Source organism: Pieris rapae, chromosome 17, assembly GCF_905147795.1.
Source record: "Pieris rapae chromosome 17, ilPieRapa1.1, whole genome shotgun sequence".
NCBI lineage: Eukaryota > Metazoa > Arthropoda > Insecta > Lepidoptera > Pieridae > Pieris > Pieris rapae.
This window is the reverse complement of record NC_059525.1, coordinates 7,032,003-7,091,492: the sequence shown is the minus strand read 5'-3', so window position 1 is coordinate 7,091,492 and position 59,490 is coordinate 7,032,003. Positions and strand designations below refer to the sequence as shown.

Here is a 59,490-nt window from a genome sequence, read left to right as displayed (position 1 = left end):
ATTTATAAATAGAAAATAAATAAATAAAAAGTTTCATTCCGGTGGCAGACTACCTTTAATACTGGCAGATTTTCCTCGCTATACTTATTTATTGAGCAAGGAAGGCACCAGCTACTTAAAAAAAATATTTCGTTTCTATGAGTTTGAACCTAACGGCCTAATAGTCTCTGCTCCAAAAGGAGAAAGAAAGTTGGCGAAAAGAAATATATTTGAGCCGTTTATAATTTTCCTCTATTCTTTCTTCAGTATTTTGCTATTATATAATGTATGTACTAGCTATTTTTATAAGACTTATAGCGTGAAAATTCGGCTTTGGTTTGTTTATATTGAAATCCATACAATAATACACTCTACATAGTCAATAATTAAATATTAAAACAATTTTTTTAGTTGCCGAAATTAGTTAAAACTGCGCAGCTGTGTATGTTCTGTTGTCGCTTTATTGTCCTAGCCCGTAGTAAACTCGACTACCGGCATCATACGTACATAAATTTCTAAGAAATCCGTTCTTTTGTTTACAAATTGGGATTTGCTTAAAGCATATCATGAATATGCCACAATATCGCAAGATATGAATAAAAAATATAACATAACTTCTGCAGCAGCAGAAGCCGTCAGGCGAAAGTAACTGACTAAGGATTATCTAATAAGCATAATTTGTCGTTGTCATATTTACTAAAATTATAAAGCAGATAAATTTGTATATTTGTTTATTATTATTATATATAAAACTAAAGATTTCAAAAATTCATTCGTAATTAGAATGTTACATTTTCAGTATTTCTGAAATATAAATATTTTATTTCCAGCCAGCTCAAATGCCCACAACTGTATTACTGTAACTACCAATGTGTTACCAGCTTATATTAGACATTATTTTAATTGCATTTTCTTTTACTCAATACATGAAACTGCTTTTAAGAGACATTACAGAGACAATGAACAAGAACATCGCACTTTATTTAAAATAGCCATAAAAAGAAAACATCTAGCTGTCTATATACAGAAATTGAATAAAATAACTAAAAGTAAAAAAAATATAACAAAGAAATAAGAATAAAAAAATTAAGACACATCTTTAAACAAAGTTTGTGAAGAAGTTATTTCAGTACGTTAACGAAACAAAACTTCTTAAACCATCCTTAATATTAATAAAAGCCAGTTATTTATTTAGTTGAATCAGTAAACAATTAAATCATTTAATTTAAATGTATAATTACGACAGACAGCAACTCTATATAAATTAGTGCGGTTTCGTGTCACTTTAGAATTTGCCTAATTGAGTGACAGTTAAAACCTATGCTGAGCTGAAAATCTGTTAGAATTCCAATTAAATAGACTTTTACTATTATGTCCAGAAAGCGAAATCCTTAATGAAATAATTTCTAACGCCAGATTAATCTACTCGTAATATTACACGGAGTTTTCATCTTTATATTTTGTAATTGTATATGTTTGAAATGGAAATCTCTAATTAACTATATTTTAATAATTTCTCGGTTCAACTCGGTTTGCGCACCTAGACGGCCATTTGGTCCGTTGTATTCAAAGTCCTAGTTAATTAAGCCTAACAATTCAGAAGTTCCATGGAAACTTCGCAGTCTTCATGGAGTGACTTCGCTGGTCCGAGGATTTCTGCTTGTTTGGCAGCCACAGCCACGCATTCCAGGACTACGTGGGTGTTTGATGTCTCTGCGCATTGACAGCCTCTGTACAAGGTACTGTCTGTCGCACCACAAAGAGATGTTTGAAGATTCAGTGGCCCGTATCATATGTTACTTTGAGATTAATCAGCTTAGGCTTAGAACTCGATTTATCAATACAGCCAGTGCTATATTGCCCTGTCTGCAGTGCGCGTTTTGCGAACAACCGTGATGTTGGAGTTTTGTGATTCTTTGGCGAATCCAGATTCGCACTTGCAAGTAGGGCTAAGAAATATTGGAACTGCTGCTTGCAAGCACGTCGGCGGCTTGTCGAGAGATCCACTGTAGGATAACACTATCGGGTATAAAATAGGCAGAACTAATTTCCAAAATGACTATTATTTGCCAACTTAGTCTTGAGCTAATGTCAGATTAAAAATTGTTTTAATGACAGTTAAGATTAGTTAAAAGTATGTGATTTGGCGTGAGTTCCGGCAAGATCTGTGATGAACTTCAAATCTTAATCTCAAGTTCGAAATAAAAGCCATTATAATTAACGATTTTTTAGTTGTTTTTATGCTTTTGATACCATAATTCTAAAGCCCGAAAAGTCCGTGGACTTCTTGATACCACTATTTTGGATGGTTCTGTGAGTGTGGATTGCGATGTCTCTTGGTCGCACGACTCTATTTCGGTCACACTGTTCATAGTTTTATTTTCATATTTTCTTGTCCTGTAATTATGGGTTAATCATATAAAATATAATAATATTATAATGTTTAATGTTTACCCATCACTCATCAAACACTATATTATACTATAGTATAAACTATATTATACTGTTATGAATTATCAATGTACCTTCTGTAACTTTCATCTATTAAATTTCCTACAGACCTAAAATTCATTGCTATTAATTGTAAAGAAAATGAAATTATCGCGCTTATATTACAGTGTTAGAAAAGTATACTATTTACCACACTACGACAATACCGCGTTTTATATTTTTGGTTATTGCTACATACGCCCTCTTGTAGCTACTATATTTACTATACTAATTGGAGTTTAGCGTCATCTATGATGATACCTATACTACTATAGGGGGGACATTGACTTCGATTTGACTATGTTTTTAGTATTACAATTGTCCGCTAGATGGCGCTTAAATTAAAAAGGCGTAAGTATTGTTTTAACATCGCTGCCACTGCACCACCTCGCACAGCACCACCTTCGCGCCCGCTTACCAGGTCCCGCGCGCGACGGCCACAAATGGTGGGGGCGCTGTCGGCGATCGCCAACATCCTCCAGGCTGTACATATCGGGGATAACCCAGCCGCGCTCTTCAGGAGAGCGGCGTCGGCCCTCAAGGGCCCAACCCGAGGCCGCAGTCGCCGATGATGGGGGGCCTCCGGCTCCTACTACATCTTCCGTTTCCCACTAAAATCTCCTGTCTTTTGCTTTATCCTTTAGTGTATTATAATATTTTATCTTCTTTCATACATTAAGATTTAATGTTTCTGTAAAAAAAAATATTCGTTTAACAAAGTTTTCTATATTGTATCTAGGTGGCGCTATACAAAAAATAAAAAATAAATTTTTCATATTTAAATAATTAAAAAATACCTAAAAAAATTTTAAAGAATATATGGTGTTTATATTTTTACTTAAAAATATGTTCCCATATTTTGGTGATTATAAATTTGAATCACGTCTAGTATGGTACCACAATAGTTTTTTAATTAAATTTAAGTCAATTTATTTAGAAGTACTCAACACTATATTAAATTATATTCACGATTTAATGATATGCGATTGATTACATTAACGTTAAACAGCGCCGCTTAGTCAGAATAAATGTGGAACATTTTGCAATCAAAAGTGTAAGCTTACCCAAATTGCCCACGTATGCACGAGAAGCCTTAAGTAGTGAAAGTAAAAAGTGGTTCATAATTCACTTAGTGCAAATGAACGTATGACCGGATCACTTCACCAGTTTAACACTCACACTTTATAGTTTTGTTTAACATACAATATATAATAACTGGTAAATATTTTTAACAATATTTTTTTAACATGAGTTAAAGTAGTATTTATTAGATGGATATCTGAAATGTTAAGCAGTGTTGTCCTATAATTGGTTTCGGCATGCTACTCTCATCACTGAGATCGTGGGTTCATTCCCATTTTGTGCACTAATCAACACAATCTAATGGATAGAATTTATATTCGCGTTAAACATTCTCTTAAACGGTGAAAGAAAACATCGCGAGTATACCGGCTTGCCTAAGACCCAAAAATCGACGCCGTGTGTCAGGAACAGTAGGCTGATCACCACCTACTTGCCTATTAGATTGATAAATGATCACGAAATATGTACCACTGAGGCCCACATATTAATAATGTGGGCCTCAGTGGCCTAAATGATTTATTGAAAACGACGCCATCTGACGACAAAACACAATTTCATAATATGTTAAGTGTACTCAAAACTGTTTTTGAAATAACATTATTTATTTATTTATACTTTATTACCTTGTTCAAAAACATACACAACAAAAATATAAAAATCAGATTACAAAAGTTATAAGGCAATGGGCGGCCTTATCGCTTGCAAGCGATTTCTTCCAGTCAACCCTAATGTGGATTAACGAAAAAGAAACGCCTACAGAGGGAAGAGTACAATAAATGAAAAATAATTAAATAAAAAACTCAAAATAACACGTTACTATAACTAAAATAAAAAAAGTAAAATCTAAAAAAAATTAGTAATAATAAATAAAAATATGCATAAATAAACATTTAAAAGCCAATGAAAAGGTTAACTGAGAATAATTAATATATATAAGCAGAGCTTATTAGAAAGAAAATTATTAAAAAGAAGCTTTTTAAATAAATTTAAAGACTGTAACTCTAACGAGGAAATTTTCGCCTATACTCAACTTACCACTGTGGCCGGCCTATTACTGGCTTCCTAATAATTTGTTTAATACGTAATTTCAAAATGTTATTTATCTAACATTAGAAAGCTTGACGTATTGATATATAGTATGGTTTCATCGGAACAATTTGTACAATGATATTGGTTTTTAATGTAGCATGTCTATTGTGTACTTATGCAAATCTATGTAATTAAAAATCGTTCTTTTGAAGAACTAATATCACATGTAACTGATCGTGTAACTGATCAAATACTTGTTTAATTATTATTTAAAATTAAACAAATCAGTTTCATCTTCAACATATACATTATATGTGTATTTGTACGTTTTATACTATATTATTATTAAAGATTTATATAAGAATTATTTAGTTTACATATTATATCATACAAGAATTAGTTAGCTTACATGTCTTAATATGAGTATTAGTCTACGTTCTAAAAATTTTAAGTTAGATTTTCTAATGGTCGGGTTCGGATAAAAGCCTCCTCTATCCTGTTCCATTTCTCTTTTTCTTGAGTTTTATTCATCCAGTGTTTCATTTGTCCTATACATCTCCGTAGGTCCAGTATTTAGCTCTTCAGATAAAAAATGGAGAGATTTTTATCCAAAACGTGGATATAATATATAACATTAGGTATTCGTTCCGTACTTCGTGGCTAAAATAATACTTCCATATTTGAATGTTCTATCCATTTCGTATGGATTACGTGCTTCCTACACAAACATCGCACCAAAGTATATATAGGCCGCAGTCGCAGGTGCGGAAAGACATCGTTGTGCGAATTTCACGCTCCGCCGGCCCATTGTGCACGCAATCTTCTGTTACTACACTTCTAATGTTATTGTCGTATCTATAATATCAGTATCTCTATAGAGCTGTTACAACATTTCTTTGTCATAAACGGCTTAATAAAAAACACCAACAACTTTACCAGTCAGTCCTACGCTTGGCCATCATGTATAAAATTTGTTTAACTACGTGTGTACACATTATTCTACAAAAGGACAAGTAAGATGCTGTAATATGCCAGCTTAAACACGGTGCTCTTAAATAAAATAAAAAATAAATAAAAAAGCCTTTTTATTTCCTACAAATATAACTACTAGATAATATTTACTATTACATTATTTTATTGTATTATTAGCTAGCTTGGTTAGATTTTAGTATACTTAAATAATATAATTTGTAGGAACCCCATTATTGGGTGAAGGCCTCCTCCAAAGATGCCCATTTGTTTCTGTCCTGTGCAGTCTGTTTCCAGTTTCGGCTGGCTACTTTTTTGATCTCATCATCCCAACGAGTATGTGGTCTTCCTCGATTTCTTTTACCTTGAGGTCCATTCCAAAAGGTCACTTCTGTGGTCCATCTTCGGTCTTTAAGCCTCGCGACATGGCCAGCCCATCTCCATTTAAGTTTTTGTGCGTATTTCAGTGCGTCTGTTGCTTTGGTTTTTGATCTTATTATTGTGTGTCGTATTTTGTCTGATTTCTTTAGTTTAAGCATGCTGCGTTCCAGTCCTCTTTGACAGGTGGTGATAAGATTTTTTACTTTTGAAGTGAATTTCCAGGTCTGGCAACCATAAGTCAAATTTGGAAGAAGGTTAGAATTCATAATTTTTGTTTTTATGGTAATAGGCAGGCCACTTTTAAAGATTTCCTTTAAACTCCAATATTTATTCCAAGTTTGTTGTATTCTTCTTTTCACTTCTAGTTCGTTATTTTTCGGATCAAAACTAATTTGCTTACCTAGATAGATGTATGAATCTGTATATTCGAGTGGCACATTATCTATTGTTAATATTCTTCTCCGCCGATTTGTCATTGCCATAGTCTTAGCGAGATTCATTTTCAGACCCACCTTGATACTAGCCGAATGTAAAGTTTCCATCATTTGTTGTAACTGGGTGCTGGATTCCGATAACAGCACTAGGTCATCTGCGAATCTTAAGTGACTTATGTATTTGTCTTTTATATATAGGCCTGACTTACTCCAATCTATCTTCCTGAAGATAGCCTCCAGAATTGCTATGAATATTATTGGAGATAAGGGGTCGCCTTGCCGTACGCCTCTTTCTATAGTAAAACTTGGTCCTAGAGATTCTAGCTTAATTTTGCCCGTGTTGTTTTTGTATACGCTCTTTATGACTTGTATGTATACGTCTTCAACTCCCTGCTGTTTTAGGCTTTCCCATATACTTACATGTGTTACTGTATCAAATGCTTTTTGATAGTCAATAAACGCTATGTATAGCGGTCTTTGTTGTTCTTGGTACTTTTCGATGATTTGTTCAAGTGTGTGTATATGGTCCACAGTTGAGAAACCTTTCCTGAAGCCTGCTTGCTCTATTGGTTGTTTTAATTCCAATGTGCTGCTGATTCTTTTATTTATAATGGCTGAGAAGAGTTTGTAGAGGCTCGGGAGTAAGCTTATTGGTCTGTAGTTGCCAATATCTTTCGGATCACCCTTTTTATATATATACACGGTGCTCTTAGTCGCCTAAAATAAAGTTGATCATAGATGTAAGTTTTTTAAGCTATTGCATAGATTTATCGCGGGCTTTGAACGCGGCGACCAAATCAAGAAATTGCGTAACGAAAAAAGAGTAACACTGATCGGTGACGTAGCAAGCACGGTTCGTGCAGCCGGTACCCGTGAGAGTGAGACGGACTATATAAGGGGTGTCTGACTGTGGTAGATAGATTGAATTAATATCAAAGATAAAACTTGCATTACTATCAGAGATAAAATACTGCATAAAAATAAATAATTAATTTGAAACTAAAATGATGACGTGGTTTCAAAAGGGTTGGAAAGGATGACAATTTGGTATTAATAAAAGTGCAGGTTAATGTGGAGTGCTAAACAGTGGTAAATATAACAAATACACAAGAACAGAGTGTCTTCCCCTAAATAGCAGTAGACACTTTGTTGTTGTTATTGGACACTTTCTTATTTAAATTGTGTTACCTTTAAATAAGGCTAGATTGTAATGTCCAATGACGTTGCAGTGAACAGACTTGTTATAAATAAGAATATAAAATAAGAGAATTAATACTGCTACGGATGGAAAAATCATTGTATATTTAAAACTGGTTTTTACTGTTTGCGTTAAGTGTGGTTTAAGAAGAAGTAAACTGTCAGTATTAACAAATGACAGTTCTGTTTATGTGCGCGTATGTTTTGAATGTTATGTTGTTTCAACTTGAATCTGTAGAAAGACGTTATATAATACAGAAAGGAGGGACTAAATTTTAATATCTTTTAAAATTTAGTCCCTCCTATCATTTTGCTAATAAAAATAATAAAACATTATTTTACTGGAGATAAATATATAGAGATATATTAGTATAATAAAAGACATTATAATGAAAAGTAGTTCTGTGTGATTGTACTATTAACTCTATATAAATATAATTTCGAGTATACAAATAAGTTGCATCATTGCGCTTCTAAGCATCTGCACCGCTGATGGTATGATTGCTCAGAATCTTCCTCAAATTCAGATACAAACATATTTATGGATATTGCGTGATTTATCATTTACAATAAATCTTAGAGAATATGTAGCTGTCAATAACATAATATCTAATACACCAATAAGGTATAATATGACATAATTAGGATACTGCCTCTTAAGATATATATTTTAATTTGTCGTAAAATTAAATGAGCAATTTATGTGTCGATGTATCTACCAGTGGCGCTTCAACCTTTTTTGTTCTGAGCTTTTCATTTTTGTGTCTGTTCCATTGGTCGATCTAGTGATCAGGATCTCTGTGTTTGACACCGCTGTCGATTTTTTTATTATAAGGCAAGCCGATTCATCACAATTTTTTGCGTTAAATGCGCACATAGATGAAGTTGGGGGTCGAACTTACACAAAATTCAAAAAAGTATTTTCTATTAGCGAGAAGAAAGGTCACATATTGTTAATGACAGTAGCTGTAACATGTTTTTATCTAGAGAAACGTGACACTTACATAACGGATCATTGCACATTATCTCGAGTGAAATATTAAGTTCAAGTTGATGTTAAATACTTCCGTGCTTATGTATACGCAATTACAAGTTCTCTTTTAAGTTATTAGATTGAGAGATAAGATTAAAAATTAAAACTTTGAGATTCAAATTTGTAGAAAATAAGTTTATTATGGAACATAAGATAGACAGGTATCACTTATTCCACGTCATTATATTTGAACCTGTAGGTATCCCTACTCATCGGCAAAGAAGAAAGAGTGTGTAGGCTGAGAGAAAAAGCCAGCGTAAAAAGTTGGTACTCTTTTTTTAAAGTTATGTAATGTATAATACTTTTACGCTCTCGTATTTAATTACATACAAATTAACATGCATAAAAACGTGAACGATAATATGTTCTAATTGCTTTGTTTTGTACCTTTTTTATTATATCTTATCTAGTTTTGCACTTCTTGCTTTCACAATATTTAATTAAGGTTTTTCCATACAGTGGTTGGAAGTGATGGCTCGTCCGTTGCCCTCCTTATAATAATTTAATAGTACTGTAATTCTCTAAAAACTAACGAGAACGAATAATGATTTACATAGATTTCATTGAACAACATATTTGTCACGCTCGATCGAAGAAATTATGATTAATAATCATACAATTTGTAACAACGATGGGACCTACCAGCAATAACAAATATTGTTCAAATTCTTATTTTTCTTTAGCATAACAATTTTACACGACGTTACATTGGTTATATTTAAAACAATACAGAACAACTAATATATTTTCTAATAGTTTGATAACAAGATGTACACAACTACCTTCAATTTAAGTTTTCTTACTTATGTGGGATAGTTTTTTTTATAAAATAGGGGCCACAACACTCTCAATGCCAGAAGGCATTTTATCTAAGAATGTAAATCTATAAGAGATAAAATATCTTTGAACTGAACTCGACTGATTTTGATGGTTTTGATTTATAATTATTTTCGAATAATTTATTACTAATTTTATTAGAATATAATTACAAAATCATATAATAAAAAAATGGAGATTAAGATTGTATTTAATATAAAATTAATTCTAGTCCAGACTTGGTTTATAGCGATAAGACTGATAATTGACTCAACCCGTTATAAACGCTGACACACCTTGAGAAAATTGCTTAACTTAGTGGTTTCTATAACGGCATGATAAAAATAATATTATTATAATTTAAGTTCATTTTTCATCTATGTATAAGTATGTCGTATTTTTTTTCTTTAGAACAGGGGGCAAACGGGCAGGAGGCTCACCTGATGTTAAGTGATACCGCCGCCCATGGACACTCTCAACGCCAGAGGGCTCGCGAGTGAAAAAAAATGGTAAGCTCTTTTCTTGAAGGACCCTAAGCCGAAATGGTTCGGAAATACTTCAGAAATAAATTATGATTTAATTCTGCCTTGTCAACGGGTATATAGGTAAATACATAGTTAAATTAAGTAAATAATTAAAACGCCTTAGGCATGTATCCCATTAAATGAAAAAATAAATGCCTGCAAAGTGGGGGGATAGCGGATGTGTTGTCGTACTTTCAGGGAATAATACGCTCTTCTCTTGGAGGCCGCTAAGTCGTATCGTTTATGGAAATACCCAGACTGGTTGCTGTTTCCACAGAGAAGTGGTCCATCGAAAGTGCCATAAGAAGCGCGTAATATGGAACGCCAGGTAACGAGATGGAAAGGATAGAGTTATACCTACTATATTTAATTATAATATTACCTCTTTTTAGGACGCGTCAGCATCAAAATTGTTTACTAGGCATAGAATTTACTACATATTATACATATCGAATATATTTTAGGTAAAGAAGTATTCCCACGATGAAATGATTACAACGATAATAGCAACTCGTCGTGACAAAATATTGCTTTGTTTTACTGAGGCTTATTTGAAATTCAAATTATGGGAAATGTTTGACGAAATTCCTTTTTATGACCTGGATTTACTAAGAAAAACATTGTTACCTTATAATTTTATACTAGACCAACTGTAAAGTTTTCATAATTTTTTTTATATAACTGGGTGCCTATAATAACTCACCTGATGTTAAGTGATGCCGCCGCTCATGGACATTCAAATTGCAAGTCGGACGCAAGTGCGTTGCCGGCCTTTTAAGAATTGCTACGCTATTTACTTGGAGGACCCTAAGTCGAATTGGGTCGGAAATACTTCAGTGGGGAGCTGGTTCCACAAAATGAAGTACCGTCTCGCCATGCTGAGCACACCAACACACTTCTTAAGACTTATTTTGTCTTTAGTAGCCAGAAACAACAAAAGGACTAAAATATTAGTGTATTATATAATTTAATTATGACACATTTCTATGTCTGTAGTATTAGGTTAATTACAAAATATATTTTTTTCTAATTGACTGACAGACAGTTAAGACAGACCTGATTATAAGTTAAATTATTAGTTTATTTTAGGTCATTTGTTATGTGTTATGAGTAAATTGATGCAATGATGATTCCGTAAACGGTGATCGTGCTTCACACTCAAATATGACAAGTTACACGAGCTAAAACCAGAGCAAATACTAGAAAATAGTCTAAGAGATGAATAAAATTAAATTTTATAATAAATTCTATAATTGTCTCAGGTTAATTCACTCTTAGTGTTTTGTCGACCTCAAAACAAACTTTCAGTGTATAATATAATCTATAATATAATATAAAGAGAAAGGAAAGAGCGTACCAATTCTTAAAAAGCATGCAACGTACTAGCCAGGCTTTTTGCAGTCTATGGGAGCCGTATTACATCAGGCCTCCTGTCCGTTTGTCCTGTTTTATAAAAAAATAAAGCTAAATAGTATAGCAAATGTTATATTATCATAGCATAAAATAAAATTTAAAGTATCTCAGGAATTATAATTGGTGCTTCTTTTGGTTCTACTTTTCGCCTCCCACAAATGAGAGAAGTAACTTCTCATTCCGATTTCAGTCCCATTGCGAATATTTTTTATTTATAAACGTACAATTAAATAAACAATTGCTTCGTTTCTTTAGTGTGACATGAACAGAACAAATTATTCAATACTATCTGTACCTCTTAGACTAACTGACAAAGAGTAATGACTTGCGGAGATCTAGATGGAGCAAGACGAAATATAATCTAACTTTAATTGCGATGTTATTGATTCATTATTATGTTGTTGTGAGCGGCCTTGACGCTCTTAAAAACCACTTTAACTAGGCTATTGCACAAGTTTGAAATTTCTATGCGTTATGATTAAATAGCAGTTTAGCGTCGGCCTAGGCTGGAAATGGATTTTGACGTTGCATCACAAATAGCCATGCTGCAAATATATTTGTGAGACAAATTTATTGCTTTTATACTTCTTTAGATAGAAGCAGTTGATTCTCAAGTTGAACCTCACACAATGTTAAATTGAATATCAATTTCACATTGTTTCTCTCGCGTTCGTTCGACTATTAAATTTAGCCATAAAAGTGTCTAGATTGAGTAAATGAACTGACTGAGTAAATTGACTTATATTTATTTACAATATTAGTTTCAGCCCCGCAAAGCTTGGATAGATTAAACAATATATATAGCATAATATTTTAATATAGCAAAAATATGTATTCTTTTTGAGTAGAAATCACCCCAGGTAAATGGTATTCCCGATTCAGGCTTTCATTTAAATAAAATGAAAAATAGTACGGTATTATATGTTGACTGAATTGTTAAAATAAAATATCTTATATAAACCATTCTGACACAGATACAATTTATAATTTTTTTTCGCAATAGTCTACTAATATCGCACTGATTATGAAATTAATTCATTAAACACGGAAGAATAAATTAATGCTATATACAAAATTTCTCATTTTTAATACCTCTGACCCTCCATTTGTCAACATTATACATTTTATATTGTAAATAGTTAAATGTTATGTAATTATGACACAACCTCTGACCACTCTTGATAGTAAAAGTCCGGAAATAGACGTGTTGAAATCGAAATGAGTGTATCGGAGTTTGATCGATACATCGACATTTTTGTAAATCATTCATATTTTATACCTTAATCATATAGCAATGTAAGACGTTTTTGGTTTTTAAATAGTGTTTTTTAAAGAGAAGATGTTGAAACTAGATTTTATTATCATATATTTAGCACTGACAGGTCGAATCTTAGATAGCATCGCGAAACTTTTAAACTTTAAAATTGTGTGGGTTTAAATGGTTATATTAAAATGTTCCCACGATATAGGTGATGTTATCCTTAGATATACTGGAATATATGAGTTCCATGTCATGGTGCCACCTGAAGACTAAAAAAGCTAAGAAGCAGAAGGCAGACGGGTAGAACTCGGGGCGGTAGGGTGCACCTGATGTTAAGTGACACCGCCGCCCATGGACACTCGCACTGCCAGAAGTTTCGCAAGCGCGCCACCGGCCTTTTAAGAATTACGAGGCATGCCCTCTTGGCCTTTATGAAAGTTGTGGGCATTAACCTGGTTTTCTTATTAGACAAGAACCTGGATTATGGGTCTTACAAGGAGTAGGAGAGTTTGATTATAAAAAATATACCCCTTACTCTATATTACAATGTCGTTAATCAATGGAGTTTTCTCTTAGGAGTCAACTAGCAGCTAATTCTTTTTAATATGTTATACTTATAAATATTTTTTTTAGTTACACACTATGGTTATGTGTATTCTGTATTAAATAGGCTTCTTCCTTGAGTATTTTCTTCTGTATAACATGATTGAAACAAAATTGGGTTCCGCGAGACGAGACATCTCTTCACAGGATGTCCTTTGGATTCTGCCTCTTTTTCTCACTCATCTACTACTTCATTTAAAAAGTTTGTGCTGTCATGTCTTGTTTTGCTACGAGTATCCAAAGTATTTATTTTTAATTAATCTCTAATCTCTCTCTGTATTAAATACAGTATTTTCTAGCTTATAAGCTTATCTAAAACACAAACATACAACCCTCCAAACGCAAACCATCAAAGCAAAAAATAAAGATATAAAGTTAGTGAATTTTGAACTCATTGAAAACGTTCCTTATTACAAGTTCATTTTATACCTACTTGCACGGAGCATGTCTCTTTCATATTATCGAAATAATACAATGCAAGCAAAGACGGCAGTAACAAGTAATAGAACTAGGCTAACTCAATTTTGTGTCATCCATTTGCGTGTGGGACCAGTTTGGAACCTAATAAAGTGATGCACTCCGTTTGGTAGAACTGGAACTTACGTAACTGTTTTTTAAATTGCAAGGAAATTATGAAATAACTGTCTCGGATTTCGCATTCCGTATAACGTATGCCAAGTTAGCAAAAGATACACGAATATAGTACTAAAACTTACAACAGATTATATTAGCCTAGTGCCAGGAGGTTAATCATGAACATGTAGAGAACGTGGTCACGCGGTCAAATGTGATGTAATTCTCATATGAGTTTATGTATACGAGAGACCACTTTGTGGAACCACCTGCCCACTAAAGTATTTCCGAACCAAGCCCACTTATGGTCTTCAAGAAAAGAGCGTATCAATTCTAAAAATACCAGCACCGCCCTCGCGAGGCGTCTGGCATTGAGAGTGTCCATTGGCGGTGGTATCACTTAACATCAGGTGAGCCTCCTGCCCGTTTGCCCCTTGTTCTATAAAAAGAACCTGATCGGTCTTACCTTCACTCCACGTCATTGCAGCTTCATTCGCCTCAGAATTGTTGCTTCGTGGCCAGGTGTGTTTTGGTTGGACGGCTTGTTTGGCAATGTGACTTGGGATCCAAGTGGAGTATACGTATAATAAATCTAGGCTATAATCCCACTCTTACTTTCAGCATAGTGGTCAGAATATATATAATATAATCCGTCTCCTATAAGTAAGACTAACAATAATATTCTATTAGGCTCATACTTAGTCATCCAGTTACATACGTCATTTAAGTGAATTTTATAGTTTTATAATTTGTTAAATAGTGTTTGTTGGTATATTTGGCTTTGGCGTGCGACTCCCATCCCTGAGGTTGCAGGTTCGATCCCCTGCGGTTCACCAATGATATGTCTTTCCATATGCGCATTTAACATTCGCTCGAATGTTGAAGGAAAACATCGGCTTGTCTTTGACCTTAAGAGGTTGACGGCGTGTTTTAAACACACACACCTACTTTCCTATGAGATTGACAAATGATCATGATTGAAATCAAAAAAATCTGAGGACCAGACTTAAAAAGGTTGTAGCGCCACTTATTAATACATAAGTATTTAATTTATTTAATGTAATTTAAATAATAATAATAATTACCCTTTTATATTACATACATAAACAGTAGACAAAGCCTACGTCGTACTTCGTCTTATAGAGATAAGCATCAAATATGCATAGAAACGGATGTAAGATATATGAAAATCTTTATATCGTTGCGTCAAACAATACTATAACCTCCCAAATATGTAAAGAGCTTTCTTTCAACGAATGTTATATCATTTTAAACTGACATATTCATTGTTTATAATTGGCACATTGCATACTGTAAGAATGTATGTTCTTCTGCTTCACATAACCAGGAAATACCATGTAATGATATCTTTGTGATGAATTAGAATGTTATTAATTCACAGTTAATTTTACTATTTACGTCATAGTTCATAGAGCTCCATCGAAATTTTGCACTGATGAAACAAATCCAAATCCCGCCATTCCTGACTACTCTGTGGCAGTCTCCGCCATGTACCACCTGATATTTCCTTAATCTGATAAATAAGTAAAACGAATAGACCATCTTCTAAATTGTATTAATCTGTCGTTTATTTTACCTTAGTCAACGTATAAAAAAGAAAAGTCTTAGGGCCTGTTTCACAATGTCCGGATAAGTTCCAAATAAGCTATTTGTTACTTATTAGTATGATAATAGTATTTTTGCGTTTCACGACTGTCAGATAGCGCTATACGTCATGAAATTCGAAGTATCTTATTTGGAACTATTATCTTTCGAATAATTTATGTGTTGCATAGCTATTTGGCACTTTATCCATAGGTACATTGTGAAGCAGGCGCTTAGAGATAGATATATACAATGTAGATATTACAATATAAATATATACAGTTTACGGTAATGTGGCTTACGGCTGTTAAGCAGTGATTTTTATAAGTGAACATCATTGAACTGTATAGGAAAACATCGTGACAAAACCAGTTTGTCTATGTCATCACCTATTTACCGAGAATGACCATGCAACACGAATAGAAGTCTGAAGCTGAGACTATGGGTTCTAGCACCGGTTTTTTAGTTTTCCCAGTAAGGCAAACATAAATTCCACTTAGATACATCATAACCGTGTAGATCATTATAAACGATTACTGTCTCACAGTTATAACCTCATTGAATTAGTAATGACCACGAATTTTCTGTCAAATGTCGTGACAGTTAAGGTGTCAAACGTGACAACTTCGTGACGGCTTACTATGTACAGGTGCGGGATAAAGTCTAAAGAAAATTTATCATTAATATACTGGGCCTTTCTACGTCAGCTGTCGGTAACATATCGTTAACGAGTCGTAGAGGTTTTGGGTAGGAATATAAAACAAAATTGATATTTTATTATTAAATACAATTAAAAAAATGTTGGCCTTGTGTGGTTTGAGCGTGCGATTATCATTCCTGAAGTCGTAGGTTCAATTCTCGGGCGTATTTTACATTCGCACGAACGGTAAACGAAAATCGTCTTGTTTTAAAATCAAAGAGTCGACGGCATATGTCAGGCACACGAGGATCTATATTAATCATCTACTTCCCTATGAGATTGAGAAATTATCGTGAAACAGGCCTCACGACGCTCAGAAATGAGCTACCGACTAAAAATATAGATAATATTTTAATTTCTTTATGACAAAAAGATTAGCGAAATACACATCAAATCGTAAAACTTCTCCATTTGTTTTTTAATATTTATTTAAACTTTACGACATCCACGAAAACCCGCAGCCCATGACACTCATTTTGTTAGAGGTTTAAAAAATCATATAACTAAAGAATTTGTCTAAATTATTATGACTGAACGCCGATTATTTATTAAAATATAACTGTTAAACAGTTACATAAGAACATGGCAAAAGGTTGGCGATACCGGTCATAATGAAAACAAGTTTTTCATACAACGTGAAGTCACTTTCGATTTCTTTACTTAATTGGTAGTCGTTAGCTGTTATAATTGAATAAACATTAAAAGCTTATTTGTTCTCTAACACATACAAAACAAATTAAACTGTTTTTTTAATACTTCCTTTGCCGAAAAGGAAACCACATTTGGTTACTTATTTGAAATTCTAGACTGATCACCACAAAATTACATTATTAGAAGTTTATTTTTTCTTATCTTACTTATATATATACTTACGGGAATAAAAAGAATGAATGTGGCGAGAGTAGTAGCTTTCTTTCTTTACTGGTAAAACTTTTAAAATATCACCCTGATCATGATGTTTTTTGAAAACAGGGGGAAATCAGAGTGGAGGCTCACCTGATATTAAGTGACACCGCCACACATGAACACTCTCAATACGAGAGAGCTCGCGAGTGCGTTGCCGGCGTATTACGATATAATAGCCAGTAATTGTACAATTAATGGGTTATGGGTGCATTTAACGACGACGATTTCCGAGCCAACTTATAATACATGTCGGGAAAATAAAACCAGATCAAATCGATCGAATAGATTCGGATATAGTTGATACATTGCAAACCTTAAAACATCACTTCACCTCAATTTAAAACTTATGCTACATCAAACTCAAAATTTGTTTTTGTAACAATAATTCTACGTAAATTACAAAAATAATAGTAAATCTGTGTTAAAACATAGCCCTTATTCAACCATAGAGATGTATTTTATAATTACATTATAGAGATTGAAATCTTTCCAGCATACAAAAACTTTGATTCCAATGTATGAATCTAGACGCGACAATATTAATTGACACCAAAGTAACGTCGTGAAAAATTTGCAAGCAATTAACATTTTACAAAAGACAGTTTCTTTAAATTATAGTCGATTTTAAAATGTACCCGTACTATATCACTATTGCAACAAAGTTCACGCGGTGAAAAATCAGTGAATGCGTTGGTAGGAAAAGCTTGTGATGCGCGCGCGCCGCTGCTTAGTTCGGTGGTTAGCGGCCGGGCCGCACGGTACTGTTAACTTTATATAATTTGACGCTTTCTGACGAGAAATTCATGTCAAATTGAGTGAAGCGTGCTTTATGGTTCTATTTTGGATGTTTATAGTCTATGGTGAGATTAATTTTGTTATTAATAATATAGCAATATAAGAAATTACATCTTAGTTTAAATTAGTTATGTATTGTGTTGTTTTTTTAAGTTTATAAAAGTTAAATTGTTATATAAAAATGATTGATGATATAAATACATATAATTTATAAATTTATGAAATAATTTTTATGTTATGTTTTTAAATAAAGCGACCTTTTGCGTCATTCACAATAATCGCCAACTTTAAATGTAAGTCTAAACTTTCATCAATTTACATAATGCATATCATAATTTATGCAAAGTTAATTAGTCTGTTAGCTGTGTGCAATGTTAGTAAACAAAATAAAACTTAAACTAAAAAACCTAGACGCTATATTTTCTCTAATTAACATTTTTTTTTAATAAAATTAAAGGTTAAAACACATAATGAATTCACAAATAATTTATATCGTGTACAACAAAAATAAATGAATAAATAAATAATGAAAATACATTTTCTCTCCTTGATAAATAATATTATTAATATAAATAATGAAAACTATTTAGTTTTGAGTTCGGATTTATAAGAATTTTCTTATGTCATATATAATATTTTTTTCCAGTACGGATTATATATAAAATAAGTTATTTTTTGTACTGATTGACGTAATATTCAGAGAGTACCTAAGGTAGTGAAATAAATAAATTTTCTATATTATTCAAACATATTTAATCATTTTTATTAATTTTTTAAATGAACCTTTTATAATACGTTTTATACTTTTGGCATAGCTTTAGCATAATTGCTTTTGTTATGTATAATTTAAGTTAGATGCAGGATTACAAAAAAAATATAGCAATAAATAGCATTGAAATAAAATCAATTCTAGTATAGTTCAAATTGAATGAATCAAATGTCAACTCATATATGTATAAAAATAAAAATATATATACAATAGTCATCGTGACTAAGTGAAATGAATGGAAAAATTAATAAGAATAAACGCATAACAATTATATAATTTATGCTTAAATTTGATAAAGTACCAACTTAACTTTCAAAACGGTAACACACAAAGTGAAAGCTCACTTAAAATATACCATAGTTTTATTTGTTCATGTCCGTAAGCACTTGTTTGAATTTTTTCCTTTTTGGTCCTATCATGAAATGATAAATTATTTACATAAATTGAAAAAAAAAACAGCACTACAACGTTTAGTTTTGGCCGCAGATTTCTGTATCCGTTCTGTGATACAAAAATCTAATAAAAAAAATCAGTTGCTACAACCTCTTTAGGTCTTGGCTTCAGAATTTTGAATCTGTCTCATGATCATTTTTAAATCTAATAGGCAAGTAGGTGATCAGCCTCCAGTGCTTGACACACGTCGTCGTCTTTTTGGGTCTAAGACATGTCGGTCTCCTCACGATGTTTTCCTTCACCGTTCGAGCAAATGTTAAATGCTCACATAGAAAGAAAGTCCATTGGTGCACAGCCGGGGATCGAACCTACGACCTCAGGTATGAGAGTCGCACGCTGAAGCCACTAGGCCAACACTGCTCAAATCTAATAGGCCACGATAAACGGCGTATTTTTCATACCGATTTCCTCACGATTTTTCCTTGTTTTAGAATCAAATAGATGGTTACTATAACTCATTAGTTATAATAACTCAACTAAATTTATTTTAATTTTAACAAAATTATGTTTTTGTTAAATACATTTTTATTCATTGGATCTAGTTAAAGAGCCAAAAACAATTAACTATAACAATAGATAGAAATAACAATTTCTTTGATATATAATTCAGACGTGAACCAAGGCAAATGAGCAGGTGATTTATTTAGAATGAATTTATATTACTTACTTAAATAATTCATAACATTTTTCATTTTTCAAGCGAATTCAGCCGTAAACTGCATTCGTTTTTCCATACTAAAACCACCTTCCGTTTTCTTGCAAGCGGGAACAAAAAAGCATGTGCAAACGCATGTGTAATTTTATTTCCACCGGGTGTAATTAATGCTAATGAATGCATCACTGCCGGCCCTCATCATTACTTTTATTAAATGTAACTGTTTATTTCATTAGATTACATAGATATTATGATATACATTGCGCATACAAAAATTGTATTCTTAAAACAATCTCTATACAATGGAAGAAGTAGAAAATAATGCAATATTATACGATGATATTCAGCATTTTAAATAAAATCTAAATATATAAGAGCCTTGAGAAGCTTTGGTCTCGCCCACAAAAGTGATTAATTGTGGAGTATTGTTAAACCAAAGGATAAAGGCCTTCCAATAGGTTAGATTTGAATAGTTTAACCGGGCCCAGTATTTTAATTATTAGCACACTGGTGATTTAAATACAGCAGAAAGCTAATAACGACTTCAAAAAAAATACCCCATATATAAATAAATAAATAATTGTTTAATACATTTCATTCTGGTAGTCATACAATATACTGATATTGTCATATATGTTAGATAATAAATAGAAGCTTAAACAAAATGTAAACAATCATAGGGCGGCACAACTTGAACCAGGAAAGTGGAAAGAAAAAACAAAGGCAATAATGAATTCAATATATTTAAAGTCGTTTTTAATAAAATCCATACCGCAGATAATCAGGTTCTCTGTTTTGTATTTTCTACCCTCAAGAAAACGATGCAGAGGCTGATTGCCTACTTATCAGCAAATTTTAACCAGATGATTAATTTGCTACGGGACTCGGCTTTTCAGTAATAATTTAATTTATCGGACAGTTAAGTGTTATAAGCCGTTAACTCGCAGGTCCCAATATGTCACAAGAAATTGCACACAGTTAATGATTAATTTAATTAACAGGATATTCTAGATCACTTAATATTATTAATATACTAGCGACCCGGCCCAGCTTCGCACGGGTGCAATGCTGATACTAAATACACTACAGAAAATCTGTGAACGTTGTATATAAAAACGTAGGTTACCCATAAGAGATAGACATATACCATCACGGACTTTTCTGTAGACCTTTTCAAAGTGCATACAATTCTTAGTGTATTATTTTGATAAAACTTGTAGGGTTCAGCCTGCGTTTGCAATTATGCCCCCGCGAACTTTTCTCCTGAATGTAATTTTATTTAGCCTGCCTTTTTAGTACATACCAACATTTGGCTAGGCTACCCCAGAGACTGTTCGGTTTTCCAGGATGAATTTTTTTTTAGGTTGTTCTGTGAATTTTTCTCTATATAAACCTTAGAGTTAAAAAATGGGGGTAAATCGTAGTCGGGTCAATCAAAAAGTAAGGGTTGTATGTATTTTTTGTATGTTTTATAATTAAAAAAGTTTAGGGGTTTGAAAGATAGATAGTAGCCAGTTCTCAAAATAAATTTCAAGAATCGGTCGAGCCGTTTCGGAGGAGTATCGGAACTAACATTGTGACACGAGAATTATATATTATATATATATATATATATATATATATATATATATATATATATATAGACATATTTTGTTTTTGTATAAAACAGTATTTTATTAATCTTCTATAAAGAGTATTACGTTAGGTTGGGAGTTTCAATTCACTTCGTATGAAGTTATATCAAATCAAATCAAAATTTATTTATTTAATTTAGATGCGACTTAAGGCATGCTTATGATTGTCAAAAACTTTTACAAAATTCGCGAAAGAGCAAAACTACGCCATCCATCCATCATTTTAGATCCTTAAATAACTTGGCTGCCAGGTTTATTGTTGTATGTTTTATTATTATTTGGCTTCAAATATAGATTTACTATGCTCATAATTCAAAGCAACATTCTTTTCATAAACGGTGCAATTCCTACATAACGGTAAAGCGAAGGCTGGGATGACACAAACCACAGACTTCATAAAGATGTCGTTGATTACCATACTCCGATCGTAGCTGTACATCGCGTGCCTTTCCGTAATATTAATTGGTTTATTCTGTTTCTATATCGGTCACACACCGGTGCAACTGGCATTTGCAATATTATTCCTCAGTAGAGAACTACTGACTCACAATACTAAGGTTTTGTAACAATACTGTATTTTTCTAAAATAACTTAAGTTATAGGAAATTAAAAGTAATTTAAAATTTTAAGGACTTTTGCTGTTTTTTGCCTTTAACTCTGACAGCAATTCCTTACTGTATTGCGATACTCGAGCGACGAAAGTATCAGCTCTGGGGTCACCGGTACTATCTACCAGACGCCAACCTTAAATTAGGGCCTGTGCACTTTAACCCTTCGGCCAAAGAGTCTTCTAAAAAAGGGAACAAAATCTAAGTTGAAAAAAGTGCCCCTGCGGCCGCCCTGGCTTTTTTGCTTGTCGAGGGAGTTGACACGGGGCTAGCGTGTCCACACAAGTAGCTTCCCAAACCAAAGCCCGTCCTATATTTCAAGGGACATCCCATCCGGTCGCTTGACATCCATCATCTTTGAATTAATCTCTCTCTGTATTTATAATAAATTAATTATTATTTGAATACTTCACAATTAACGCATTAATCATTTCTTATTCGGAGCTGGAGATATTCGGTTTTAATGGAAGCATTGTTGAGTGCGCATCTCGAACCTGATCCGCTGTTTTGTTGAAAATTTATTTTTTGCTTAACAACAATGTCTGGTATTCTGGTATGTTCTGGTTTTATAACTTTATCTTGTATATATTTTTACTGTTTTTTTTAATGTATAGTTTGTAACGTATTCCGTAGATTTACTACAATGTATGATGTGGTAAACTTTAATAAATAAATAACGATATTAGATTCAGTACCATCATTTTCTACACAACTTATGCTGACGAAGAGATAATTTTTAAATTGAAACGTTTCATTTTTAATTAAAAAATGTATTTGTTGCAGGTACACAACAAGAAGAAAATGAAAATCCACATATCCCGGACATTTCTTAGTGTTTAACTGTGTAGTTATGTGTTTGGACATATTGTGAAAATGTGCCTTAAAATTACGTCCATTTTAGTGTTTACAACGGTTTTCGGAGCAGCAATATGTAAGTAATTTACTAATTTATGTACCGTATACCGTATCATAATTATTTCAGTGTAGATAAGGTAAAAGTTGCGCTTATCCCTACAGTTATTTATTTTCCTGTACCGAAAGTGTACGAAACGATAATCTGTATAAGCAATTTACCTACTTAGCAATTTATTTGAGAAAAGATTTTAGACCTTTTTAGTTTACTATTGATCTATACTGAACTTTTTTCGGCGAAGTAAAGTTATTTATTTATTGTATGTAGTGGAATAAATAAAAAATAAATAAATTTCAATACATTATTTAATAATATAGATAAAAAATAAAACTCTTGAGTGACGGTTAGGCTGGTTTAACTTATCCACAAACGTTTATATAGAATCTAAGTAGCTTCAAAAAAGGATACTTTGACAATTTGACGTTAATGGAACGCCATATATCACGTAATATACTTAAATAGCGCTATTAAGTGGTGATGAAATTCAGTGTAATTATGGTCAAAAGTTCACGACACTTTCTCACTTTTAAGTATTATTATGCCAATTTCTTTCACTTTATAACAATTACGAGATCTTTCCCTGGGTTCTGTACAACACAAGTCATAATTACTACGCGTCATATTTTTTTTCTTTAGAAATTTACGCTTCACAGTTCTTCTAACTGCTTTAATGTGTATAAAGATTGAGGATATAATAAATATAGAGGAAATAAAATTAAATTCATACAAATTATTCACGACGGAAACATAGTTTTTTATTAATTAGAAAAATCAACGCTCTGATAGTAACAGTACACATTGTTCGCATAACATATATCATGTTATATTAAAATAATTCAAGTGTTACTAACAGTATTTGCAATCAAAGAATTTTTATATAAAACATTTCTTCGCAATTAATATTGCACGTTACGTTGCGTAAATACGATTTAAATGAAACATTATTCTAATTATGGTCAATAGTTCACGACTTTCCAACTTTCTCCCTAGCGGAACGTATTTGTAAGAAAATGATTTGGTTTGTGATAAATCAAGATGCTTTGTTTAGGTTTTATGAGGCCTCGGTAATAGTGGTGCCGTGACACCGTACTGTGCGTGATAACATCACTATGAGAATGCTCGTTATACATAATTGTGATACGTCGATCGAGTATGAAGACGTGCTTTTAATATCTCTTTCGCATCGTATCTTTCGCGATTCTTAACCGCTCTACGCCCTAGACTTGCGAACTGGTTGTAAATGTAAATTTACAATTAATTTAATTTGTTTTTCTTGACAATCATAAGTGTATATGTTTTCCTATATGAATAAAGATATTTTTGATTTGATTCATGTTGGAACCATCGGGTTCATTTTCTATAAATTATCGTTTGTCTCATAGTATTATTGTTTTTTATAAAAAAAAATGTGAGCCGTCACGGGACGCCTGGCAGATGTGAAACATCGACATTATTTTGGAAAAGTAATAAGCAGAAAAGAACAGATTGTGATAGGAACTAAATAATGATAAAATAAAATATTACGATTTTTTTCCAGATAACGATGACTATTTATTGAATAAAAAAAAATTATTTTCATTAAATATTTTTAATAAGAAATTTACTACTGCATATAGACTGTATATAGGTATATAATATGTAACTACTTTTGCATGCATTTGTCGCGCTCCTAAACAAGACTGCTATGGTTACAATTAATACAAACAGCGGTTATATAATGTAACATATTGTGATATATTATTATATTATTTTGTAATAATAATTGTGTAAAAAAAAAACTTGGCGATTAAAAAGAGTGGCGGAGAGTTTATTGCCAGTTCTTCTCTTCCGTTCTACGCCCTTGATTTGAGAACTGGCAGTAAATGTAAAATTAAATTCATTTAATATTTCTTTTTTTGACGTTCATAAGTGTACATTGTTACCTACATGAATAAATAAATTTTGAATTTGAATTTAATACCATCAAATAGCGCGGCGACGCGTCGCCACGGCAAAAATCGGTTTTACGTGCGGCTATAGATGTTTCACATCAATAACTTTCACACATTTAAAGAAAACACTTTTTTTAACGGATTGAAGTTATGTATTATTTCCCCGGAGTTGGTATCGACTAAAAGATGTAGGGAAATAAATACAGATAATACATTTTCTACAGCTGTGATACTTTTTTGACATTCAACACCTTTTGTCTTCAGTCACCGTGACCACGCATAATGCATAACTTCAATCCGTTAAAAAAGCGTTTTCTTTAATCGTTTGTCTCTTTAAAAGTCGAGGATGGGTCGACCGATTTACCGATTATACTTTAGAGAAGGTTTAAGTGGTTAAAAACATACAGTATAATATATAAAATTAAAAAAAAACATTTGCATATTAATTTAATATTTTTATTAACCGTTGAATGATTATAAGTCTCAAACCGATTGTGATGTTTTTTGTCAGTAGATTTAAGAATCGTTAAGATTTACAATTGGATTATATCAGAACTGTATAGTACAACATCTGTCGGGTCTGCTGACCGCTTATAAAAGCCGTTGTCATCCCCAATCACGACGACCATAAGCTACAGTTTTGGAAGGCGTTTTCAAGTGGTCTGCCTCAGAAGCGTAGTAGTTGCATTGTAAATCCGGAAGCACCTACTTCCGTCCATTTCCGTTTGCTTCAGTTTGGCGATGCAGCAGACATGTGATAGCTTTTGCAATTGTTGCATGAAAGAGTACTCCCTCTTCTATTATTGTTGAAGAATATTTAGATCTCTTTGTTTGCTGTGGTGGTAGTATATTCTAATTGAATTCATTACAAATAATTGTATATGTCACGTGATGAGACGGAACTAGTAACTACTTCCATGCAAATAAACTTGTACCGGTCACGCCTGCGGAAACAGTGTAGAGTGTAGACATACATGCGGCGTTTTAATTAAAACTTTCGTTACTCTAAATAGTACCAATCCAAACCATGAGAATTACCTACAATCTCATATTCAAAATATGATTCATATCTTACAATTAGTGACTTTAATGGTGCGAGTAAAAGGCGGTAATTGGTAAGGCTTATTTTGATGTTCATGACTATTTCCATATTAAGCCTTAGAATTCAGATTCTTTGATATGATTCTATTTAAATCTTCTTTTAGGTATCTGTGTGCCCTTTTTTACAAAGGCCTCCAAATCCTGCCATTCCTCTCTGCATTGTGCCACTCTCTCGCATGTACATGTAGGTGGTACCACCTACTGTTTCTTTAATTTGATCTAACCATCTTCTAAGATGTCTTCCTCTTTTTCATTTGCTGTACCTTAGCCACTAGACTAGAACCTTTTTGTTTATGTATATATATATATATATATATATATGTGCAGCTTTATTATGAAGGAGCTGAGAATTCTGACACATGTATTATTTACTAAAAAGGGTTCCCAAATCTTACATATTGTAATGTATATCTACGAGTACTTATAATGCATATTGATATTTCTTTTTATTTCAATGATATGTATATTACATATTATAAAACTTCCAATGCTATATCAATTGAAGTTTTTGTATGCAATTCTGATTTAGTTTCCTCAATATCCGTAGCGCTGATGCCGCAACCATAGCGGTACAAAAACTCGATATTGAAGGATTGCAAGCAGAATTTATTAAACAATAAAGCAGTTAACAAACAATTAAATAAAAGTGTTAGGCGGGACTCATCAAGGAAAGAACATTGTTGGCATGTAATCACCAAAATCGGCACTGCAAGCGGCACGCGTCAATGGTGCATACACATCTCATGTGAAATTAAAGTTGAAGTCAATGTTAACCAATGTGATTGTATGAAAATCCAACACCTTCTGTCCACATACAATTTATCATACTCGGCATCATTATCGTCGTTATTAGTAGCTATGATAGAAATTATAACAGCTGAATAAGAAATTCTTCATTTAATATAGTTAAAATGTAGCATATTAGTATTGTTACTCTTTATTAAACTATGAAAAACATCAAATTTATTGTTTGCCGACGCTTTATTGACAGTTTAGATGGCAGAAAGGGGAACTAAATTTAAATGAGCAGGATAGGAAAGTAAGGTACCATCATCAATTCAAGTCATTTGCCTAACTGAAAGATCAAAAATTATTCAGGCCGTTATTTGAACGGCGCTGTTTAGTAAAGAGATTAGACTGTTAATTGAACGGCTAATTACGTTAGTTGGCTGTGACATCTACATACCAACATTTGTAACATTTTACTTGGATAGATAGAGATGCTGTTTTGGTAAAAAAACTAAACATCTAATTTTTGTCGTTCGTTCCAGCACTTATGCTTTCCCGTATTTCAGCTAGCTAACATTATGTTAATGCTTCTATTATGCCGATTTATATATGGTGGATTGTGCGGATTTGTGCAATTAATGTATCTAATTGTACCACTATCTTAGCAAATAAACCATTTCATGTCATTAGGACATTTTGCGTTTATAATCAAATACTGTTAATCACGTAGCTTATCGAACCCCGCGACTTCCAAGCTACACAAACGTATATCACGGCTCTGTCCTCAATTTTTATATCTCACGGTACAACTTTGTAGAGCGAAACTGATCTCAATCATAATGACATATGTCTAACCACAACCCATCGCTGGCAGAGACACGTATTTTGTTAATTACAGTCGCAGTATGTAATTACGTCCATGATTCTAACTGCATATAATTTTTCCTCTTAAAGAGCTGATCCAGGCTTTGTCGCAATTTCAAATTTAGTCTAACGAGATGTGCTGTATCGCTATACCCTTTTCAATCCTTGTTTCTTTTTCCTGTTTCAATTTCCAATTGTTTTCGTATGCTGTGAAAATAAGAATAGTTCAAAGTAAACAATGTGTTAATCGTGTAACATTCGTAAAATACATCAGAAAGGGAATGAATCCAAACGTTTATTGTGTTGTAAAATCGTCATTTGAGTCGAAAAAAATTTTTTTAAAAATTATTTACATTCACTAGTTCCAACCTCTCTTAAACCAAACTAAGAGACGTGTTTAATAGATTACAGTTACAATTAATTGCATAACAAATCAATTTTGATCAGTATTTGACCTGCTAGAGTAATATTCAAGGTGTTTTTTTACCAATTCCTAAAAGGCATTCGCACTAGCGAGCCCTCTGGCATTGAGTGTCCATGGGCGGCGGTATCACTTAACAGCAGCAGCAGGTAAGGCTCCTGCCCGTTTATTCTATAAAAAAAAACATAATACAATAAGCTATTCATATTAAATTGAGCGATTAGCTCAGGATATAGTTTCCCTTTCTGCATAATTGTCGTTTCTACCAATAGCGCCTTCCGGTAATCAACATGAATAATAGGCATAACCGTAATATAATTTGGATAGGTTTTCTAAATCAAAATATGTGAGATAATACGCACCAATATGTCTTCTTTGACTGTCCAAAGCCGATAAGTACTATGTATATAAGTATGTGTATATATATATATTTTAGTTTTAAGAACTATTTTGCAACCGCAATATTATAACACTGAGTCGAGTCACAGATAGCGTTGATCGTAACGTTAGTAAATAAAATTAAAGTGATATTTACTTTTTAGTCTTTGCATTTACCAAATGTTACTTATTGAAGTATCATATCATATCATCATCATACTCGTATATAATGCATTTTCTACAGTACAGTACAGTGTGATACAAGCTAACATTCTTAAATATATTATGGCAGTTCTGGTGAATATTATATTAAATTACCATTCCAATTTTAGTAGTTAACTACTAGTAATGTTTTTCTTAACAATCAAATAAGGACCCAAATAGGCGTTTCACAGTCCATTTTTTTTTAATTTCTCATGTTATTATATCATCATAGGTTATAATTTGTTTATATCATATATCATCGAAACAGTCCAAAGTCCAAGACTTTGTACTATTTGTCTATAGTACAAAGTCATAGTGCTCTAATCCATGCCTATTTAAAGTTTCACTAGATTTCTAAACTGTATAATTAATTAAAGAAAACGCTTGACACTTCGTCGCAAATAAATCTGCATTTGATACCTTATCTAATTGAGATAAAGCTTAATTTATATTCAATATATTCTCGACTACAGTTCAACATTAATACAAATTGAACTCTAAAGAATAGTAAAAGAAGTGAAATCAGATTACTTAAATGAGATTTAACTATTACTTTTGATATGTGATTTACATCTTTATTTCCACACTTAAGAGTCGAAAATGCCTTCAATGCGTGGCCAAAACTCGATCGTGAGATGTGCCGAAGGCATTTTTCTCATACATTGTATTGTGATTTCTTTGTTTGTATTGTGGAAATATGTCCGGGAAATAATTGCTTTGTGGGTTATGAATATGACACTTTCGTTATTAGATTTATGTCGATATGTTTGAGGATTTATTAAGTATTAACGATTTTTAAGTAGGCATTGTCGTTACACTAATACAGGCTGTATTAGTGTATCTCATATTGTATATATACATTTATGTATAGTCTAAGCAAGTTTCCCGTACCGCTGTATGTTACGATGGCACGTGCACTGTAGATTTCAATATATTATTGAATGAGACAGTTATATTAAACAAAAGAGACTCGAAAATTAGTTCACTATTTTTTGTTTATTTTTAAAAACACGAGACTAAATTGATAAAAATGCACAACAAATTATTAAAATTTATACACAGAAATTAATACGACAGCAAAAATCCAAAATTAAAAATACATTATAACTGCTTTAGGCACTAACGAAAGTTATACATCGAATCATATGTGCCCTTTTTAGTCCTCTAAACCATGTAACAATTTTATTAAATACATCACAAGCGCAAATTATTATTGGCCTATTCTAAAGTCAATGTAGCCCATAGAACTAAGAATCTCGGATACATGAGTTAAGATTCGAGCAGCTACGATCTCCCAGTATAGACGATAGAAGCTCATCAGAACATGATAAACGTATACCCAGGGTGTAGAAATATGCGGAACGAGCAAGGTATTCGCAATTTCTCGGATGTAAGAAACACGTTCACACGTGCGCTGAGTGCAGGCTTCCCGTGTTTTTGTTGGGTTCAACGACCCAGTCTAGCGGTAGATTAGACCTAGGTGATCATTTATGTTATATTGATATGAGATAAGAAAGCTATTGAAGCTATACACGACCACCACAGATTTTACAACCGCTTAACATAACAGTGACGAACACTAAAATTGCTAAATTTAAAACAAAGACATTAGTGACATCAATGAATATTAGATTTAAAATATTGATTTCCTTCGAAAGAAGCCAGCAATGTACACTTGCCGGATATCAAAGGAAATATTTGGGTAGACACCAAGCGGTAAGTTTTCTTCTCGTATTTAAACATTAGATGTTACATATACTGTAATTTTTTATTCAACTTTGCAAGTTACCAATTCAATATTTTACTTTACTATAAATTTATAACAGCGGATGCGTATACATTAAATTATTTATTAGTACTAGTTGACCTAGACATTGGGCCCTAACCCGTGTACAGTGAAATTTTAAATTTAGAATTCGGTGATTTCATGGTAAGGTGCATTTTTAAATTTTCGTTCAGGAATGTTTAATTTTGAATCTATGATTGAATGATATGATTTTATTTAAATCCGGAAAGTTCAATGCCGTGTTGAATCTTGATTTTATTAACGGAATATCTAAAAATATCCTATAATTACAACTGGTTCCTAGCGGTATACTAAAAACACTTGTTTCGTAACGATTCTGTGTAATGCCAGTAACAGAAAAGATTACACTAATATTTCATGTAATCCATTTGAATAAGAAAGTACATTATCTTATACCCTATAATTAGCCTGCTTTATTGGCCACTAAATGAAAATTAATGGATTATGGTTACGGTGACCATAGCTTATAAGATATTTATAGATTTATAAACGTGATTATAAAAAAAAACTTTGAATTGACACGCAAACTTTTATATAAAATTCTAATAATAATAATAATGGAATACGGTAAAATGTTTTGTATTTGAATTTATCTATGTTTACCAATTTTATAAATGTTACTTGTTTTTGTGTGCTTCACATAGCAATCCGTAATCCTTAGCTCCGTAATCTCGGGCTTGGGAAAAAATATCTTTAACTGTTCATTAGTTTATGAGAAGTAACAGAAAGTGTAATAATTCTTTGTTCTACCCCATATGAAGACGATCAATAATTTTCTATATTCTTTAACAACGTATGAAACGTACTCCAAAAACATCTCCGCAAACGAAAGACAATAACATAATCTGTGGTTAATTATGCAACAAATTAAATCATAATCTGTGTTAGCGGAAATAATCGCGACGTACAAAATTGAGAACAATGACGGGAATATGATACAGTTATATAATGCAAATGGCATGAGTGTACCTTTACGATAATCCATTGCTTTCATTTTGATCTTTCGATTTCGTCTCTTATGTAAGCCGATAAGAAGCAATCATCGTAAATATCACACGTAAAATTCAAATAAAAAATACGAATTATGCATTGAGGTTTAGGTTAGTAGTTTTGTATTACACACAAGGTATAAGGTAATTTTAATGTCTTCATTGTAACGAAGAACAGAACGAAAAGAGATCCATAGATCTATTCAAAGGCTGTGGTCGCAGTCAGCAGCAGGTTAGCATTTAGCGGTTTTGTAATGAGCAATGAATATTAAAATCTTATACATAATTAAAGGAATTTCAAAATGAATGTGACATAAGTTGACGATTAATAGAAACTACATTAATTATTTAGCTTACACCATTTTTCTAATTACATTATTCAACGTGTACTTCCTTAGTTTAAAAGTTTCCGGTATTTATTGTTTATTTAATGTGAGCTAGGTCACAGACTTGAATAACATTCCCACGGACTAGAGATTCCATTAGCATTCTGATTTCTTTGCAAGCATCTTAGTGAATCGCTTAATGATATTAACATGGTGTGGTCAGGTCTTAGTGAAAACGAAATGGCACGCGCTCTAAACCGGTATGCAAAGCCGGGATTAGGCTCAGTCCATGCTGCTAACAATATATTATTTAATATTCTTTGCTAAGTAATACCTATCTAGAGTAAGTATAGAATTGTTATTTAAGAAGATTTATGTGTATGTTTGTCCGTATTCGAATTCGTAAGTAACATCTCTGTCATACATGTCAAACTACACACATAAAAAAATCTGTAACAGCTTTTGAAACTACATACAAGTTTCATTAGTGTTCGATAATTTTTTTATTCATAATCGAGATAATGTCGAAGAAAAATTTAATAAAATATATTTTTTTATACTTTAGCATATAAACATAATATATCAAATTTAATTTAATTATATATTATTCAATTTTATATATTATGTCAAATAAACACAAAAAAATGAATATAACGAAAATATAAATGTGTCGAGTATATGTCACGATATCACTAAAATGTGGGCGTATTTAATGATATTATAATATCATCCATCTTTCATTATACCACGTTGGTATCCAGTTTTAGCCCGTGTCTTTAACAACTGTTAATTCTAAAACTGTTGTTTTTAACAGAATGATAATAAACAGAACTTAACAATTTGATGAGTAATTCCAGATTTGTTTAATGTAATCTACTTGATTATATAATTTTAGCAATACATTTTAGAATAGTTTTAATAAAAAACGATTTTTTATTAGAAATTGATAAAAATAATAATACATATAAATTTTAGAAACAAGACTTAATTGTTATAAAAATTATTTGCTACCAGTTTATTGGTAAGTTACATTATTTATTAATAAAACTATGAATTACTTTTTCTGGTCAATGATAGCGGGTCTTAAGTGATTAACGTTATTATAACATTACCCGATGGATAAATTGCATCAATGAAATTGTCGTTTTCTCGTTAAGTGTAGATTTAATAAAGATAATTGTATATCGAAGTAATACATTTTTGAAATTGTTCCTTTCGCTCAACATAATGTCTTATTTTACACTTACGTAAAGATTTTGGTTTTGGACTCAATTTCTCGCTCAATAAAATAAACATAATAATAATCAGTGGCACTACAACCTCTTTAGGTCTTGGCCTCAGATTTCTGAATCTGTTTCATAATCAATTTTTGAATCTAATAGGCAAGTGAGATCAACCTCCAGTGCCTGACACACGTCGTCGACTTTTTGGGTCTAAGACATGTCGGTTTCCTCACGATGTTTTCCTGCACCGTTAGAGCAAATGTTAAATAGGCACATAGAAAGAAATACCTTTGGTGCACAGCCGGGGATCGAACCTACGACTTCAGGTATGAGAGTCGCACGCTGGAGCCACTAGGCCAACACTGCTCAATAAAATAACCAGTCTGTTTTAAAGGCACAGAAGACTAATTCTACTTCCCAATGAATAAACATTATTCCTTTTTTTTATATATAATAGGGGGACAAACGAGCCTGCGGGACGCCGTCAGCAGCCCATAGACACCCATTTCTAGGGGGTGCGTTGCCGGAGTACGCTCAAATTTTGAATAGTTGAACTACTACAATAATATAGCCCAATGTATAGATATTTTATCCTACCTTAAAATATAAATGCGAAAGTGAGTTTGTCACGCTTTCACGACTACTTATATTCAAACTGTGTATTTTTAAAACTATATTAACTAAATATACATTAATATTTCTTCAAGTAAAAATATACGTAAAAACGTGAAAATAAACTTGAAAGTGGTGTTATCATTATATCAAAAATCTATTAAGTTTTTAGTGAAACGCCCTTTTAGTTGCTACTGTTGGGTGACATAATAATTATAACATTAGCATCTCGTTGATATGTTAATGCTAACTTTCCATCACTTTCCAACGTCAGGAAATACTTACGCAATGATACTGAGCTGAGTTCCTTTATGTGGATTTCCTGACATTCGACGGCTAATACCATAGAACTCACGTGTAACTTTCCAGAAGAAAACCAAACCAAAGTGTTTAATTAATCTTTGCTTCTTTCATATGCTTTTATATTTCAAGGCTATTATTGAACCTTACACAAAGCCAGCAAAAAGATTAATTCAAAGAAAATATTAAGTTAATTTTATAACTAACGTGGCGGAGAAAATCAGTAAATACTTGTAAGTCACATTTGTAATCGTCGAATAGTAAAAAAAATTACAATAAGATCTTGCGGTCTGACGTCGTCACTGGCCTCAAGTCGTTAACGACTTAAGAACTCATACATGTTTATAAAATTCTAGCAATAGATATACAAACTGCTATTTCAAATTTGTCAAGTATGAAGCTGTGCACCGCGAAAAGGTGGCAGGAAGGTAGTATTTACCCCCAACCATTGACCAATTTGAATCTTTTTTCAATTTGAACATGTACACAAGAGTACCCCAAACCTTTTTGTGTCGTAGACCCCTTGCCATGTTTTTCCGTGTTGGGTAGACCCCTGATATTGATTTCCTGTAAATATCTAACTGTAGTAAAGTTTATTGTTAAAAACTTAAAGTAAAAACACATGTTAATTTATACATTTATTCATTTAATTTTTTTTTGTTTTTACAAGTTCAAAATGTATTGCGACCACAAAACGAATACCAACATCCTATAACTTACACAATTTTATAAACATAAAATAATATAATATTTCTTTTTACTTTATAGGTAGGTACTTTTATAAATAATGTATATGTTTTGATATTATAAGATAGTATGATGTAAGTAAGTACTATCAGTGTATGTGTTAATATCCACTATCGTGGACCCCCATTTTTATTTCATGGACCCCCAATTTTTTTTTTCGCTGACGTAGACCCCTTGCAGGTTGTCATAGACCCCTAGGGGTCGATTAATACCACTTTAGAAATCACTGATGTACACAGTAGTTTCTGAGATGAGTGCATTTAACAAATTCTTAGAAAACGTTTTATTATCGAATCCAAGACTAATTCAAAGATTTTGCGGGCAGCGCGGCGCAAACGGAGTCAATAAGAAACGTGTCTTGGACATTATTCCAGCTTACTATAATCAGAGAAAACTGTAATTCATAGCTGCACAAAAACTCGATATCCCTAATGATAGATCTAGCCCTTCTAACTGCCTTGTACTGTTATCTAACTCTATAATTTAGATATCACCTATAAAAGCTATTTTATATCTAATATATTTCTAGTTATAAGTTGTTGAGAAGAAATCTATAATTTAGTCCAATAAATTAGTAATAGCAAATTGTTTATATATACTAGCGGATCCGACAGACGTTGTCCTGTCTACACGTCTTTAATTTCAAAATTTCAATTTTTAATAAGCCATTTTGATGAAAATTATTATTCAAATGTTATGACAATATCTAACGATCCAGCACATGGTCACACATGATATAACACAATGATAACAAAACTTTTTTTAAATTTCGGGACAGACTAAAATTAAAATTCGAATATTATTTAAAATTTGACACTGCGATGGTAGCGCCGTCTGTCGGATCCAATGTAAAACATTCCAAAATCAACAACAACTAATAAATTGAAAATTAATTAAAAAAACATTGTACAGCGGACAAAATTGTGAATTTAAACCATTCCCAGATCCCCTTGAACACACACAAAAAATTTCGTCTAAATCGGTCCAGTCGTTTAGGAGGAGTTTAGTCACATACACACGCACACAAGAAATATATATATTAAGATTAGAAGGGCAAACGAAGTTGTTGATCGAACAAAAGACTGCCTGTAAGGAAAGAGTGGACTCTAGTCTTGGAGCGAAGCCTTTTCTCCTTAGAAACAATTTGCTAGTTCGTAAAAGGAATTGATTATTATTTGATGAATGAACTCGGTGATTTACTGTCATCAAGATGGTTCCTTCACAGTTGAACCTTCTGAATATATAAACTAAATAAATCACTAAATTGTAAGCGGTTTTAGAAAACTTTTTTTATAGCATAGCAAACGGTCACGAGGCTCTTCTGATGTTAAATAATACCGCTGCCTATTGACGCTCTCCCAGAGGGTTCACGAATGCGTTGCTAACCTTTTAAGAATTGGGACGACCCGAATTCAATTCGAATTAGTACAGAATTACTTTAGTGGAATCTGAGCACAATACTCTCTTTTCGACACAATAATAAATAACAAAGACGTTACCACTAGAATAAAATTGAATAGAATTATACGTTCATTCTAAATGTTCATCAAAAATATACGCATTAATCATTTTGTGCTGTGTAACAAGCAAATAGCACCTCTCACAAGCACCATACATTAATGATTATACCCATCTTGATATAACAACAATAAGAGTGTCGGTAGAATCTCAAAATCTTTCCCAAGTGTTTACCTTCAGAGATAAAACAATATTGTTTGCTTTATTACTAGCATCTTAAGTTATGGAACACTTAAAAACAAGGCCAATGTAAATGACAGTGGCTCAGTCCCGGAATTGCAAAGCTACGGGGGTTATGTGATCAGACGTCCCGTTTTGAACGGGACTGTCCCTTTTTCCAATTACGAGTCCCGGTGTCCCCGAAATGAACTGTGACGCAAAAGTGTCCCGTTTCCAGAAGCCGCGCGAAAATTTGAGCACTGGCACTGATTTGTAACTTTTACGCCTTTAATTTTTTTTCTTCATTGACCTAAATTAAACCAATGTCCCTTTTTGATTCAAAGAATAAATGGTCGCTTTAGGTATGTGTAGGGCTGCCATCCGTCCGGGTTTCCCCGGATTTGCCTCAGCAAGCAAAATTACTTACTCATCAGTCACAAGCATGATTAAGCACACTATTTCATACAACAAAAGAGGCTTCCCTATTAGCCAAATTAACGTAAGTCTGACGTCAGAAATACTTCAGTGGTGATCGGTACCGGACTAAGAGAAGACCGTACTAATTTTTAAAACACCGGCAACGCTTTCGCGAGTTCGATATTGAGTGTCCATGTGCGGCGGTATTACTTATCAGACGATCCTCCTGCCCATTTGCCTCCTGTTATATAATTAACATCCACCACCATATCACCATGATGTCCAACATCTCGCAACTGTCCTCAGTAGCCTCTGTAAAACAAAACGAGATAACATACTACTCGTACATACAAAGAAGTTTGTTTTTATTTATTTGAAGTAAGCGTCATATGAAACGACGATAAACGAAGTAATTGTTGAACAATGTGGTCATAAAGTTTCAACAAAATTTAGTTATGATCATTTCCTAATCTTTTAGTTTCGAATATTACCATGCTTGGTTGGATGAGCCATGATGAGCATCGCAATATTTGCGTAAAACAATGTCCGTGCCGAATTGAAACCATAATGACACCATCAATTTCTGATGTTGGGCAAGATGTCAGGAAATTCATTTTACAATGATTTACGACAATGGGAAATGTTCTTACGATGCCGTTTGTACTACAGTTTTTGCAGTTAAAGTGAAATGGCGAGCTTCCGACCGGATATGGTTAGAATATTTTATTTAATAAATCAAATTTTGGTAAAGAAAGTTAAGGTGAGTATTTCCATTTGTGGGTGTCCTACAATAGTAGGAGTCTACTACAAATTACTGAATTGATCAAATCTTGATACATTTAAATGCGGGTATGACACGGTAAAATAAAATCTGCGTAGGTATAAGCCTAATTTATTTAATTGTAAATATTTCGTTTTCTTAGTGGTATTAAGATAAAAAAAATATGTTTATTCATTATACAAGTACATCATGCATTACTATTATTCATACCACATATTATACATTAGTATAATATGTGGGAACTCTTTTAAGTAAAAAATACATAAATACATGTGTCAGGATTCCCAGCTCTTCGATAACAAACTTAATTCGGTTATATATAGAATATATATAAACGATATATATATATATTATTATTTTTTTTTAAACTTTGTTTAACACGCGTGTTCATGAGTGAGTGTATGAATTTGAGTGAGTAAGATATATTAACTAAAGTATAGAGTTTTCATGAAATAATAGGGTAATCTCTGGAATTGAAACAACCGAACCAAAACACCCCCGAGAAGTCTTAGACACTATACTTAGCAGAAGCATCTCAACAATAAAGTTGCTCCACTATTAAGATCGTAAATAATTCCAAACAAACCTTTGTTACCGTTAACTGGTAATTACAGGGTTTATTAAAGTTTTCACGGTTCATCAAGATAGCTATTTTATTGAAAGTGTTATTGAATGTTCAGCCAACCGAAACTATAATAGCCCTAATCTGTTGATCAAATATACAGCGAGCATTTGACATAATTATGGTTATTATGAAGCTTAACTGTGGTTTGAAAGTGAAAATGTACCACAGCTCTCCGCTACCGTTTTATTAAAAAGGTTTAATTAAATAGTCGTGACTGGAAAGCTGTAAGAAATTATTTTGATTCATCATTATATGTTCATTGTCCTACATTGTATAGTATATTAATTTACTTTTTAAACTAAAGAATTAAACAAAGGGTGGTATTATATATACACTGTGATACTGACTATATAGTTGTTTTGTTTGAACAGGATTGTATTTAAAATTCAAAAATCATTTATTCATATAGGTAACATAATGTACACTTGTGAACGTCAAAAAAAAGAAATATAGGTACATTAAATGCTTCTTATTTTACATTTACTGCCAGTTCTCAAATCAAGGGCGCAGAACGGAAATTTAATACATAATCCTTTAAAGTAGGCGTTAGTGACAGCATCTATACTCCGATAGGTCTATTTTTATTAAACAGAATGAAATTATGTTAATTTTAGAAGAAGTTTACGTTATCTGTTTAATTTTTTAGAATGAATCTGATAACACCATTCTACGGTATTGTAATAAGTAAATTACTAAAAGTGCATTTTAGAATCATGGCGAGAGCAGTTTTTGTTCGGTTAAGATATAGACACAAATATATTTCAAGAACAGGGTTAAAAGGTTTTACGGATACACTAAACTCAAAATAAACTGTTATAACTTGTAAAAACTAATTTATACTGTGCAGAATATATGTTAGATAACTAGATTCTACGCAAGCATCGCGTCAAGCATGTCATCTTAAAAGAACAGTACCACGACTTATCTATATATGTCTAAGATTCTGTTAGAATACCTTATTTATTAAGGCTAGAATTAAATATATACCAAGACCTTCAAATCCCAATATAAAACAATTAAATTTCCCACGTGCCAGTTGCACCAATCAATCCATTTTTTACTTGACAAGAGAATGGATCGCTGGGACAAACGGTTTCTCAACTAGACGTATTGCTGACTTCTCTGATTACTAATAAATACTCTTTAGCAGTAATCAAACAATGTACTTACTAGTTGTATCATAAATCATTTGTAACATTTCTTGTATCACACGACTTTGTATACTGATCTTTGTCTTAATGCATTAGGAATACATGCATCTAAATTAATCTTAGGAAAATTTGGATGTCTATTCAATTGTTAATAATTACATAAATTTCAGGTTGTAACTTCTATCCCGTGGGGGAGTACTTAAGGTTTGTGAGGATACCGGAGAACCTTCGCGTCGGGGATGAGGTGTTGCAAGTGGAAGTTCATCCCAGGTATGAAACTTAACTTTATATATCTTCTAGGTCGACTTTCTCGGACTGTCAATCAATAATATTTCGAATATTAATAATATATAAATGTATATAATATTGCAGTGTAATATAACCAGGCCTTAAAGACCTACCAGTGGTAGAAGCCTAGCTAGTGCGTTGCCTTTTTCGAAACTTTTTAAAGCTTCGGTCCTTTATATAAATATGGATTGTATTTTAATACGTTAAACAAAACAGTAAACATAGTGATTTAAACGGAAAGTTTGATAATATTGCCGTAGTAGTATAATACTAAATTACTTGACATCTGTAGACATTTGCTTTAAAACGTTTTTCTGTTTTTACTGTAATTATGATATGATAATTAAAAAAAAATTAAAATATACCGTTAACACTTAATCACTAACACACTGCGTAGATATAATAATGTTGTACCTTTCTTTAAAACAATATGTTACTTAAGAATAATTATTATTTTTCACCCAAAAGAAGAATGACAATTATTTACATACATTAATAAATAGTTGTAACTTATCGTGTATGAAGTTTCGTGATAAAATAAATAAAGATTATTATTATTATTATTGCACATTCTCTTGATTGGCATAAAAAATATGGGGTAGTAGTCGAAGATCTCCCATTTGGGTAAGACTAGAGGAACTAATCACTATCCTTCCTTCACAACGATATCATAAATCCATAAAATTATAGTTCGCTTTCATATTGTTTTAAATAAACACGCAATTCGTGCATCGTTCCCCTATACTAAAAACAGTTAAAGGATCAATCACATTACATAAATGATTAATTAATTCATAATACTATTATAAGATTACTGACTGTGGATAGCTTGAATTAATAGCTCTGATTAATGTGTATTAAACACGTAATACATAATGACCGAGTTATATATTCAATTTTTGTATCAAGTACATTACCGTACCAATTAATTTTTAAGTTAAAAGGGTGTATTATATCTGAATAATTTAGTAGGTTAGATGTGAGGTCAGTAATAGATAAATGTATACCCGACAAAATATGATTAAGAATTTTAATTCGTTTTAAAATAAAATAAAAGTCATTGCCGAGCTGACGTCTGCATCACCAGCGCAACCTACATAATATTCTTATAATTGTGGCATTATGTATGGTTTTACAGTATAATTTGTAATAATAACACCTTTTAAAGTAAAATTTAAACCAATTTATTTAATAATAGTTGGTGACGGTAAAAGTATGAGCAGTAAGTGCAACATGAGCTACGATTGGATATTTAAGCTTAACTGTCACTTTCTGCTGGACATAACCTATGATTATTTTATAGACCATTTTTAATGTATTTTCGGAACTTTCAACTATTTATATGGATGCTTTTAACTTCCCAGCACGTACTTAACTAAAAATATAAAAAGAAAATACACAATACAAATAGTTTGATTAATCAATTTTAATTACGCTTATTGAATTTTATGGTTAAAAAACAATTAATATCCTAACGCAATGTGTAATGAAGTAGACTTAATTTCGTTAAGCGACATCTAGTGTTGAATTCTAGTACTTTAACAGATTTTAAGTTAGTTTGGTTCAGCTTAGATAGAGTTTTCAGCTTTTTCAGCTTTAGCTACACTAAAATGGGTGTAGATGGCGTAAATACAGATTAATCTTTAAAAACCAAATTTTATGTTTTTTCATTATTAAAAGCAAAAATAAATTAGAATAATGTCATAATTTTAGAGCTAGAAATATCTCTCTTCTTCATAGCATAAACACAATTTGACTGTGCGAAGAATTGACTGAGATTCTCTTATGAATAATAATGTAATCATTATTTGTGATCAAATTAATAATTACCATCAAATTATTAATAACATTTATATACTTTTGAGCGTCATATTATAAAACAAATTAATGTCTATTTCAATGCCCACCCACAAACATTTCTAAATCGAACATTCCAGAAAAGACCTAGTCCTCCAAGCAGTAGACCGCGAAGAAGATGCAGCATTGTTCACATACCGGGATGTGAACCGGACTCATGTGGCGGTTGTCCTGGCGCAGAGTGTCGAACATATGGTGGATTCTGATTCTCCTCACAATGTGGTCAAGTTCCGACTTGGCTGTGACTTCGATACTGGAGATGATTTGGTAAGGGCTATTATATTCTTCGTTAAAAAATCTTCCCTTACTTAAAGATTCTAAACGCCAATTTACAACAGAGAAGAAAAAAATAGTTAGTAATAGGCCTGACTCCTCATTTTTATCCTTTATTCACTAGTATTTTACGACTTAGCAACAGATTGAGCTCGTTATTTTTTCCTAAAGAAACACGATAAAAAGCATTTATAAAATAATAGGCAGGAAGTAATATTGCAAGTAGGCGGTAGTAAACGCAATAGGGGTGAGACATTTTCACTTTTACATGTCTCGTAAAATCAGATGTATTTTAGATGAAGTCAATGAACTATGTTCAAAGATGTAGACTTATAGAAGGGCCTGTACATGAAATATTTTTGAATAATTCACTTTAGATTTTCTGTAATTGAAGGTATACGAGCTGCTAAAAATATCCAAATTAGAACATTATAGTTTGATTATTTAAGTTTTTTTGTTTTTTATTTTTGATATTTATTGAATTTATTCCCCATTTAATTTAGCTTGGTAAATACGATAATAGTAATTAGGTGCTGTGTCAATGACCTGTCAAGAAAAACCTGCGTTATTCTCGTATAAAAATTATAAATACAATTAAAATAGACTACTAAGGTAAGGTCATAACAGCATTGCTTTCACAGGTATTTAAGTCAGAATTTCCCAAAAAATATTTGAATCTTATACCATTATGAACGCAACCATTACACGTACCGTGGTCACAAAATGTCTAATATCCTATTTGTAGATGTCAATTGTTTTTTTATGTTGTTTAGGTACCAGGTATCGGCTAGATAGTTCCATAAAATAGCTTTAAATAGAAATCATATCCAGGCGTTTATATTATGCGTACATGGTGTTTACGTCTGTACTCCAACATTTGCATAATTGCTTTCAGGACCAAAATAGTATTGACAATGTGCTAATAAACGCTCCGAGAACATGTGTACGAGAAATTGGTAAATTTTCCGCTGTATTACGACGTTTTTCTCGCAACTCACTGTCAAAAAAGTGTTTATTTTCTTTTTATTTATAGTATAATCAATTGTTTTGTTACAAAAAATCGTTTAGATTAAATGTAAAATAGACACATATAACATAATTTTTACTTCGTAGATATGAAAACGAATTTAGAGTTATAACTACATGTGAATATACAACAGATAAGTCTCCTCTAAAAATCTACGAATGAAGACTGTTTATTTGGTTGGTAATTAATATATGGAGCCTCCGATATTGACTTGACACGACTTCGTTTTCTGGCGAAAAATTAATTTCTTTGGTTAAATATGCACAATATACCTATTGTTTAAAATAGATTAAACAGACTCACAAATCATCTAAACCCTATCTGATTGGAAGATTAACGCACTTCAAACAAAAATATCTAATGAAAACTGTAATTAGATGCTACCCTAAAAATATGTTCGTTACAGACCAAACTAAAGCAACCAATTATTTCTGCTTGTTGGTATTGAATTGCGTCAAAGATGGTTGTCTTGACAAAAGGATGTTGTGATATTTCTGTTCCGTCAAACAATTGAACTGTAAGCCTTTTAAGTGGGTAGAGCTTCTCTTAAATGTCACTGACGTATAAATGGTCTTAATGGTTCTATGCAATTTGTATAAACTTTGTCACTATTTGTTACTTGGCCTTAGTACTGGGGGTTCAATTTAATGATAAATAATAATTTGCCAGTCTTTACTGCTTCATGGCATATTTTTGGGTTCGTTCCAAATTAAATCAATGTTTTACAAACTTGTTAATAAGTGCGTGGTTTTAGATTTCTGCCTATCTATCAGTGACGGTCTATATTGAAGATGTGAATGACAACGTGCCTATCTTTCTTGACACACCCTACACTGTTACTGTAGATGAGCTCACGCCACCAGGTATGTTCATCTTTATTTGGTTTTTAAGTTATGTGAATATTTAATGAATATATTCTATGAAGTCTATGTAATCCTAAAGGAGTACTTAGTAGGTAGGCACAGAAAGACTTTCATTAAAAGTGATAGGTACTTAAAAAGACGTAGAATTGTATGCCCATTCTCTATTGGGTTTTAGGCGTTTATACAATATTATAGGATCAGTGTTGCATCATATAAAGTATGTTGTTAATGATATGAATGTTGTTATAATATATAGGTACAAGATAGTAGATACTGTTGTAAATGAGGACGGAAATGACAAAATTAATAAGCTTGCAAGGATCCAGTTTTGGATCTCGGGGATATGAAAATGGAAATTGTTTATAGCTTTTGAGAGCTCATACCTTCTAACAATTTAGACAAATCCTTCTGGCATTAATATTTTAAATAACCTTTTCCAGGATTAACCATATTCCGCGGAATCCGCGCGTTTGACCGTGACAAGCCGAACACTCCAAACTCAGATGTCCAGTACAGCATCACAGCTGGTGATGAGGGCCACCGCTTCACCCTGGAGAGCTCTCACAAGCCTGGTCTCGTGTTAAGGAAACCACTGGACTTTGATACAGGAGATCGAGAGTTTTGGTTAACTGTCACGGCTTCTGTAAGTAATTTCTATAAATAATATTCTTTGTGCTTTGTTCAACGATACGTCTCTTTCTGTTAAGTTATGTTTACGCTATATTAAAAAGGGAGCACGCAATATCATACCATACCATATCATACCTCCTTTGAAACAGAGGCCTGTCCTCTGTGGAGGTCCTCCCATGGACACCCTTCCAGAAGACTTGCAGGAGTATTGTCTTTTAAAGATTGGTAATTGTATCTGTTAGGGGGCTGAGTCGTATTGGAAGTAGTTCAAAGGACAGCCTGCTTAGATGTCTACAATAATACTTATTAGAATTGGTATTGTGCGTTTAGCTACAACACGTTATCTTTGTCTCCTCAATTTACAATATATATAAGTATTAATCAATTTCTTAAAGAATCTAGAAAAACTGTATCGCTTTATTCATTAACATCATCAATTAACACACATTATAGCATTGTTTTGTATTGCAGGACAGGGGTTCTCCTCCCCGTACTACAAATACCACGGTACATATTTTAGTCCAAGACAATGATGACCTTCCACCCAAATTCACGCTTGACGTCTACAGGACTAAAATACCTGAGTTTTATCCTATCTTGGTAAGTATATGTGATAAACAGTCTCAAATGAAAACTAATGTTTATAGAGTTGGGCCACTTTAAACAGACTAAACGTTTTTCAATATGATTTTTCGTTCTATATAATACTAGCGGGACGCTGCGGTCCATCCGCATAAATTCACTCATATTATCACAATGTTGTCCAGCTTAAAGCCTTTCTCGGTAAATAGACATTTGTATGCATTAAAAATATTTTTTTAAATGACATATCGTAGGCTTTTTGTTGATATGGATGTCTGAATCCGTACATTATTTTGCCTTTAGTCAATAGTTTCCGCAGCATACTGTACCACAACAGTTAAAAAAAATGTGCATCCAATGTTCTATGATAACGTTATGGGTTCTAATAGAGAAAGATTTTCAATGAGTCAATAGATTTGAAGCCTATTCAATTAAAAAAAAATCTATCAAGCCTTCCTCTTTATAAGATTAGTGTAGAAATAGCTTGACGATTAAAAATCATGGAGCGTTCTCCATAGTTCCTTTCGTTCAATTCACGACCTTGATTAGAGATCTCTGTAAGTTTCCATAGCGTCAGCGATACTGTTTTTTTATGTAAGTTTAGTGTAGTTTTCTCAATACCCGTAACGCTGATGTCGAAATATTGGAACAATGATATTGGGTTCGTTATAAAGTTTCAGTAAAGGTCCTGGTACTAAAATATTTTTGATGACTTTAACTATTTAGTTACTTACATGCAACAATATATTACATAAGGGAAAATTATATGAGACTTTATGGTTTTAATAAATGTACAATCTCCAGGGACAAGTATACATAACAGCATATCTGTTGCTATATAGTAAAAGGGTTTGTATCACACAATAAAAGGCAAATCTTTTTCCGTGCACTTGTAACATTAATCTTTTGCATTACCAGGGCAAAAGGATTCACCAGGAGCTATCATTTAATCAGGCGATTCGTGCATTTGACCAAGACACAGGTGTGGCAGCACCCGTTCGATATGAGCTGGTCTCTGGGAATGATAGACGGCTTTTCACTCTTAGCCCTCTAAATGGAAGCCTGTTTTTGGATAGAGAGATTGATCTGGATGCTGAAACTGCTCCTCCTGGTAGGATTATTATGTTGATTCTGACGTAATAAGTTGGAAAGTAATTGCCCGATTTATCCACAAACTATAGATCTTTCGTTGTCTTTGTCACTATCGTGACAATCCAACAAATGTATTTGACAGAACATTATTGACATTAGGCCCGAACCATAGGTATTAATTGTTGTTGATGATTTATATACGATAAAATAAAATACAAAAAATACACTAGTCCCAGGCTCTTTTATCAACAGACTTCGAGAATATATTATTTTAAGAAAATAATTTCATATTACGAATCCTTGATCCATGAAATCCATGACATTTATTTATTTTGATTTAAAACTAAATTCAATTCTATAGGTAATAATCAAATACAATACTAGGTGAGAACTTTACTTATATTCTTATACGAGAACGTACTAAGAACTCGCATACGAAAGTATTTAGTGCCTTTTTTATTTGAATATAAATTAAAATTGCAGGAAACACTTTCATGCTTCAAATACAGGCAGCTCAAGTTGACAACCCCTTAAAGACTGCGCAGGCGAGAGTCGAAGTCGAGATTTTGGACCTAAATGATAATTTACCCGAGTTTGAAGTGGACTTTTACAATATAAGCATTGTGGAGAATCTGCCTAATGGTAATAACTGATTTACTTATTATACTAATCTTCTCTCGAATATAAACTCTAACTCTTAAGTGTTACTAACTTTTGGCACTCACTGCGCATTTTTGTAGCATAATTTTATAAGTTTAACATTTGCTCGAATGGTGAAGGAAAACATCGTGAGGAAACCGACATATCTTAGACCCAAAAAGTCGACGACGTGTGTCAGGCACTGGAGGCTGATCACCTACTTGCCTATTAGATTTAAAAATGAACATGAAACAGATTCAGAAGTCTGAGGCCAAGACCTAAAGAGGTATTAGTGCCACTGTTTTTTTTTATTTAATTCTAAATAATATTCTTATATGTTACGATTATGAGGATTTAACTTAGTTATAATAAATGAAACGTAAAAATAAGTGCCGAATTTTTTCTCTGCGGTAGATAGTTCAACGTGACAAACGAAAAACATAATACGTAAAAGTAAAAAAATACACATATTTTGTATATTTGGAATTTACCAGTAATAAATTATCAATTTGGTATGTATGTGACATTGTTGAAATTGTATATTATTTTATTATTATAGCCTTTATAGGTTTATGCGAGTGTTCGTAAATCTATGTATGTTTTGCTACATATTCCTTGGATTAACCTTAATATCGAAACGAATCTTTCAGATTTTATCATATTCCGTCCACGCATTTTACTTTTTTTAAGTTACCAGGCGCGTATATATATTAGGGTGCTCATTAGGAATTTCCAAAACGAAATATTATACCATTATGATTGAAATCAGATGAATACTATTTTCTTAGGTTTCAGTGTGCTACAAGTGATGGCCACAGACAAAGACCAAGGTGACAACGGAGAGTTTACGTATCAGCTGAGTGATCCCAATGAGGCCTTCTCTATTGATCCCAGGACTGGGTGGCTGACCGTCAAAAACCAAGTAAATTTACACATAGTTAATTTTATCTTAACACGTTCTGCTCCCTTGACTTGAGGTCGTTGATCTTTCTATCATCACGTATTAATCAGCTAAATAATTATTTATCTAATATTAAAATCTTTGAATACAAAGTACAAAGACAGAGGGAACGGTAAATTTACGGTATTAATTGATAAAATATTTTTAAGACAGACCTGATTCGGATATGGATTAGTCCCTTGGGGGGAAATTATGCCTTGTTTGGGGCAGAACACAATGGCAAACCACCACTCTATATTTTTTACCCTAGTAATCAGTAATCATGAAGATATGTTTGCCGTTCATTTTTGTTTTTATTCTAATGAATAATTAAATAATTTTAATCAAATTATTTTGTTTGCAGACCGTACTGGACCGTGAACAACACACATCGCTACGAATGAAAGTTTACGCCAAAGAAAAGAACCCCAGTATCGTCGGAACTTTCTTAGATAAACAGAGACTGGCTAAGTGGAGACGCAATCCATCCCCTAAATTAGCCACAAAGGAAAAAACAACATACGTTTTCCCAGACAAAGTTGGAAACAGCAACGAAAATATCGAGTACATCGACGATTTGAATCAACTTCTATCTCTAGTCACCGTGGAAGTCACTCTCCTAGATGCCAACGATAACAACCCAATCTTTGTACCGAGTAATCTCTACGAATTCTCAATCAAGTCAAATGCCAAAATCGGAACAGAAATTGGAATAGTTCAAGCGGTAGATCCTGATTTGGGAAGGAATGGCATCGTCTTGTACGATTTGCAAAGAACTAGTAATTTGACAATTACATCGCCATTTCAAGTGCACGCTAAAACTGGCGTGATTACGTTAGCGGAGTCTCCTGTGCTGGAAGGAAGACATGCTTTATTCATCGAAGCCTCCGATCAACCCGCTAACCCAAGTGAAAGGCGATATTCTTTGGCAGTTGTCGCTATTGATGTTGTGAATGTTCATAAAGGTACTGGAGCAAATCAGTCACAAAAAAAACACCAATGGCGATAAAACCATTTTAGGTTTGGGCATCAGATTTCTGCGTCTGTTTTATGATCATTTATCAATCTAATAGGGTAGTAGGTGATCAGCCTCCTACAACTGACACACATAGTCGACTTTTTGGGACTTTGAAAGAAAACATCGGGCTTGCCTTCCAAGGCACCGTTTGAGCGAATCTTAATTGCGCACATAAACGGAAAGTGTGTGTCTGTGTCTGAAAATCCTAGCCCGTTGATAAGTTATATTTACATGTATTGTAAAAATGCACTGTATGATAGGAATGTTTATGATTTCAGGGTCCAAAACTGATAAGCCAGATTTCTTAGGATCTCCATACGAGTTCTGGGTGGGGTCAAATGTAGGCATCGGGACGAGTATTGGTCAAATACGAGTCAACGATGCTATGCAAAAGGGTGAACTATCGTATGATTTACTTCATGGATATATAGAAGGAGGTGTGTATGTATAAGTTATAAAGTATAGAGAAAATTTAAGTAAAAATAATATATTTATTATCATATTTCTAGAGTTTGTAGAGCTGTTTTGGGGTTAAAACTAGTTTCTCAACTCTTTTCCTATATTCATTATAATTTTCATATGTATAATTTCCTTGTTTCAGTACCATTTGCTGTTGAGGAACGTTCTGGAGTAATAACCGTGGTAGACGAACTATCTAAATTCGACAGACAGGTGTATGACTTTGAAGCCGTTGCAATACAGGAAAAATACAACTTCTCAATAACGACCAATACAACCGTCCACGTTGTGGATGTAAATGATGAGAGAGGTGTCTTTTTAAAGTAATAATTTTTGGTATTAGATTTAATTTTAATTTTTAAACTTTAAATAACATCGCCTTTATGTTTCAGAGGAACCCATTCTCCGCTGGAGTTTAGAGTCAAAGAAAATATTGCCGGTGCAACTATTGGACAGATATTTCCCAACAACATAAGTGGAACGTCAAATAATACTGGGAAGTTCCAATTTATTATTGCAAATCAACAAGATGTTACTGACGATATAGCTATCGGTAATATCACATTTTAAATTACTAAATTTAATGCAAATGATCGAACAATATATAATAAAATTTGTATTTACAGGGGCTGATGGAACTATTTATGCTCAAAAACCTTTAGACAGAGAGAAAAAAGATACTTATAGAATGACGATAATAGCCGAGTCTTCTAAAGGTGTAATGGTTGGAACTAGTTTATATCAAATAACGATTTATGTAGATGATGAAAATGATAATCCACCTATATTTGAATTACCGGCTTATGAAGGCACAATAACTGAGAATTCTTCAAAGGGAACTGAAGTAAAATTGGGTGCCAAAATAAAAGCAAGGGACGCTGATACGGGTTCAAACGCTATATTTACATATACTCTCTTTGGAGAGGGACACGATTCTTTCAGTGTTAATGAAGAAACAGGCACGGTCACCTTTGTTGGAAATAAACTAGATCGCGAAGAAAAAAGTGCTTACCTCTTTAAAATAGTCGCAAGGGATAAGGGAAGCTTAAGTTCAGAAGCCAAATTAACTGTACTCGTTTCGGATGTTAACGATAATGTACCAAGGTTCGATCAGATTGTGATACCCCTTGGGGAAAATATAGAATTAATAGAAAATTCAGAACGGAGCTCTGTTAAAATTTACAAAGAAATAAGAAATAATACGGGTATCATAACTAATGTAGAAGTAAAGCCTAAAAATAAATTCGCCGTAACAGTTGATTCCCCTCTCTTCCACGTTCCTGAAAATATTGCTGTCGGTTCAACTGTTTTGAGATTAAACGCCCTGGATATGGATAGTGGAACAAACGGACAGATACGCTATGAATTTATGTCAGAAGTTTTCATACCGCCCTTTTCACTCCCAGCCAGTGCCTTACAAATAAAAAGGTACTTTGTTGTGAATGAACGATATGGAAATATCGTAGCCGCTCGAGCTTTGCCTCCAGAATCAGAGTTTCGATTAAATATAACTGCCTTGGATGGTGGTCAGCTCAGTGATCATACAGTAATCCGACTGTTTGTTCAAGACGTGAACGATCACTTTCCGATGTTTAAAAAAGCGTGGTACACGTTTAATGTCGAAGAAGCTCAGTACACTCGACGCATTCTGGGTAAAGTCGATGCCACCGATGCTGATTTTGGCCAAAATGCTAATATCACGTACCACATTGAGCCACCGAGTAATGATTTGCCATTTGAAATATCACCACATAGTGGAGTTTTTAGTGTAAATGGAGAGCTTGATAGGGAAAAAGTTGATAAATATGTCCTTACAGTAGTAGCTACGGACAATGGCCAAGGCAAAAAGCTATCATCATCGGTGAGCGTAGAAGTGCAAGTTCTGGATGTAAATGATAATGCACCCCAATTCAATACTTACAATGAACTTTTGGAACTTGAACATACAGAAGCAGAAAAAAACAATCATAATTATGAATCTGTCAAAGTGGTACCAGTATATAAAGCAACATTAGAGGAAAATGCACCAGTTGGGACCGTCGTAACTAGAGTTTATGCAAATGATTCAGACTTTGTTGGAAATGGAAACGGGTTAATATTGTTTAGTATCCCACAAAGAAAAAATCAACTTAATATGTTTGCTATTGACTCCAAAGATGGAACGATAACAACTACTGCAAGATTAGATTATGAGAGTCAATCAGTTCATAATATCACCGTGATTGCCTCCGATCTTGGATCACCTAGTCTAAGTTCTACAGCACTCATCGTATTAACCGTGAAAGATATTTCAGACGAAGTGGAAGTATCAGATAAACCCGTGTTTATATCGAGATATTACGAATTAGAAATAGAAGAAAATGTTCAAACACCGGTGGAATTAGTTACGTTAAACTTAACAGAATATTATGAAAACTTCAAAATGAAATATTTTATTTATAACGAAAATGACACTGATATAAAAAGAACATTTGTGATAGATCCTCGTAATGGGACGTTGTATTTGATTCGTAGTCCCGACAGAGAAGCGCGAGATTTGTATGAAATAATGATTAGAGCTGAGAGACAGAAGATAAGCCGCGAGTTACCACATATGATATATCCCGTTGGTGATGAAGTTTTGGAAGGAATGACAAAGTTTGATGTGAAAGTCGTGGTAAGGGTAAAGGATGTGAATGACAACGCTCCAAAGTTTATTTATGGCGGTCGTCCGATGGTTACAGCGATTCCTACTACAGCACCATTTGGATATGAAGTTATTCAGTTACGAGTAAGCAATTTTTATCATTTAGTTGATTCACGTTACATAAAAGGATTTAATCATGGGGGATTCAAAGTTTAGAACATTACCTGGGCTATATAATTTACAATCACCATTCAATGTTATATTGTTCAAATTCGATACTATTTGAGTTTATTTCTAAGCTTCCAAAAATATTTTTAGACTTAGTATGTTTGTCCTATCAAGACGATGATGTAATTTCAAAAATTTGTTCGCATCGAAATTTAAACTAATGATATTTTTACCATTCCTAAAAAAAAAAAATTGTGATCAATTTACATTTATTTTAGGCCGTAGACGCCGATGCCGGTATAAACTCAGATATACGCTACCAAGTGATAAATACAGAGGGTGGTCGCTTCAGCGTGGACCCTGTCACTGGTCGAGTCAAAGTTGCAGGCTCATTCGCAAGAGATGCAGGAAGAGTCATTGGCTTTGACGTCAAAGCAACGGATAGAAAAGGGGCTGACGACGGACGGTCAGCTATTGCTAACGTATTTGTAAGTTAATTAAACATAAAATATTTACATTCATTTAAAGGAATGAACACTAGTTTTAACATGCCAATAAGTTATTGAAGGTACATAATACATATATAAATCATAAACCGTGAGATAAGCTTTTTTTTTTAATTTAAAAATTTGCATATAGTTATTTCGTTCATTTGGAGACATTTTGTGCAGATTCCTAACGCTCAAGAAGAATTCTTCGGAACCTTGCGTAAAGGGACTCCTTTTAATAATATATTTTAGTTATTACATTTATACAAGGCTAGTTATGATATTGTAATTATTTTTATAATATTTAGAGACATCACAAATATGCAACAATTCAATGATTAACACGTGGTTGCTTGATTCAATTTGTCAAACTTTGATATCTGCGTAATGAAACGAGCAAAATACATAAAAAACTGATCACTGCTGAACAAGAATATATATATATATATATATATAAAATAAATATAATAAACTCCAGAAATATATTAAACTCCATTTTATTTTTTTCGATAATTTTTTTAGGTATACGTTTTGGATGAAAATAAACAGCTTGTGATTGTGGTGGGAGCCAAGCCCATGGAAGTTGAGAAGGAGCTATACAACATCACACGATATCTCTCGAATATGACCGGGTTCGATATCCGCGTACGAAGATTGGAGACTAGCTCTAAGGCAACCATGGATGGATATGCGTGAGTTCTCTTTATTTGATAACCCTGAAATGGCCTGCCTTTTACAGAATTAAAATAAATGATTAAAGTACATTGTTCTCTCATTCAACTGATACAAGATAGTTATCTATATAACGAGTTATGTATAAAGACGGTAAATAACGGGCACATGTCCAACAGACTAAATTTTACAGGAGACACAAAAAACCTTAAAAAAAAATTTCTATCATTTATCGAAATAGTTTGTACCAAATAAACTCCAAAACTTAAAACAATACTGTTACCATAAGAATCCTTAATTAGTTCTAAATCTTAGTTTTCAAAATTATAAAAAAGCCGTGCCATGCAAAGACCGGAATGGCTTAGTAATTTATAAAAAAATATTTGATAAAATACTGATAACTCAATTTCTGAATAAGCTGATCCTTGTACTAGCGATCAATGGAATTGAATATAAATTATTATTTTCCAGGACTGACATGTACGTCTACGCCATCGACCCAGTATCAAACGCGATTATTGACATGGAGCTACTACAAAAGTGAGTGAAAATTATTACTGACTTAAATTATTGTCCGCGCCAGATTCTTGGATTCAATGTCAGGAACATTGATATTCATCTCGTAACTAATCTGTGAAGCATGGGTCATAAAAATTCTGTATCAATTTCACAATCGATTTTTTATACAGTATTCAGTGCTCCCACTGTTTAACTATCAATAGCGTCAGCTATTCCCATCCCGACTCCAATATTGAGCTTTAGTACGGCGTTCCTAATCCCATCAGCATGTATTGAAGTAAATATAGCACAATTAGGCTTTACAGAGTACGTACACAGACGAGACTTGCAATTAGTTTCTTCCTTATAACTTCTCCGATATGAATCAGGAGCTGTAGTCTAGATTATCGGAAATAAATTTTTCCAAAAATTCTGACGATTTTTTTTCATACGTTAAATATCGTTTCAGGTCAATAATGAAGCGGGAAGTAGCGTTACGTCACAACTTAGCGGGTTTCAAAGTACTAGAAGTCGGTGATAGCACAGTAGTTCAAGCCAGGAGTGCGCAAATGTTCAGCACTATGGAGATCAGTGTAGTTGCCCTTGGCTGCCTTGTCTTCATTGGAGCCTTCACCACTGCCATTTGCATACTCTGTGTCAGGAAAAACAAAAGGTATTAAATTAGAAATTTCTAGTAAAATCTGCTTACATTGTTGTGAAGCATTGTAGTAAGCAAGACTTTTTCCATCTTTCAGACACCATCACCATCACAAACGAAAACATACGAAACATTATTTTATTAAGTAATTTAAATGTGCAATAAATAAAAACGATTTCAACTGCTTGTTTCATTACATCTTGTAAATTAGCATGAATTCTTTACCTTTCTATCTTAACATAACTTTTCGTTTTCCTTGTCCTAACAGAGGTCGCCACCCGCCATACTCTCAACATCGTCTTAACGCTTTCTCTGATCATTTAACCAAATACGGAGGTCTCTTTCCATCCGGATCGAACCAGTGCCAAGAGCTGAACCAGTCATACAGCGAGCCGGATTCCTATATCGACGTTATCAATCAGCCGACAAAGAAAATCTGTCCTCATGGGAACACGATTGAGGAGTTCGGAAAGGCCCATCAGAAATGTGTGAAGGGGCAATTTGAAATCAATGGCACAGAATTTAATCATAAACACGAGAGAATGTGTATTAAATTTAACCAAAGACCTGCGAAGAGGTAACCTTTTTTTTATATTTTTTGTCGTGTAACGAATATCCCAGGACAACACTGACGTTGTTATATTGTAGATGAATTGAATTGAACTTTTATAAGTGACTCTACAGAATGATTTATCAGTTACTGGAACGCCGTAGAGTGGATGGAAAATATTTTGAAGGAAACTTAGGTTTTATTTGTAGATTAAATTTACAATACTTACTTAAAAAATAATTTATTAATTATGTAATAAACACATAGAAAACACTTGCACCACCAAATCTGGTATCTATAATTATGGTATCCATTATTCACTAAAATGTGTCTCTATTTTATGTCCATCTCGAACATAAAATAGAGACTCCATCCATTTTAAATAAATTAGAATAATAAATTTAAATTTGGTCTAATGAAATATAATAAATATAATGTATTAAAGTTTCTCCAGTTTAAGGAGTAAACGTCCTACATTTATAAATAATCCACTGTTTAAATTATTGGTGACAAAATTAAGTTGTTCAAGAGGGATATTTGTTACACGCTTTTGATATTCTGGTCCTGGCTTTCCTATACTTCTACTATTGTCTTATCTAAATGAATACAATTACTAGTAACCTTCTATTTAATAACATACTTATATATTTCACTAAAACATAAAACACACTGGTGATGGTTTTAGGATTTTCAAAAATTAACATTTCATACATCTTTACCTCATATTTAATAGTATTATAAGAATTAAAGTTGTTTAAAATGGTTAAAATTAATATTTGATTTGATTCGACGATTCTAATTTAGATCCATCGCTAGATTGTTATAATGGTAGACGTTCAAATAATCAATGATCGAACCTAGGAATAGACTCTAGGTGGAACTTGGAAAGATGATTTGAATAGAATAAAATTCATATAGAAACATATAAATTAACATTTTTACTACTAATATATTGACTGTTTAGAGCTAAAGCAAGCGTAAAATGTTTTAAGAATTATATACGAATCAAGTACATGATTAATGTTTAAATAGAAGGAAATATTATATTTTAGATTATGTCGTTGTATTAAAATAATCTACACTAACGGAACACTATTGCATTAACATATGTAGTTAGTTACTACTAATACTTAACGAAAAAACAATTTAAAAACAAAATTGTCACTCGTAAACCATCGCCAACATGCACGTAGGAAGGGCCAGGACCCGTCGCTAACGTCAGTGAATTCCAGTGGACAGGACTCTGGCATCGCAGAGGGAAGATGTCCATGCGGTCACGTCTCGATGCACACTTCAGAGGAAAGTAGCGGGTGAGTTACTTACTGAGTGACTTAAATGACGTCACTAAGGTTTCCATTCCTCTTCCAATGCCTGTCCAAGTACAGAAGGTCGGCAGTAAATTTTTGCCATTTGAAACAGTTGTTCCACTTACTTGACTCTCAGCATTGTCCATAGCCAAGAAATTTTGCGCCTACCAGCTTGCGTTTACCCATGATTTAATCTATTATTATGGTGTTTAAAAGTCGATACTACAGAGCATGTGGCCGAGATGCGAGCCATTCCTCTGCTTGGCAAGTTCTACACCACGTTACACAATTATATATATACAAATTAATCTAAAAATAATACTTGCTATATACTTACCTAGAACAATGTAATGTACAATAAGGATATTATTGCAAGGAGGGCCGTCAGACAAAATGATACATAAAGCATTGGTTACCTATATTCTCTTTTGCATCTGGTTCATAAATATAGTTCATTCTGCTTATTGAATTAATGATTATGTTTATGATGTTTCTCTTCTAACTAATATTTTTTGTATCGTACGCTCTTGGAAGTTTAAGAGGAATTTGTTGAGTTGTCGCCTAAGAAGCTAACCCTTTAAGCAAATCCGTCAGTCATTTTTGGAACCACTTTTGCTCAGCTTTGACACATCTGATCAACTGCACAGCTTTTCGGTCACTTACTTGCATGATCGCGTGACTGATAGACTACTATGTAGGAGTCATATTAATATATTAAAACTCTTGGAAGTGACATAGTGATCCTACAATGTTACATACTCCTACAAAATCGTTCATAATTAATTTCAGATGCAGCTACGAAGACTCGCTAAAATCAAATCATAAACAAGATCGTAAAGGTTACCGGGAAGACTCTCGTTTCATACGACGAGCGTCCATCGGCCACCAGCCACTAGACATGAGAAGATGCAACCAACGCAGACAATCATTCTCAGAGAACATCCAAAGACACTTCCCATCTGTCGAACGAGTTGTGTCCTCCCCCAGAATAACAAGACAAACCTCAACACCCAACGTGAACGCGCCATCGTACTTCCTAAATGGGAAAAATAATTACAGAAGAAAAGAAGTGATGAATGAACCAATGATAGACTATGATCATAGTGAAAATGAGGACCATTTTGACACAAGGCTTAATAGAAAGCTGAGTGGCGGCCGAAAAGTGGGTAGTTTTATGGACTTACATGGCCAAGCGATGTTTGTTACGCCTGTTGATATGAGAAGACAGGGGAGTGAGAGAGTACTGGTTGCCAGACCTGTATGAGATTTATTAGTCGTTGGTTACTTGATTTAACCTGGATTTCCTAAGATTAGACGTTTTTTAGAGCCTGACAGAATTTTTTAAATAAAAATTTCGTAATAGGTATGATACTTAGAATTTTCTAGTAGTTTGTGTAAACAGCTATTTGATTTTATTCATAAATCATTTATGTTTAAAAATGTATTATAAATGTATTAAATTAGATAATTTATCATTGATCACGGAGGTATACTTCTGGATATATGGCTAACCCGGTTTCTATATAAGATACCAGTCGTAATTGCTTCGAATCGTAGATTTTCTCTAAAGAAAATGTATAGATCATCTTACTGCTCGTATTTATTACGATTAGTATTGAATACAGCACGCGGTTGCGAGTCATGTCATAAGCTTTAAATTGAATATGAGAGTATATTTTACTAGAAGCGTGTAGATTGCTTTTTAGTGTAAGTTAATAGTAAGTGCCATTATGGAGATTTTGTTAATATACCACCTTCTAGAATAGACTGTAAATATTTTTGTAATTAAATTTTGTATGTTGATTTATTAATTTTTGTTTTATTTCTGAATTTGGTATTAAAAACCTCGAGTTGACGACTAAATATTTCCGTAACCTCTCATAATAATAAGACTCATTTCTGCATCAAGAACTTAGCTGATACTCATACTTCGATGTCTACAAGCCCGAAAAAATTTTTCGCTGATAATGAAACGAAAAATAGCAGAAACACGAAATAGTTATTTTTTTTAATTTAATAGTAAATTTTTCTTATATATTCACGTACAAAGGTCTTTATTGTGTCATACTATGTTGGTAACATAGACAAATCTATGGGGTTCATTAAATTACCTAACTGAAATTTTTTGTTACTTGAATTACCTAACTAAAAAACAGTGATATCAGATTTCTCAGCCTTTTGTGCCTGACATGCATTCGATTTTTTCTATCCAAGGCGTGCCGGCTTCCTTCCGTCACTATACAAACGAGTGTTAAATGTGTGCATAGACAGAAAAGTCCATTGGTGCACAGGCGTTGTTTGATGTGGACCTCAGGGAAGAGAATTCCATATTCATGCCAGTAAGCTAACACTACACTACTAACTAGTACCTACATTATAAAATCTTACATATATAAATTTAAACTCTTCCAAACTTTTTGTCTATAGAATCAATAAGTTTTTTAACTGTATACAACGTATAGATCAAAGATCGATACACAATTCCAATAAAAAGAAACATATTGTATCCATTGACAGCGAACAATTATGTCGAAGGCCGTTAGCCTCAAGTGCCCAAGATCTAATACGAAAAATGTCAACAAAAATAGCGAATCCACTCAACTGTTGAAAATGTCGCTTTATTCATCATTCAGACTCCAATAATGTGGCAAAACAAACTGGGGTAATGGGAACAACGAGCCATTGAGTTAAGGAAACCGTAAATATAGTTACATATGGTACATTTAAAATGTAACTTATTGTCAAAACAGGCTTGTCTATTAACGGAGAAATTGCTGGATTGAAATGCATTGTCGTAATTAATGATATTTGTTTTATTACACGCAATATCAATACATGTTCGTCTGTGATTAAAAAATAAAATATAATTCTTTAAATATTGTCAATACATACATTATTATATATTCATTACATACATTTCAATATGAATAAATGAAATTTCAAAACTAATGCATGCATTAGCCTATTTTTATAACTGTTTTTATGCTTTGAGTTTAACATACATTACTGATGTATTTTTTAAGCTACAATTATAGTTAGTAAAGGATTGTACTGATAAACGCACCATTACAAAAACTTGAAAAAACTTAATTGTTAATTTGTGTTCACACTAGGATTTAAAAAAATAAGTAAATATACTTAATACTTTTACAACAGTGTACATGGGCGGATTGTGAATTTGTGGGCACAAAGCCCACAACCCACAGAGAGAGAGTTTTTGTAATAAATATAGCTATCATTTAATTTATTTATTTTTATTTAATCCGACCGGGGCAATGCTTCACAGGACTACATTTTAATAACCTTAGCAAAATAACATTGTCTCAAATCAGAAAATTCCTTTCGTCACACTTCGTCACGTTTGAGATAGCTCTCGGTCGACGAACTGAGAACTTATAATTTGTTTCGTAAAATCCTTGTGTTTTTAATGGAATCCCTTCGATTGTTTATGTTGTAAACTCACGCTCTTCGCAAAAGTTGTGTTTGAGGAAGATCGTAATTTTTCTTATATGTATGTGGCTCAGAAATTACAGCTACTTAAACGTCTACGAGTAATTGTTATAAAAGTTGCTTCAGCCGCATTTTCTTCTTCAAATTTTAGTTGGTTCTGCACATGGTTTTTTTTATTCCTTTACTTGCGTTACCTTCAATAACCCAGTAATCCCGCTCGTTGCCTCCCTTAATAACTAAAATCTGTTACCTGATCGTATAAAGTGGTTTATATATATATATATATATATACAAGTTTT

General features: G+C 32.9%; 1 protein-coding gene across 4 annotated transcripts; it reads left to right on the top strand.

Moving 5' to 3' along the window:
- Positions 1–17,746: 17,746 nt before the first annotated feature.
- Positions 17,747–57,538, top strand: LOC110997755 (cadherin-89D). 4 transcript variants are annotated; one of them, XM_022266062.2, is made up of 22 exons: positions 17,747–17,856; positions 22,694–22,841; positions 39,277–39,376; positions 41,332–41,518; positions 43,306–43,414; positions 43,855–44,057; positions 44,516–44,644; positions 45,545–45,737; positions 46,202–46,360; positions 47,146–47,279; positions 47,662–48,262; positions 48,594–48,752; positions 48,917–49,097; positions 49,167–49,327; positions 49,401–51,544; positions 51,847–52,056; positions 52,579–52,748; positions 53,200–53,268; positions 53,696–53,899; positions 54,153–54,461; positions 55,667–55,744; positions 56,531–57,538. In XM_022266062.2, the coding sequence occupies exons 2-22, from the start codon at positions 22,784–22,786 to the stop codon at positions 57,003–57,005; spliced, it is 6,033 nt and encodes a 2,010-aa protein (XP_022121754.2). In that variant the 5' UTR covers positions 17,747–17,856; positions 22,694–22,783; the 3' UTR covers positions 57,006–57,538. The 4 variants fall into 4 exon arrangements, with proteins under 4 accessions (XP_022121754.2, XP_022121753.2, XP_022121755.2 ...); XM_022266061.2 differs by having other exon boundaries at positions 55,628–55,744; XM_022266063.2 differs by lacking the exons at positions 54,153–54,461; positions 55,667–55,744; positions 56,531–57,538 and adding an exon at positions 53,982–54,066.
- Positions 57,539–59,490: the final 1,952 nt, after the last annotated feature.

Coding starts and splice junctions, on each gene's coding strand:
- LOC110997755 (XM_022266061.2), top strand. CDS start 22,784: ATGTGCCTTAAAATTACGTCCATTTTAGTGTTTACAACGGTTTTCGGA. Junction 22,842..39,276: donor GGTTTTCGGAGCAGCAATAT/GTAAGTAATTTA, acceptor CATAAATTTCAG/GTTGTAACTTCTATCCCGTG. Junction 46,361..47,145: donor TGTGGAGAATCTGCCTAATG/GTAATAACTGAT, acceptor CTATTTTCTTAG/GTTTCAGTGTGCTACAAGTG.